Genomic DNA, 70,848 nt, shown 5'->3' with positions numbered 1-70,848 from the left:
TTGTCCCGTTTCTGGTACCGAGGTACGTGAAAAGCTTGTTGTGTTGCGTGCAACCAACCCAAAGCGGAAACACACACTCGAGGCGTCCGCAGCGGGTAGACTCGCTGCCTCACGGCGACAGACACCCGGGTTCCGGGTGCTGTCTGTACGGAGTTTGCACGTTTTTCCTCGCCCGCGAGTTTTTCTCCGGGCGCTCCGGATTGTTAAGGTGTTTGGACACGCTAGAGGCAGGAAACATGTTCCCGATGTTGGGGCTCACCAGAACCAGGGGCCACACACACACACAGTTTAAGAATAAGGGGTAATGCTATTTAAGACTGAGGAGAGAAAAAACGTTTTCACCCAGAGAGTTGTGAGTCTGTGGAATTCCCTGCCACAGAGGGCGGTGGAGGCCGGTTCTCTGGATGCTTTCAAGAGAGAGCTAGATAGGGCTCTTAAACACACAGAGAGTGGTGAATCTCGGAACTCTCTGCCACAGAGGGTAGTTGAGGCCAGTTCATTGGCTATATTTAAGAGGGAGTTAGATGGGGCCCTTGTGGCTAAGGGGATCAGGGGGTATGGAGAGAAGGCAGGTACGGGATACTGAGTTGGATGATCAGCCATGATCATAATGAATGGCGGTGCTGGCTCGAAGGGCCGAAGGGCCTCCTCCTGCACCTTTTTTGTATGTTTCAGAACCACTCTCTGGTTGTGGTGGGATGGTTCAGTTGCCTGATAACATCTTGAGCTGCTCTTAACATAGACAATAGGTGCAGGAGTAGAGGCCATTCGGCCCTTCGAGCCTACACCGCCATTCAATATGATCATGGCTGATCATCCAACTCGGTATCCTGTACCTGCCTCCTCTCCATACCCCCTGATCCCCCTAGCCACATCTAACTCCCTCTTAAATATAGCCAATGAACTGTGTGGCCTCAACTACCTTCTGTGGCAGAGAATTCCACAGATTCACCGCTCTCTGTGTGAAAAATGTTTTTCTCATCTCGGTCCTAAAGGATTTCCCCCTTATCCTTAAACTGTGACCCCTTGTTCTGGACTTCCCCAACATCGGGAACAATCTTCCTGCATCTAGCCCTGTCCAACCCCTTAAGAATTTTGTAAGTTTCTATAAGATCCCCCCTCAATCTTCTGAATTCTAGTGAGTACCATCCGAGTCTATCCAATCTTTCTTCATATGAAACATAGAAATTAGGTGCAGGAGTAGGCCATTCGGCCCTTCGAGCCTGCACCGCCATTCAATATGACCATGGCTGATCATCCAACTCAGTATCCCGTACCTGCCTTCTCTCCATACCCCCTGATCCCCTTAGCCAGAAGGGCCACATCTAACTCCCTCTTAAATATAGCCAATGAACTGGCCTCAACTACTCACCTGAAAGTCCTGACATCCCAGGAATCAGTCTGGTGAACCTTCTCTGCGCTCCCTCTATGGCAAGAATGTCTCTCCTCAGATTAGGAGACCAAAACTGTACGCAATACTCCAGGTGTGGTCTCACCAAGACCCTGTACAACTGCAGTAGAACCTCCCTGCTCCTATACTCAAATCCTTTTGCGATGAATGCTAACATACCATTCGCTCTTATCTCTGGACTTACGCCCGGCATTTTGTTTCAGACCGTGGTGAATCTAATCGAACGTCGGGAACACGAGACACGGGAGAACAAGTGAGTGTGTGAAAGAGGGGAGCGTCGTTTTTTGGGGAGCTTGGAGCACACCGGCCTCCGTCAGTCCGAGTACTGAGCGGGTCGGTCACAAGACGTTGGCGAGGCCACGTGTGGAATATCGCGTCCACTTTCGCCCGCCCCGTCACGGGAAAGATGCCGCCGTGCTGGAAGGGGGCGCAGAGAAGATTTACGAGGATGTTGCCGGGATTCGAGGGGCCCTGAGCTACAGGGAGAGGTTGGGGCAAAGGGCTGGGTCTCTATTCCCTGGAGCGCAGGAGGATGAGGGGCGATCTTATAGAGGTGTACAAAATCATGAGAGGAATAGATCGGGCAGAGTCTCTTGCCCAGAGTAGGGGAATCGAGGACCAGAGGGACACGGGTTCAAGGTGAAGGGGGAAAGATTTAATAAGAATCTGAGGGGTAACCTTTTCACACAGAGGGTGGTGAATCTCTGGAACTCTCTGCCACAGAGGGTAGTTGAGGCCACAGTTCATTGGCTATATTTAAGAGGGAGTTAGATGTGGCCCTTGTGGCTAAGGGGATCAGGGGGTATGGAGAGAAGGCAGGTACGGGATACTGAGTTGGATGATCAGCCATGATCATATTGAATGGCGGTGGCAGGCTCGAAGGGCCGAATGGCCTACTCCTGCACCTAATGTCTATGTTTCTTATAGAGGTGTACAAAATCATGAGAGGAATAGATCGGGTAGACAGACGCACAGAGTCTCTTGCCCAGAGTCGGGGAATCGAGGACCAGAGGACACGGGTTCAAGGTGAAGGGGAAAAAATTTAAGAAGAATCTGAGGGGTAACTTTTTCACACAGAGGGTGGTGAATCTCTGGAATTCTCTGCCACAGAGGGTAGTTCCAGAGGCCACAGTTCATTGGCAATATTTAAGAGGGAGTTAGATGTGGCCCTTGTGGCTAAGGGGATCGGGGGGTATGGAGAGAAGGCAGGTACGGGATAGTGAGTTGGATGATCAGCCATGATCATATTGAATGGCAGTGCAGGCTCGAAGGGCCGAATGGCCTCTACTCCTGCACCTATTTTCTGTTTCTATGTCTATAGAGGTGTACAAAATCACCAGGGGAATAGATCGGGTAGACAGACGCACAGAGTCTCTTGCCCAGAGTAGGGGAATCGAGGACATGGGTTTAAGGTGAGGGGGGGGCGGGGAACGATTTAAAAGGAACCAGAGGGGTAACTTTTTCACACAAAGGGCGGTGGGTGTACAGATCGAGCTGCCGGAAGTGGTCGTTGAGCCCTCGCAATAGACAGCAGGTGCAGGAGTAGGCCATTCGGCCCTTCGAGCCAGCACCGCCATTCAATGTGATCATGGCTGATCGTCCCCAATCATTACCCCCGTTCCTGCCCTCTCCCCTGATTCCGTTATCTTTAAGAGCCCTATCTAGCTCTCTCTTGATTCTGAGGGGTAACTTTTTCCACACAGGTGGAATGGAAAGATCTGCCGGAGGAGGTAGTTGAGGCAACGTTTAAGAAACAGGCAGATACATGGATAGGACAGGTTTGGAGGGATATGGGCCAAAACGTGGGCAGGTTTGACTAGTGTAACTGGGGCATGTTGGCCGGTGTGGGCAAGTTGGGCCGAAGGGCCTGTTTCTACATACGAGGAAAGATTGAAAAGACTAGGCTTGTATTCACTGGAGTTTAGAAGGATGAGGGGGGGGGGGGGGGATTTTTATAGAAACATATCAAATTATAAAAAGGACTGTGGACAAGCTAGATGCAGGAAAAATGTTCCCAATGTTGGGCGAGTCCAGAACCCAGGGGCCACACACACACAGTCTTATAATAAAGGGGAGGCCATTTAAGACTGAGGTGAGAAAAAAACTTTTTCACCCAGAGAGTTGCGAATTTGTGGAATTCCCTGCCACAGAGGGTAGTGGAGGCCAAGTCACTGGGTGGATTTAAGAGAGAGTTAGATAGGAGGTGGTGGAGTCAAGGGATATGGGGAGAAGGCAGGCACGGGTTATTGATAGGGGATGATCAGCCATGATCACGATTGGCGGTGCTGGCTCGAAGGGCCGAATGGCCTCCTCCTGCACCTATTTTCTATGTTCCTATGTTCCATAAACCCATCACCCCCCAGATTCCTATTAAATCTTTTCCCCTTCACCTTGAACCTGTGTCCTCTGGTCCTCGATTCCTCTACTCAACCACGATCACAATGAATGGCGGTGCTGGGCTCGAAGGGCCGAATGGCCTCCTCCTGCACCTATTTTCTATGTTCCTATGTTCCATACAACCACCACCCTTTGTGTGAAAAAAGTTACCCCTCGGATTCCTATTAAAATCTTTTCCCCTTCACCTTGAACCCGTGTCCTCTGGTCCTCGATTCCCCTACTCAGCCACGATCACAATGAATGGCGGAGCTGGGCTCGAAGGGCCGACTGCAGACGCCCATGTTTCTACGTATCGCTCACTGTGACTCTCTTTCTCAGACGTCTACTGGAGAAGTCCCAGCGAATCGAGGCCATCATGGCCTCCATGCAGGCGACGGGCGCAGAGGAGCTACAGCTGCAGGAGATCGAGGAGATGATCACTGCCCCCGAGCAGCAGCAGCTGGAGAGCCTCAAACACAATGTCAACATGTGAGTGTTGGCCCGGGAACAGCAGGCGTTGGTTTAAACCAAGCGCTGGAGTAACTCAGCGGGTCAGGCAGCATCTCCCGACAATGGGTATCGGTGACCCTCCTTCAGACTGAAGATAGACAGACACGAAGTGCTGGAACTCAGCGGGTCTGGCAGTATTTCTGGACCATAGACAATAGGTCGGGAATATCTGTCATATGCTGAGAGAATGGAGCGGCTGGGCTTGTACACTCTGTGGAGTTTAGAAGGATGAGAGGGCATCTCATAGAAACATAGAAATTAGGTGCCGAATGGCCTACTCCTGCACCTGGTGTCTATAGCGAGGGTCCCAGCCTCAACGACCACTTCCGGCAGCTCGATCTGCACACCCACCGCCCTTTGTGTGAAAAAGTTACCCCTCTGGTTCCTTTTAAATCGTTCCCCGTCCCCCTCACCTTAAACCCATGTCCTCGATTCCCCTACTCTGGGCAAGAGACTCTGTGCGTCTGTCTACCCGGTCTATTCCCCTGGTGATTTTGTACACCTCTATAGACATAGAAACAGAAAATAGGTGCAGGAGTAGAGGCCATTCGGCCCTTCGAGCCTGCACCAGCACCGCCATTCAATATGATCATGGCAGATCATCCAACTCAGTATCCCGTACCTGCCTTCTCTCCATACCCCCTGATCCCCTTAGCCACATCTAACTCCCTCTTAAATATAGCCAATGAACTGTGTGGCCTCAACTACCCTCTGTGGCAGAGAGTTCCAGAGATTCACCACTCACTGTGTGAAAAAAGTTCTCCTCATCTCGGTTTTAAAGGATTTCCCCCTTATCCTTAACATAGAAATTAGGTGCAGGAGTAGGCCATTCGGCCCTTCGAGCCTGCACCGCCATTCAATATGATCATGGCTGATCATCCAACTCAGTATCCCGTACCTGCCTTCTCTCCATACCCCCTGATCCCCTTAGCCACAAGGGCTGTGATCTCATTGAAACATAGAAGATAATTAAGGGTTTGGACACGCTAGAGGCAGGAAACATGTTCCCGATGTTGGGGGAGTCCAGAACCAGGGGCCACACACACACACAGTTTAAGAATAAGGGGTGGCTCATAGGGCCGAATGGCCTACTCCTGCACCTATTGTCTATGGTCCAGAGATACTGCCTGATCCGCTGAGTTCCATATGACAGATATTCCCGTCATCCCAGGGAACTAACCTGGTGAACCTACGCTGCACTCCCTCAATAGCAAGAATGTCCCTCCTCACATTTCCTCAGTATATAGTCTGGGGAACATAGATGGGTGACGTTTCGGGTGGAGACCCTTCAGACTCGGGACCCCACCTGGAGTATTGTGTGCAGGTATGGTCCTCTAATTTGAGGGAGGGCGTGTGTGAGAAAGAGAGAGCGTGCATGCAGGGAGGGAGGAGAGAGAGGGAGAGACCCAGCCTGCTCAACCTCTCCCTGTAGCTCACACCCTCTAGTCAATAGACACTAGGTGCAGGAGTAGGCCATTCGAGCCAGCACCGCCATTCAATGTGATCATGGCTGATCATCCCCAATCAGTACCCCGTTCCTGCCTTTTCTCCCCATATCCCCTGACTCCGCTATCTTTAAGAGCACTATCTAGCTCTCTCTTGAAAGCATCCAGAGAACCGGCCTCCACCGCCCTCTGAAGCAGAGAATTCCACACTCACCACCTCTCTGCGAAATTCTGTTTTGGTCCTCTAATTTAAGGGTTTGGACACGCTAGAGCAGTGGTTCCCAACCTTTTTTTGGCCATGCCCCACCTAATCACCTCTAAAATCCTGATGCCCCCCCCCCCATGTGGTGATATATAATTCTTATCATTTAAAAAGTGAACTCCATTTCAGCTGAAGAAGCTTAAAACGCCAATACCTTGGTTTAAACAAGCTTCAAAAGAACATGGCATCCATGAAAAAGAAAAATGAAATAAACAAAAGGCAGTTAAAGTTCTGAGCAAGAAATTACTAAAAAATTGTAAAACAAAAAAAAGAAAAAAACATTAGGTGGAAATTGCCCCCCTTAAAAATCAAATTGCACCCCTGTGGGGCACCACTGCGCTAGAGGTAGGAAACATGTTCCCCATGTTGCGGGAGTCCAGAACCAGGGGCCACACACACACACACACACACAGTTTAAGAATAAGGGGTAAGCCATTTAGAACGGAGACGAGGGCTAGTCCTGGCAACATCGGCGTAAATATTCTCTGCGTCCTTTCAAGCTTGATAATATTTTTCCTCTGACACAGAACAGCATGCTTTAACCGACGTCTTGTACAACCTCCCAACTTCTATGCTCGCCTTCCCCCCCCCCCCCCCCGCAGGTTGGATTCGAGTGAGAATCAGGTGGACGAGACGATATTTATACTGGAGTCCTACATCGCTACAACTCGGATTGAAAAGGAACAGCCGCAGAAGCGATGAGAAGCAGTCCACTCCGTATCCCCATCGTCGGTGGGCCACAGACCAGCCTAGAGATTGGACGGAGGGCCCCAAATGTACGAGCTAAATTAAAAAAATGTTTCTTTATAAACAAACGTACGTCTGGTAACTTGTGCGGGGGATAGAAACATAGAAAGTAGGTGCAGGAGTAGGCCATTCGGCCCTTCAAGATAGTTTGTTCGATGGATGTCGTGTGTAGTAGGAACCGCAGATGCTGGTTTAAATCTGAGAGAATGGAGCGGCTGGGCTTGTACACTCTGGAGTTTAGAAGGATCTTATTGAAACAAATAAGATTGTTAAGGGCTTGGACACGCTAGAGGCAGGAAACATGTTCCCGATGTTGGGGGAGTCCAGAACCAGGGACCACACACACACACAGTTTAAGAATAAGGGGTAAGCCATTTAGAATGGAGACGAGGAAACACTTTTTCTCACAGAGAGTGGGATTCTCTGCCTCAGAGGGCGGTGGAGGCCGGTTCTCTGGATGCTTTCAAGAGAAAGCTAGATGGGGCTCTTAAAGATAGTGGAGTCAGGGGATATGGGGAGAAGGTAGGAACGGGGTAATGGATGATCATCCAACTCAGTATCCCATCCCTGCCTTCTCTCCATACCCCCTGATCCCTTTAGCCACAAGGGCCACATCTAACTCCCTCTTAAATATAGCCAATGAACTGTGGCCTCAACTACCTTCTGCGGCAGAGAATTCCACAGATTCACCACTCTCTGTGTGAAAAAAGTTGTCCTCATCTCGGTCCGAAAAGATTTCCCCCTTATCCTTAAACTGTGACCCCTTGTTCTGGACTTCCCCAACATCGGGAACAATCTTCCTGCATCTAGCCTGTCCAACCCCTTAAGAATTTTGTACGTTTCTATAAGATCCCCTCTCAATCTCCTAAATTCTAGAGTATAAACCAAGTCTATCCAGTCTTTCTTCATAAGACAGTCCTGACATCCCAGGAATCAGTCTGGTGAACCTTCTCTGTGCTCCCTCTGTGGCAAGAATGTCCTTCCTCAGATTTGGAGACCAAAACTGTACGCAATACTCCAGGTGTGGTCTTGCCAAGACCCTGTACAACTGCAATAGAACCTTGCAGCCTCCTCACAGCTAACACTGCCCCCCAGCTTAGTGCCATTCACAAACTTGGAGATGTTGCATTCAATTCCCTCGTCCAAATCATTAATATATATTGTAAATAGCTGGGGTCCCAGCACCGGTACCCCACAAGTCACTGCCTGCCATTGTGAAAAGGACCCGTTTACTCCTACTCTTTGCTTCGTTTGCCAGCCAGTTCTCTATCCACATCGATACTGAACCCCCAATACCGTGTGCTTTAAGTTTGTATACTAATCTCTTATGTGGGACCTTGTCAAAAGCCTTCTGAAAGTCTACTTTCCTGTTTTTGCCACCAAAGTGGATAACCTCACATTTATCCACATTATACTGCATCTGCCATGCACTTACAAAATTCTTAAGGGGTTGGACAGGCTAGATGCAGGAAGATTGTTCCCGATGTTGGGGAAGTCCAGGACAAGGGGTCACAGCTTAACGATAAAGGGGAAATCTTTTAAAACCGAGATGAGAACTTTTTTCACACAGAGAGTGGTGAATCTCTGGAACTCTCTGCCACAGAGGGTAGTTGAGGCCACAGTTCATTGGCTATATTTAAGAGTTATATTTAAGAGGTATATTTAAGAGTTAGATGTGGCCCTTGTGGCTAAGGGGATCAGGGGGTATGGAGAGAAGGCAGGTGCGGGATACTGAGTTGGATGATCAGCCATGATCATATTGAATGGTGGTGCAGGCTCGAAGGGCCGAATGGCCTCTACTCCTGCACCTAATGTCTATGTTTCTATGTTTTCTATGTTTCGCATCGATACTCAACCCCCAATACCGTGTGCTTTAAGTTTGTATACTAATCTCTTATGTGGGACCTTGTCAAAAGCCTTCTGAAAGTCTACTTTCCTGTTTTTGCCACCAAAGTGGATAACCTCACATTTATCCACATTATACTGCATCTGCCATGCATTTGCCCACTCACCCAGCCTATCCAAGTCACCTTGCAGCCTCCTAGCATCCTCCTCACAGCTAACACTGCCCCTCCGCAAACTTGGGAGACAAACCTGGAATAAGACCGCTATCCCGTCATCATTTCCGAGACCTTTTAATTGCGATAACTGGGTCGATACATGAAGGTCCAGTTATGTTTTCACTGATGGGTGGCTAATGAGATTAAATGCTTGGATAGAGTTACCAGCACGATAGGCACAATGCAACAGTGAGGTGAACAACAAGTCTTTGGAAATTTTGATTTTTTTCTTTAAATACTTTGATATTTACAAAATACCCTTCACTGAAAATAGATCATTTTTGCTTTCTCTGTACAGAAAGTTAGTTCCCTTACATAATTTGCGTAAAAAAAGGGGATGGAGGGGAGGTTTAAATCTCAGCGCTACATTTAAAATGGCCACCGTTATAAAATGGCCACCGTTATTCAGGACTCTCTCCCCTCGCAGCGGGTTTAGGTTCCTCCTGGTGCCCGCAGGGGGGGTTATTTGTGCCTTCTCCCCAACGGTACCAGTTCTTCTGAAGGGGGGTGGATTACAACACCCTGCGGTTGTCGGTTTATACGCCGAAGATACGCAAAAAAAGCCGGAGTAACTCAGACCGGGGGCGGGCGGCGTCTCTGGAGAGAAGGAATGGGCGACTGTTTCCCGTGGAATAGTCTCTCTCCGATCAGCTCGGCTGCTTTCAGATGAAGGCAAGTGCGTCTGTCCTCAGTAGCAGAGACCCAAGGAACCGCAGGTGCCGGCTAATATGCAGAAGCACGCATACGTGCTGGAGTAACTCAGCGGGACGGGCAGCACCACTGGAGAACATGGGTCGGAGACGTTTCGGGTTGGAATCCTTCTTTTCAACTTGATATGTTAAGTTTTGGGTCAGGACTTCTTCAGACCGAATAGGTGATGTTTTGTGTCGGGACCCTTCCTCAGACCACCGATAGGTGATGTTTCGGGTCGGGACCCTTCCTCAGACCACCGATAGGTGATGTTTTGTGTCGGGACCCTTCCTCAGACCACCGATAGGTGATGTTTTGTGTCGGGACCCTTCCTCAGACCACCGATAGGTGATGTTTTGTGTCGGGACCCTTCCTCAGACCACCGATAGGTGATGTTTTGTGTTCGCACCCTTCGGGAGACCAGACAGGTGACATTTCGTGTCCGGCCCAGGTTGTTCACCACCAGCTACAGCGGCCTGTGTTGCCCTTACCGCACAAGATGCCCGTCTCCAGCGGGCATGGGTTGGAGTTCAGGGGCAGGTAGACGTCTGTGTGTGTGTGTGTGTGTGTGTTGTGTGTGTGTTGTGTGTGTGTGTGTGAGGATGTGTATGGGTGAGTCTGTGTGTATGTGTGAGCGTGTGTGTGTGTGTCTGTGTGTATGTGTGCGTGTCTGAGTGTATGTGTGTGTGCGTGTGCGTGTGTGAGTGTATGTGTGTGCGTACGTGTATGCGTGCGTGTGTGTGAGTGCGCGAGTGAGTGTGTGCGCATACGTGTGTATGTGTGTTTGCGTGGGAGTGGGAGTTTGTGTGCGTGAGTTTGCGTGCATGTGCGTGCGTGTGTGTGTGTGTGTATGAGTGTGAGCGTGTGTGTGTGTGTTTGTGTGTATGAGTGTGCGTGAGCGTGTATGTGTGTGCGTGCGTGTGCGCGTGCGTGTGTATGTGTGTGTGTGCGTGTGTGTGTGTATGAGTGTGTGTGTGAGCGTGTATGTGTGTGTGCGTGTGCGTGTGTGTATGTGTGTGTGCGTGTGTGTGAGCGTATATGTGTGTGCTTATGTGTGTGTGTGCGTGTGTGCGCGTGTGTGTGTGAGCGTGCGTGTCTGCTCTCTGTTGGACAGTCCCATTAGTCTAAGGAGATGACATCGAGTATGTTGGCCGCTGTAGCTCCGGTCTCGGTGTGAGTGGCGGGGCCGTTGTCGCGGGCGATGCTGCCGGAGATGATGCCGCCTCCACCGCCACCACCGCCAGCGCCACTGCTGCTGCTGCTCCCGTCCTGCGCTCCCGTGCATGGTGCGGGCTGGGCTCAGCAAGGGCTCCAGGTACTGGGGCGATGAGGTGAAGGGGAAGAAGTGGCTGAGCGAAGCGTGCATGGGGTCCAGCTCATCCGAGCTGCTGCTGATCACCGAGCGCTGGTTCTGCGGGTCACAGAGTCACACAGTCACACAGGTCCAGCCTCCTTCAGGTTAAATCCTGACAGGGTTAGATGTGCAGGAAAAGGGTCGGAGGCTAACATGCAAATGGCCGATATACTGGAAATAAATTAAATGACACACATACCTGGTTGTCCACTTGAAGGAAGGAAAATAAGTCCAAACCTGAGTGAGAGAGAGAGGGGGGGATTGAGAGAGGGGAGGGGGGAGAGAGAGGGAGGGTCAGTCAGATTCTAGAGTATCTCTACACGCACACACATGCACGCACGCTCACACAGACAGCATAGATGAGGCAAGGATACCCAATGAGCAGGAAGGTGGGCAGGGTACGAAGGCCAGGATAACATTAACCACGGGGGGGCTCAGATCCCCTCTCAGTCGTCCCAATAGACAATAGACAATAGGTGCAGGAGTAGGCCATTCGGTCCTTCGAGCCAGCACCGCCATTCAATGGCTGATCATCCCCAATCAGTACCCCGTTCCTGCCTTCTCTCCCCTGACTCCGCTATCTTTAAGAGCCCTATCTAGCTCTCTCTTGAAAGCATCCAGAGAACCGGCCTCCACCGCCCTCTGAGGCAGAGGATTCTCGGAGATGATGAAAAAGTGTTTCATCATCTCCGTTCTAAATGGCTTACCCATTTAATCTGTGGCCCCTGGTTCTGGACTCCCCCAACATCGGGAACATGTTTCCTGCCACTAGTGTGTCCAATCCCTTATTAAACTTATATGTTTCAATTAGATCCCCTCTCATCCGTCTAAATTCCAGTTTATACAAGGCCAGATGCTCCATTCTTTCAGCATATGACAGTCCCGCCATCCCGGGAATTAACCTGGTGAACCTACGCTGCACTCCCTCAATAGCAAGACTGTCCTTCCTCAAATTAGGGGGACCAAAACTGCACACAATACTCTAGGTGTGGACAAAAGTGCTGGAGAAACTCAGCGGGTGCAGCAGCATCTATGGAGCGAAGGAAAGGAAAGATTTTGGCCCGAAACGTCGCCTATTTCCTTCGCTCCATAGATGCTGCTGCACCCGCTGAGTTTCTCCAGCATTTTTGTCTACCTTCGATTTTCCAGCATCTGCAGTTCCTTCTTAAACTCCAGGTGTGGTCTCACTAGGGCTCTGTGCAACTGCAGAAGGATCTCTTTGCTCCAATTGCCATCCCGAGAATTAACCTGGTGAACCTACGCTGGGCTCCCTCAATAGCAAGAATGTCCTTCCTCAAATTAGGAGGAGACTTGGACCCGGTATTGTAGTCTCATTGTAGACTTCAGGAAGTCCAGAGGCGGCACGCACACCCCCATCCACATTAACGGGACGGAGGTGGAACGTGTTTCTAGCTTCAGGTTCCTGGGAGTCAACATCTCTGATGACCTCTCTTGGACCCACAATACCTCTACTCTGATCAAGAAAGGCTCATCAGCGTCTCTCTTCTTCCTGAGGAGACTGAAGAAGGTCCATCGGTCTCCTCAGATCCTGGTGAACTTCTACCGCTGCACCATCGAGAGCATCCTTACCAACTGCATCACAGTATGGTATGGCAACTGCTCTGTCTCCGACCGGAAGGCATTGCAGAGGGTGGTGAAAATTGCCCAACGCATCACCGGTTCCACGCTCCCCTCCATTGAGTCTGTCCAAAGCAAGCGCTGTCTGCGGAGGGCGCTCAGCATCGCCAAGGACTGCTCTCACCCCAACCATGGACTGTTTACCCTCCTACCATCCAGGAGGCGCTACAGGTCTCTCCGTTGCCGAACCAGCAGGTCGAGGAACAGCTTCTTTCCGGCGGCTGTCACTCTACTCAACAACGTACCTCGGTGACTGCCAACCACCACCACCCCCCCCCGGACACTTATTATTATTTATTCAAATCGTTTGCTATGTCGCGCTTCCAGGGAGATGCTAAATGCATTTCGTTGTCTCTTTACTGTACACTGACAATGACAATTAAATTGAATCCGAGTCGAATCTGAGCGCCCTAAGCGTCGAGGCCAGGGGGGGCGAGGAGCGTTGGAGGCGGGAGTGAAAGAGTTAGTTATTAATTGATTGTTGTCACATTTAAGCTTTCCTGTTGTAAAAGGCCAATTGTAATGCACGATGGGATATGGACAACTTCCATTGTGACAAGGGTTTTTTTTAATTTAAGGTGAAAAGTTCGCAGCTCTCTTGCAAGGTTTTTTATGTAAGTTGAAGAGGTTAATCAGATAAGAAGGGGCCCAGAGGATTCCATTGGGGAGACTGACTTTTGGCAAAGAGTGAAAAACAACTCCATATTTGGCGGTGGATGATGTTTTTTGTACTTGTAATTGGTTTTATTTCCGTAGGTATATAAACTCGTGTGTTCTGGTATTTCTTTGTGTGTGCTGCTGGAGATACAGACGTGAAACTGTTGCCTCTGTGTCTCCCAGTCCACACCCGTCAGGCGTTAAATTATAGCTTTGTATGGTCTTAAGAATTTGTACTTTGTCTATCTTTTAAATGAACATTTTCAGGAGCGTAAGGATTACCTTGGAAGTCTGAGGGCAGCGGAGGCATGTGATAGGAGAGCTGATACTCCGGGATGGAGAGCGAGGGCAGGTAGTCGGTGGAGACGGCGGTGGATGCCGGGCTCTGGTGGGCCGGAGGCAGCTGGTGGAGGCTGAGGAACCTGCGGGAAATGGCGGGGTTAACATCATTTATTTTAGTGTTGCCGTCACGGAGACCCCCCGCGTTCCATCCCGACTACGGTGCGGAGTTTGCACGTTCTCCCCGTGACCTGCGTGGGTTTTCTCCGAGATCTTCGTTTTCCTCCCACACTCCAAAGACGTGCGGGTTTGTAGGTTAATTGGCTTGGGGGGGGGGGGGGGGAGTAGTGGAGGGCGGGGTGGTGGGGGAGTAGTGGAGGGTGTGTGTGTGGGAAGTAGTGGAGGGCGTGTGGGGGGTACTGAGGGTGTGTGGGGGAGTAGTGGGAGGGTGTGTGGGGGGGTAGTAGTGGAGGGTGTGTGTGTTGGGGAGTAGTGGGGTGTGTGTGTGGGGGAGTAGTGGAGGGTGTGTGGGGGAGTAGTGGAGGGCGGCGTGTGGGGAGTAGTGGAGGGTGTGTGTGGGGGAGTAGTGGAGGGTGTGGTGGGGGAGTAGTGGAGGGTGTGTGTGGGGGAGTACTGGAGGTGTGTGGGGGATAGTGAGGGTGGTGTGTGGGGTAGTAGGGGAGGGTGTGTGTGGGGGAGTAGTGGAGGTGTGTGTGGGGGAGTACTGGAGGTGTGTGGGGAGTAGTGTAGGGTTGTGTGTGGGGGAGTAGTGGAGGGTGTGTGAGAGTAGTGGAGGTTGGCCTGTGGGGGAGTAGTGGAGGTGTGTGGGGAGTAGTGGAGGTGGTGGTGGGAGTAGTGGCGGGCGTGTGGGGAGTAGTGGAGGGTGTGTGTGGGGAGTAGTGGAGGACGTGTGGGGAGTAGTGGAGGGTGTGTGTGGGGGAGTAGTGGAGGGTGTGTGTGGGGAGTATGTGGAGGGCGTGTGGGGGAGTAGTGGAGGGTGTGTGGGGGAGTAGTGGAGGACGTGTGGGGGAGTAGTGGAGGGTGTGTGTGGGGGAGTAGTGGAGGGTGTGTGGGGGAGTAGTGTAGGGGAGTAGTGGAGGGGAGTAGTGGAGGGTGTGTGTGGGGGAGTAGTTGTAGGGTGTGTGTGGGAGTAGTGTTGTGGGGAGTAGTGGAGGGTGTGTGGGGGAGTAGTGGAGGGGCGTGTGGGGGGAGTAGTGGAGGGTGTGCGGGGGAGTAGGAGGAGTGGGGGAGTAGTGGAGGACGTGTGGGTAGTGGAGTAGTGTGGAGAGTACGGAGGGTGTGTGTGGGGAGTAGTGGAGGGTGTGTGTGGGGGAGTAGTGGAGGGTGTGTGTGGGGGAGTAGTGGAGGGTGTGTGGGGGGGTAGTGGGCGGTGGTGGGGTGGGGGGGGGGGTGGGGGGGGGGGGGGGGGTGGGGGGGGGGGTGGGGCGGAGGGGGGCGAGGAGTGGTGGGGGTGTCACAGTGGGGGAGGGTCCACTCCACAACGTGTAGGCAAAGAGAGCAGGTCTGAAGAAGGTAGATAAAAAATGCTAGAGAAACTCCGTGGGTGAGGCAGCATCTATGGAGCGACGTTTCGGGTCGAGACCCTTCTTCAGACTGATGTGGGGGACGGGAAGAAGAAAGGAAGAGGCGGAGACAGTGAGGGAGCTGGGAAGGGGAGGGGAAGGAGGGAGGAAGCAGGGACTACCTGAAATTGGAGAAGTCAATGTTCATACTGCTGGGGTGTAGACTGCCCAAGCAAAATACGAGGGGGAGTAGTGGAGGGCGTGTGGGGGAGTACTGGAGGGCGCGGGAGCGGAGCGACGGCGAAGGCGAAGGCGGACTCACTGCTTGTTGACGGAGGCCAGGTGCGTGGACGTCACCACGTGGCAGTGCCTCTTGACGGGGGGCTCCTCCTCGTCCGAGGAGCTGTCCAGCGTGAGGTCAATCACCTCGGCCGTGGAACTACCGCGCTGGGCGCAGCACCTCCTGCGGGAGAACGGGTCCTGGACCGCAGCGCCGCCTGCTGCAGGGACAGGGCAACACAAACCCACGTCATCCCACTCACGTACTGGACTGTGATATAACCTTCTGCCCCTCACTCACCTCTACCCCCCTCTCCTCTCTCTCCCTCTTCCCCCTCCCCTACACCCTCTCTCCCCACCGCCCCCCTCCCTGCTGTCTCTTCCCACCCCTCTCCCTCTCTTCCCCTCCCTCCCTCCACCTTCTCTCTCCACCCGCTCTCTCCCGTCTCTCCCCCCCCCCCTCCCTCTCCTCTCTCCCTCTTCCCCCTCTCCCTCCCTACACCCCTCTCTCCCCACCGCCCCCTCCCTTCTGTCTCTCCCCCCCCACCACGTCCCTCCCTCTTCCCTCCCTCTCTTCCCGTCCCTTCCCTCTCTCTACTCCCTCTCTCTCTCCCCCTCTCTTCTCTCTCCCTCCTTCTTCCCTCTCCGTCCATCTTCTGCTCCTCCTCACCCGCCCCCTCCCCTCCTCCCCATCCGCCCCCTCTTCGTCCCCCTCTCTCCCCCTCTCTTCCCCGTCTCTCTCTCTCTCTCTTCCCTCTCATCTCTCTCTCTCCCGCTGCCCCACTCTCTCCCCTCCTCTCTCTCTCCCCCTCCCCCTCTCTTCTGCCCCTCTCTCACCTCTCCCCCTCCCCTCTCTCCCTCTCTCTCCCTCACCCCCCCTCGCCCTCCCTCCAACCTCCTCTCTCCCCACCTCTCCCCCCTCCCTTCTGTCTCTTCCCCACCCCTCTCCCTCTCCTTCCCCTCCCTCCCTCCCTCACCCCTCTCTCCCCCTCCCCCCCTCTCTCCCCTCTTCCCTCCCCCCCTCTCCTCTCTCACCCTCTACCCCCTTTTCTCCCCTCTCTCCTCCCCCTTCCCCCTCCTCCTCTCCCCACTTCCTCCCTGCCCTGTCTCCCCTCCCTCTCTCTCCCTCCTTCCTCCCCCTCTCTCTCCCCCTCTCTCCCCTCCTCTTCTCCCCCCCTCTCTGTCCTCTCTCCCCCTCCTTCTCCCTCCCCCTCCCTCCTGGACCCTCTCTCCCTTTCCTCCCCTCCTTCCCTCCCCCCCTCCGCCCAGTCTCTCCCCCTGTCCCCTTCCTCCCTGCCCTCCCCTCTCTCCCCTCCCCCCTCCTTACCCTCTCCCCCTCCCCCTCTCCTCCCCTCCCTCCCCCTCTCTCTCCCCCCCTCTCTCTCCTCTACCCCTCCCCTCCTCCCTCTGCCAACTTCTCTCCCCCCTCCCTCCTCCCCTTCTCTTCCCCCTCCCCTCCCCTCTCTCCCCTCTCCTCTCTCCTCCCCTCTCCTCCCCTCTCCCCTCCCCTCCCCTCCTCCCCCCCCCCCCCCCCCTCCTCCCCCCCCCTCCCCTCTCCTCTCCCCTCCCCTCTCCTCCCCTCTCTCCCCCTCCCCCTCTCTCTCTCCTCCTCTCCCTCCCTCCTCCCTCTCCTCCTTCCTCTTCCCTCCCTCCCCCCTCTCTCTCCTCCTCTCCTCCCTCCCCCCCCTCTCTCTCCCTCTCCTCCCCCCCCTCTGTCTCCTCTCCCTCCTCCTCCCCCCTCTCTCCAGCCCCTCCTCACCTCTCTCTCTCCCTCCTCCTCCTCCCCTCTCTCTCTGCCTCCTCCCCCTCTCTCCCCCCCTCTCCCTCTCCTCTCTCCCTCTCTCCCTCCCCCCCCCCTCCCCTCTCCTCTCTCCCTTTCCCTCTCCCTCTCCTCTCTCTCCCCTTCCCTCTCCCTCTCCCCCACTCTCTCCCCTCTCCCCCTTCTTCCCCCTCTCTTCCCCTCTTCCTCCCTTTCTCGCCCCCTCTCCCTCCTCTCCCCCTCTCTCCCTCTCTCTCCCCCCTCTCCCTCCTCTCCTCTCCCCCTGTCTCTCTCTCCCTCCTCTTCCCTCCCTCTCCCTCTACTCTCCCTCTCTCCTCCCCCTCCTCTCCCCTCCCTCTCCGCCCCCGCCCTCTCTTCCCTCTTTCCCCCTCCCCCTCTCCTCCCCCCTCCCCCTCCCTCCCCACCCTCTCTCTCCTCAGTCCCTCTCTCCCCCCCCTCCCTCTCCCTCCCTCTCCCTCTCTCCCCCTCTCCCTCTCTCCCCCTCTCTCCCCTCCCTACACCCTCTCTCCCCTCCCCCTCCTCCCTCCCTTCTGTCTCTTCCCACCCCTCTCCCCTCTCCTCCCCTCCCTCCACCTTCTCTCCCCCCCACCCCCTCTCCCTCCCTCCCCCTCTGTCCTCTCCCCCCCCCCTCTTCCTCTCCCCCCCTCTCTGTCCTCTCTCTCCCTCCTTCTTCTCCTCCCGTCCATCTACCCTCCTCCTCACCGCCCCTCTCCCCCCTCTCCCCATCCCGCCCTCTCCTCTCCTCTCTCCTCCCTCTCTTCCGTCCCTCTCCCCCCTCTCCCCTCCTCTCTCCACCCTCTCTCTCTCTCATCTCTCCCCCTCCCCCTCTCTTCCCCCTCTCCTCACCTCTCACCCCCCCCTCTCTCCTCTCTCCCCCCTCTGTCTCTCCCCCTCTTCCCCTCTCCCCCCGTCTCTCCCCCCGCTCTTCCCCCTCTCCCCCCCCCTCTCTGTTCCTCTCTCCCTCCTTCTCCCCTCCCGTCCCTCATCTACGCCTCCTCCTCACTGCCCCCCCTCCCCTCCTCTCCCCATCCGCCCTCTGTCCCGTCTCTCCCCCTCTCTCTCTCCCCCCTCCCCCCTGTCCCCTCTCTCTCCCCACCCTCTCTCCTCAGTCTCTCCCCCTCTGCCCCCCACCCTCTCTCTCCACCCACAGCCTCTCCTCCCCGCCCGCAGACATTCCCCCCTTGGGCACGGGCGAGCGTGGGGGACCCCCTCACCGTCAGCGCCGCTGTACGAGGACCACAGCGGCTCCTGCTTCACCCTCTTGGGCTGCATCGGGCTCCAGGAGCCGTCCTCCTTGAACAGGATCTCGTCGCAGTGCGTGCACAGGTTGAGGATCTCCATGAAGAGCCTGGGGATGGGGAGAGGAAGGGAGGGAGGGAGAGGGAGGAGGGAAAGGCATGGAGGGGGGGGGGTGGGAAGGAGCGATGGAGGACAGTGGAAGAGCAGGACATAAGTGATCGGAGCAGATCTATCTCTCCCTGCTACCCCATTCTCCTGCCTTCTCCCCCCCCATAACCCCTGACACCCGTCGATGGGATCGGCTGGTGGAGGGAGCCCAGGAACTCAGCAAGCGAGGGGGGCGGGGAGGGGGCAATGGTGAATTGTTTTCTACCAGGTACAGTGTAATAAGTTTTTATATGTAATAACAGTGTAACGCAAGTTTCTTCCCCGCTGTTATCGGGCGACTGGGGCATGGAGAGAAGGCAGGTACAGGGTAGTACAGGAAAGGGTCTCGCCTGCCACAGAGGGTAGTTGACTGCCACAGAGGGTAGTTGAGGCCACAGTTCATTGGCTATATTTAAGAGGGAGTTAGATGTGGCCCTTGTGGCTAAAGGGATGGAGTGAAGGCAGGGATGGGATACTGAGTTGGATGATCAGCCATGATCATATTGAATGGCGGTGCAGGCTCGAAGGGCCGAATGGCCTCTACTCCTGCACCTATTTTCTATGTTTCTATACTGAGTTGGATGATCATCCATGATCATATTGAATGGCGGTGCAGGCTCGAAGGGCCGAATGGCCTACTCCTGCACCTAATTTCTATGTTTCTATACTGAGGTGGATGATCAGCCATGATCATATTGAATGGTGGCGCAGGCTCAAAGGGCCGAATGGCCTCTACTCCTGCACCTATTGTCTATGATTCCATGACTGAACCATCGTCCCGCCACCAGAGGGAGATCCTGAGCTATTATCTACTTCATTGGTGACCCTCAGACTGTCCTTGTCGCAGAGAGAGGCGGAGGTGGAGGTCCCAACGTGGGAGGGGGGGCGGAGAGGGGAGGGGGTGTCACAGTGCGGGGAGGGTCCACTCCACAACGTGTAGGCAGGTCTGAAGAAGGTAGATAAAAATGCTAGAGAAACTCCGCGGGTGAGGCAGCATCTATGGAACGAAGGAATAGGCGACGTTTCGGGTCAAGACCCTTCTTCAGACTGATGTGGGGGGCGGGAAGAAGAAAGGAAGAGGCGGAGACAGTGGGAGAGCTGGGAAGGGGAGGGGAAAGAAGGAGAAAGCAGGGACTACCTGAAATTGGAGGTCAATGTTCATACCGCTGGGGTGTAAACTACCCAAGCAAAATATGACGTGCTGCTCCTCCAATTTGTGGTGGGACTCACTCTTGCCACGGAGGCGGTCCAGGAGAGAAAGGTGGGATTGGGAATGGGAGGGGGAGGGGGAGTTGAAGTGCTGAGCCACCGGGAGATCGGGTTGGTTATTGCGGACCGAGCGGAGGTGTTGGGCGAAACGATTGCCGAGCCTGCGCTTGGTCTAACCGATGTAGAGCAGCTGACACCTAGAGCAGCGGATGCAATAGATGAGGTTGGAGGAGATGCAGGTGAATCTCTGCCGCACCTGGAACGACGGCTTGGGCCCTTGGATGGAGTCAAGGGGGGGGGAAGTAAAGCGACAAGTCAAGTCTGAAGAAGGGTCTCGACCTGAAACTTCGCCCATTCCTTCTCTCCAGGGATGCCGCCTGTCCCGCTGAGTTACTCCAGCATTCTGTGTCTACTGGCGGGCAAGAGAAGGGGGTTGTCCTGGACAAGTAAATTGAGGAAGGACATTCTTGCTATTGAGGGAGCCCAGCGTAGGTTCACCAGGTTAATTCCCGGGACGACGGGACTGTCATATGCTGAGAGGTTGGAGCAGCTGAGCTTGTACACTCTGTGGAGTTTAGAAGGATGAGAGGGCATCTCATTGAAACATATAAGATTGTTAAGGGCTTGGACACACTAGAGGCAGGAAACATGTTCCCGATGTTGGGGGAGTCCAGAACCAGGGGCCACACACACACACACACAGTTTAAGAATAAGGGGTGAGCCATTTAGAACGGAGACGAGGAAACACTTTTTCTCACAGAGAGTGGTGAGTCTGTGGAATTATCTGCCTCAGAGGCCGGTTCTCTGGATGCTTTCAAAGAGAGAGCTAGATGGGGCTCTTAAAAATAGCGGAGTCAGGGGGAGAAGGCGGGAACGGGGTACTGATTGAGGATGCTCAGCCATGATCACATTGAGTGGCGGTGCTGGCTCGAAGGGCCGAATGGCCTACTCCTGCACCTATTGTCTATGTTTCTAGTACACTGCAAACAATATAATGAACGAGAGAAAAAAGTTCAGTGTGTGTATATATATATATATATATGTGAGTTGGGGGCTATGTGAGAGTGGACAGGGCGGGGGTGGGGTAAAAGGAATAATATTAAAATAATATCAAGGGGGGGTTGTTGTCTATTGAGTGCAGGGGGTGACACAGGGGTGGGAACATAGAAATTAGGTGCAGGAGTAGGCCATTCGGCCCTTCGAGCCTGCACCGCCATTCAATATGATCATGGCTGATCATCCAACTCAGTATCCCGTACCTGCCTTCTCTCCATACCCCCCTGATCCCCTTAGCCACAAGGGCCACATCTAACTCCCTCTTAAATATAGCCAATGAACTGTGTGGCCTCAACTACCCTCTGTGGCAGAGAGTTCCAGAGATTCACCACTCTCTGTGTGAAAAAGGTTCTCCTCATCTCGGTTTTAAAGGATTTCCCCCTTATCCTTAAGCTGTGACCCCTTGTCCTGGACTTCCCCAACATCGGGAGCAATCTTCCTGCATCTAGCCTGTCCAACCCCTTAAGAATTTTGTAGGTTTCTATAAGATCCCCTCTCAATCTTCTAAATTCTAGAGAGTATAAACCAAGTCTATCCAGTCTTTCTTCTTCATAAGACAGTCCTGACATCCCAGGAATCAGTCTGGTGAACCGTCTCTGCACTCCCTCTATGGCAATAATGTCCTTCCTCAGATTTGGAGCCCAAAACTGTACGCAATACTCCAGGTGTGGTCTCACCAAGACCCTGTACAACTGCAGTAGAACCTCTCTGCTCCTATACTCAAATCCTTTTGCAATGAAAGCTAACATACCATTCGCTTTCTTTACTGCCTGCTGCACCTGCATGCCTACCTTCAATGACTGGTGTACCATGACACCCAGGTCTCGCTGCATCTCCCCCCTTTCCCAATCGGCCACCATTTAGATTTGGGGGCTATGTGAGAGTGGACAGGGCGGGGATTGGGTAAAAGGAATAATATTAAAATAATATCAAGGGGGGGGTTGTTGTCTATTGGGGGCAGGGGGTGACACTGGGGTGGGAAGATTGCAACCTTCACATGGCCACCCTGTATCGAGGAATGCAATCGACCCGGCGTGCACAATCTAGTAGAACAGGTTATCCTGCACGCCATACGCAAGAAGAAGGGGGTGCCCCACACACACACACACACACACACACTCTCCCCACCCGTCGATGATCAGGCTGTCGTAGGGTGCCTTCTTGTCACACACGGGGCAGACCCAGGTGGGCTTCTTCTCGTTCATCTGCAGGTAGAGCGCGGCGTCGAAGCACTGCAGGTGCGTGCAGGTCAGCGCTCGGCACGGCACGTGGAGGCGCGTCTTCCCCAGCTGTGGACACAGAACCCACCGTCCGTCAGAGCACAGGTAATCCTCCCGACATTATCCCCCCCCCACCTCCGACGGGATCCCACCATCTTCCCATCTCCTCCCCCTTCCGCAGAGACCGCTCCCTCCACAACTCCCTGGTCATAGAAACGTAGACAATAGGTGCAGGAGTAGAGGCCATTCGGCCCTTTGAGCCAGCACCGCCATTCACTATGATCATGGCTGTTCATCCCCAATCAATAACCCGTGCCTGCCTTCTCCCCATATCATAGAAACCATATCATATCAATATCATTGATTGGGGACGATCAGCCATGATCATATTGAATGGCGGTGCAGGCTCGAAGGGCCGAATGGCCTACTCCTGCACCTAATTTCTATGTTTCTATGTTTCTAAACATAGAAAATAGGTGCAGGAGTAGGCCATTCGGCCCTTCGAGCCAACACCGCCATTCAATATGATCATGGCTGATCATCCAACTCCGTATCCCATCCCTGCCTTCTCTCCATACCCCCTGATCCCTTTAGCCACATCTAACTCCCTCTTAAATATAGCCAATGAACTGTGGCCTCAACTACCTTCTGTGGCAGAGAGGGTAGCTGTGGCCAGTTAATTGGTTATATGTATAAGTAAATATAAATATATATAAATATATATATATATGTGTGCGTGTGTGTGTGTGTATATATGTGTGTGTGTGTGTGTGTATATATATGTGTGTGTGTGTATGTATGTATATATATATTATGTATATATATATATAATATTATATATATATACACACACATATATATCCATCCCTTGACTCCACTAGCCCCTAGAGCTCTATCTCTTAAATCTATCCAGTGATTTGGCCTCCACTGCCCTGTGGCAGGGAATTCCACAAATTCACAACTCTCTGGGTGAAAAAGGTTTTTTCTCACCTCAGTCTTAAATGGCCTCCCATTTATTCTAAGGCTGTGTGTGGCCTCTGGTTCTGGACTCGCCCAACATCGGGAACATGTTTCCTGCCTCTAGCGTGTCCAAACCCTTAACAATCTTATGTGTTTCAATGAGATCCCCTCTCGTCCTTCTAAACTCCACAGAGTGTACAAGCCCACAGCCGCTCCATTCTCTCAGCATATGACAGTCCCGCCATCCCGGGAATTAACCTGGTGAACCTACGCTGGGCTCCCTCAATAGCAAGAATGTCCTTCCTCAAATTAGGAGACCAAAACTGCACACAATACTCCAGGTGTGGTCTCACCAGAGCCCTGTACAACTGCAGAAGAACCTCTTTACTCCTATAGTGAAATCCTCACCAATTTGTACTTTCGCCTTCCCACCCAAAGAAAGCAACTTTAGTTCACATGTCAATTCGTCCCTTCCCACCCAAACCACCCCGCTCCTCCGGTACTTTCCCTTGTAACCGCACTTGTCGCTTTACCTCCCCCCTTGTCTCCATGCAAGCAGTGACTAGTGGGGTGCACTAAATCTATATACGATTTAGACGATGGAATTAAATGCAACATCTCCAAGTTTGTGGATGACACAAAGCCGGGGGAGGGGGGGGGGGGGGGGGGTAAGCGGACGATTGCAAAAATCACCCACGGGGCAGATAAGCGACACTCGTAAACTTGTTGTGGCGATCTCACTGTCGGGGTCGGCGGTCAGCTTCTCCTTGACTAGAAGAGAGGCAGAGAGACAAAAAAAACCATCAGCCCCAGTGGAGTTTACATCATCATTCTCCCGTCCAGCCCGCCTCAACCTGCCTGATCTCCCGGTTGCTGGACATTTTAACTCCCCCTCCCATTCCCGCATGGACCTTTCTGTCCTAGGCCGGGATAGGAGGAACAGCACCTGATTTTCCGCTTGGGGCAGCTTAGATTCAGATTCAGATTAGATTCTTGAAAGCATAGAAACATAGAAATCAGGTGCAGGAGTAGGCCATTCGGCCCTTCGAGCCTGCACCGCCATTCAATATGATCATGGCTGATCATCCAACTCAGTATCCCGTACCTGCCGTCTCTCCATACCCCCTGATCCCCTTAGCCACAAGGGCCACATCTAACTCCCTCTTAAATATAGCCAATGAACTGTGGCCTCGACTACTCTCTGTGGCAGAGAGTTCCACAGATTCACCACTCTCTGTGTAAAAAACGATTTTCTCATCTCGGTCCTAAAAGACTTCCCTCTTATCCTTAAACTATGTGTGTGGCCCCTTTTTTCTGGACTTCCCCAACATCGGGAATAATCTTCCTGCATCTAGCCTGTCCAACCCTGTAGATCAGTGCAGGCTAGATGCAGGAAGATCGCCCAGCTCTCCCACCTCTGTCCCTGCTGCTCCTGCGGTTGAGGGGGAATGCAGGTCGCGCACCCGCTCTGGGCGGTTGGTCAAGCCTGTCCGTTACGGTAGCTCGCTTAGCTGTATTATGACACGATTAACTATTCCCGGTGCGGTTGTGTAATCCTAGCGTATGAGCCGTGGTCGCTCTGTGTATTGCCATGCTTTTGTTTCCAAGAGGAGGGATGTAGATCAGTGCATGTTCCTTTAACATAGTGACCTCACCACTACTAACCACTCCCCATTGTCTCTCGTATAATTGTGGTGTCCCCACCTCCAGCTCGCTCTCTAGCTCCAGTGATGACCACGGACAGCTAGTGCATAGTATGTATGTAGTGCTTATAATAAACTATTAGTAAAAGACTTTGTGTAGCAATCAAGGCTTTTTACAAACCCCTTAAGAATTTTGTAAGTTTCTATAAGATCCCCCCCTAATCTTCTAAATTCTAGCGAGTACTAGAAGCCGAAGATCTCGGAGAAAACCCACAGGGGTCACGGGGAGAACGTGCAAACTCCACACAGACAGCGCCCGTAGTCGGGATTGAACCCGGGACTCCAGCAGAAACTCTACCGCTGCACCACTCACGCTGCAGGGGGAAGAGGCAACGATATTCTCTCTTTTTTTTTTTTTTTTTTTTGTTTATTTTATTAGAAGTTAATACAGCACAAAACAGTACAGTGGCACCTAATTTTAGGTGCCAACTATGTAATGCCGTAATCCATTCTATGTACAACCTCTAGTTTTATGTTATAAGAAGGAAGTAAGCAGGACAAGAAAAAGAAAACAATAGAAAGGGGGAAAAAGTGGAAAAATAGATGGTAGAGAGTAGAAAAACGTGAAGTGTGTATATAAAAAATAAAAAAAAGGAAGAGAGAAAGTGGAAAGTAGAAATAGAAGAGAAGGCCCCTTAAAAGAGAATTTTTCAAATCTGTATTCGGAGATGTAGATCTATCCGTATATGATGTTTTCGGGGGCACTTACCGGCAAAGGGCAGAGCTTCCTGTTGACTTTCACGAACAAATTGGGAGGGAAATAATCTTCCTGCGGGCAGCTGGTCTCACACAAGCAGAACCTTCGGAGCAAGCGGATCAAAGTGTAAGTAAAGCAGCAACGACAGTGTACTGGAATCCTCAGCGGCCCAGTCTAGTGACGGAACCTAGTCCGTTGCTGACACCGCAGTCCAGGAGAGGAAAAGGCTGCAAAAAGATGTCCTGGACTTCCCCAACATCGGGAACAATCTTCCTGCATCTAGCCTGTCCAACCCCTTAAGAATTTTGTAAGTTTCTATAAGATCCCCCCTCAATCTCCTAAATTCTAGCGAGTACAAGCCGAGTCTATCTGACCTCCCCACCATCGAGGGGATCTAGTTCACGTTCAAGTGTTTATTGTCATGTGTCCCTGTATAGGACAATGAAATTCTTGCTTTGCTTCAGCACACAGAACATAGTAGGCATTGACTACAAAACAGATCAGTGTGGCCATATACTATAATATACATATATAGTCAAGTCAAGTCACATTTATTTACATAGCAACTTTAAAAAACAACTCTCGTTGGCCAAAGTGCTTTACATTTGTTATAAGAATAGCACAACAAAACAAACTCCATACATATATACATGTAGCCCTCACTCAGGACGTCAGGAAAGGCTTGGGAGTATAGATAAGTCTTTAGTCTTGACTTAAAAGAGTGGGGATGTTCTGATGGGAAGGGGGATGCTGCTGTTCCACAGTCTAGGGGCTGCAACTGCAAAGATGCGGTCGGTCGCCCCTGAGCTTATGCCTAGACCGTGGGGTATTCAGCAGCCCCAAGTCGGCCGATCTGAGGGGCCTGGAGGTGGAGTGGTGGGTGAGAAGACTTTTTATGTAGGTGGGGGCAGAGCCAGCCCATTGAGGGCTTTGTAGACATGGAGGAGGATCTTGAAGTTTATACGGAACCGCACAGGGAGCCAGTGGAGAGAGTTTTGCCAGGATCGGGGTGATGATGGTCCCTTTTTCGGGTGCCCGTCAGGAGTCCCGCTGTATTCATATACACACATGAATAAATAAACTGATCAAGTGCAAATAACAGATAATGGGTTATTAATAATCAGAGTTTTGTCCGAGCCAGGTTTAATAGCCTGATGGCTGTGGGGAAGTAGCTATTAGGGGATCTATCGCAGTCGCTGCCTCAAAAAGGCTGCCAGCATTATCAAGGACCCACACCATCCTGGCCACACACTCGTCTCCCCGCTGCCATCAGGTAGAAGGTACAGGAGCCTGAAATCTGCAACATCCAGGTTCAGGAACAGCTTCTTTCCCACAGCCATCAGTCTATTAAACTCGACAACAAACAAACTCTGAACTATAACAGCCTATTGTACTTTATCTGTTTATTGATGTGTGTGTATATATATATATATATTCTATGGTATATGGACACACTGATCTGTTCTGTATTTATGCCTACAATACTGTTGTGCTGAAGCAAAGCAAGAATTTCATTGTCTTATCTGAGACGCATGACAATACTCTCTTCCCTTGACTAGTCCTCAACCCATGAGCCAACATTGAACAAATCAGCTGGAGAAACTCAGCGGGTGCAGCAGCATCTATGGAGCGAAGGAAATAGGCAACGTTTCGGGCCGAAACGTTGCCTATTTCCTTCGCTCCATAGATGCTGCTGCACCCGCTGAGTTTCTCCAGCTTTTTTGTGTACCTTCGATTTTCCAGCATCTGCAGTTCCTTCTTAAACATTGAACAAATCACACTTGAGGCTGGGACTATCTCAATGTTTACGAAATGGTTGGACAGGTACATGGATAGGACAGGTTTGGAGGGACATGGGCCAAACGCGGGCAGGTGGGACTAGCGTAGCTGAGACATGTTGGCTGGCGTGGGCCCGATGTTGGTGGAGTCCAGAAGCAGGGGCCACACACAGTTTAAGAATAAGGGGTAAGCCATTTAGAACGGAGACGAGGAAACACTTTTTTTCTCACACAGAGAGTTGTGAGTCATAGAAACATAGAGAAACATAGAAATTAGGTGCAGGAGTAGGCCATTCGGCCCTTCAAGCCTGAGCAGATGCCATTCAAATGATCATGGAGTCATCATCCAACTCAGTATCCCGTACCTGCCTGGGGATCTCCATGACCCTCTGATCCCCTTGGCCAAAGGGCCACATCTAACTCCCTCTTAAATATAGCCAATGAACTGGCCTCAACTACCCTCTGTGGCAGAGAGTTCCAGAGACTCACCACTCTCTGTGTGAAAAAAGTTCTCCTCATCTCGGTTTTAAAGGATTTCCACCTTATCCTTAAGCTGTGACCCTTGTCCTGGACTTCCCCAACATCGGGAACAATCTTCCTGCATCTAGCCTGTCCAACCCCTTAAGAGTCTGTGGAATTCTCTGCCTCAGAGGGCGGTGGAGGCCGGTTCTCTGGATACTTTCAAGAGAGAGCTAGATGGGGCTCTCAAAGATAGCGGAGTCAGGGGATATGGGGAGAAGGCTGGAACAGGGTACTGATTGGGGATGATCAGCCATGATCACATTGAATGGTGCTGCTAGCTCCAAGGGCCGAATGGCCTACTCCTGCACCTATTGTCTATTGATAGTGTTAATGTGCGGGGATTGCTGGGGGGTGTGGACTCTGTGGGCCAAAGGGCCTGTTTCCGTGCTGTATCTCTGAGGCTTCAGAGATACAGCACGAGGCTTTTCCGTGCTGTATCTCTGACGCTTTGAAGTTGTCCAAAGGCAACCTTTGCAAACATAAGCTCGTAAGATCTTGACAAGTACAGAACTACACTTGCTATTAATCTCGATGGCCTACTCCTGCACCTATTATTGTCTATTGTCAAGCTGGGCCTGTTTCCACACTGTATCGGGTCTATGTCTCTAGAAACGAGGGGAAAGCACGGCACAACAATGGGGCCGAATGGCCTGTGGTTACTAACTGAGCCAGAACTCTGCTGGGAACGGAGTGCGGCAGCAACCCCCGGTAACAGTCAGCTTCTTGCCGCAGCTGAACCTGCCATTCGGCCCTTCTTACCGTAGCTGTACCTGGATGGTGTGATCACCTTTCGCTCCCAGTAACAGGTCTCTGAAAAGAAAGCAAAGGGTTTTAACAGTCACTCACTCACGTTCTTGGTAGTTTAGTTTATTGTCACGTACAGCGTAAAGCTTCTGTTGCGTGCTAAGCAGTCAGCGGAAAGATTACACACAATTACAATCGAGCCATTTAGTGCGTAGATACATGGTAAGGGAATAACATTATCCAATCATTCAGCAAGCACAGTAATGGCCCTGTACCAGTGTACGAGCTCATTCCAAGAGCTCTCCCAAGTTTAAAAAAAAAATCAAACTCGTGGTAAGCACGGAGAATGGACGTAGCGGGTACGTCGGAGCTCGGGGACGTCTCTTAGCGGCTCGCAACGCTAACGGCAGGTACTCGGGAAGACTCGCTAACGGCAGGAAAGCTCGGGAAGACTTTTCAACATGTTGAAAAAATGTCCACGAGAGCCCCGCGTACCGACGAGCGGCCATTACCGTAAATCTCCGCGTTCGAATCAGGGCAAACTCGGGGAGAATGAACTCTTGGAATGAACTCGTACCCCTTTATTGTTATCGTTTCCCCAAATGTAGGCCCATTCCAGGTCACGTGTGTGACCACACAAAATATTTGTGGAATACATCTAATTCTGAAAGCATCACAGGTATATTGTTTTGTACTGTGTGTGTGCGTGTGTGTGTGTATATATACACACACACGCATACATACATATATATATATACATACACATATATATACACAAACATATATATATACACACACATATATATATATATACATATACACACACACACACATATATATATATATATATATACACACACACACACATATATACATACACACATATACCCCTGGAGAACGTGCAGACTCCACAGGGAGAGGACCGGAGGTCAGGATGGAACCTGGGTCTCTGGCGCCGTGAGACCATGTTATAATTTACTCCCATTTGTTATCATTCACCCAATGAATGTTTCCGCTACTCACCTCCACACTAGAGGCTATTTATAGCGGCCAATTAAACCATAAAAACATAGAAAATAGGTGCAGGAGTCCTTCGAGCCTGCACCGCCATTCAATGTGATCATGGCTGATCATCCAACTCAGTATCCTGTACCTGCCTTCTGTCCATACCGGTCAGACTCTTGAATGCCGTGTAATGGGACGCCACCATCATCTATTTTATTTTTTTATCCATTTTATCCTTCTGTTATTTTTGTGTTGCACGGGGAGCCAGACGCAACAACATTTCACGTTTAGAATTGCATTTACTGATGTGTTTCTGAATGACAATTCGGAAAGTTTGATCGATTGATTGGGTAAGATCTGGCCAACGTTACACTTGACGTTCAAACCCAGAACAGTCCAGGTCTTACCTGGACGAGCAGATCTGCTGCACCTGCTGCGGCGTTAACGCAAACATGACGACAGCCTCCTCGAAACGCTGCCCGGTGTTCGAGGCTGCGAAGGAAGCAGAGATTCACAGCAGAGGGAATGTGGAGGAAGGAACGGCAAACGCTGGTTTAAGGCTAACGGAATCAAGGGATATGGGGAGAAAGCAGAGACGCGGTACTGATTCTGGACAGTAGACAAAAGTGCTGGAGAAACTCAGCGGGTACAGCAGCATCTATGGAGCGAAGGAAATAGGCAACGTTTCGGGCCGAAACGTCGCCCATTTCCTTCACTCCATAGATGCTGCCTCACCCGCTGAGTTTCTCCAGCATTGTTGTCTACCTTCAATTTTCCAGCATCTGCAGTTCCTTCTTAAATACTAATTCTGCCACCGATGGTGATCTCGTCGCCTGACTTTGGGGCAGAGGAGGGAGGGGAAGATGGCGGAGGAGATAGGGAAGATGGCGGAGGAGGGAGGGGAAGATGGCGGATGAGGGAGGAGAAGTATCGGAGGAGGGAGGGGAAGATGGCGGAGGAGGGAGGGGAAGATGGCGGAGGAGGGAGAGGAGAGGAGATGGCGGAGGAGATGGGGAAGATGGCGGAGGAGGGAGGGGAAGATGGCGGAGGAGGGAGGGGAAGATGGCGGAGGAGGGAGGGGAAGATGGCGGAGGAGGGAGAGGAAGATGGCGGAGGAGATGGGGAAGATGGCGGAGGAGGGAGGGGAAGATGGTGGAGGAGGGAGGGGAAGATGGCGGAGGAGGGAGGGGAAGATGGCGGAGGAGGGAGGGGAAGATGGCGGAGGAGGAGGAGAACGCGCGCTGTCTTACCCAGCGTTGTCGGCTTGGTCAGCTCGTCGTAGATGTCGTAGAAGGGCAGCCTGCGCATCTTGACGTCCGGGTGCACGGGCGGGGAGAGGTGCTGCAGGTCGATCTCACGCTTGGGGGCGAGCAGGCCGAGGGGGGCGAGCAGCGGCGAGAGCAGAGCGGAGGCGGCGCTGTAGTGCAGCTGGGGGGACGGGCCGGCCAGGGACAGGCCCGCCCCGCTGGAGGGGGGCAGCCCCGCCGCGGCCTGCAGCGGCATCTCCATGGCAGCGGTGTGGCTCTTGCGGGGGAAGCGTCGCCTGTACAGCTCCTTGATTTTCATCTGCACGCCGGGACTGCAGCCCGTCCTCAGCATGTACAGCACTTTGGTCAACAGCTCGTGCTTGCGGCCGCTCTTGTTGCGTCCCGAGAAACCCAGCAGCACTTGCAGCTCCGACACTCTAAAGCACAACACCATGTGCTGCAACAGAGAATGCACAACAATGCAGCGTGATTGTGCGGAAAGGAATTGGTTAAATCCTAGACACAAAATGGTAAGACCACGCCTGGAGTATTGTGTACAGTTTTGCTCTCCTAATTTGAGGAAGGACATCCTTGTGATTGAGGCTACAACTTAGAGGATGTTAGGAGGTCGCAGGGTGACCTGGACAGGTTGAGTGAGTGGGCAGATGTGTGGCAGATGCAGTATAATATAGATAAATGTGAGGTTATCCACTTTGGCGGCAAAAACAAGGGGGCAGATTATTATCTCAATGGGGTTAGGTTAGGTAAGGGGGAGGTGCAGCGAGACCTGGGTGTCCTTGTACACCGGTCACTGAAAGTTGGCTTGCAGGTACAGCAGGCAGTGAAGAAAGCTAATGGAATGTTGGCCTTCATAACAAGAGGATTTCAGTATAGGAGTAGAGAGGTTCTTCTGCAGTTGTATAGGGCTCTGGTAAGACCACATCTGGAGTATTGCGTACAGTTTTGGTCTCCTAATTTGAGGAAGGACATCCTTGTGATTCAGGCAGTGCAGCATAGGTTCACGAGATTGATGGCGGGACTGTCATATAAGGAAAGATTGAAAAGACTAGGCTTGTATTCACTGGAGTTTAGAAGGATGAGGGGGGGGCGGATCTTATAGAAACATAAAAAATTATAAAAGGACTGGACAAGCTAGATGCAGGAAAAATGTTCCCAATGTTGGCTGAGTCCAGAACCAGGGGCCACACAGACTTAGAATAAAGGGGAGGTCATTTAAGACTGAGGTGAGAAAAAACGTTTTCACCCAGAGAGTTGTGAATTTGTGGAATTCCCTGCCACAGAGGGCAGTGGAGGCCAAGTCACTGGATGGATTTAAGGGAGAGTTAGATAGAGCTCTAGGGGCTAGTGGAATCAAGTGATATGGGGAGAACGCAGGCACGGGTTATTGATTGAGGACGATCAGCCATGATCACAATGAATGGCGGTGCTGGCTCGAAGGGCCGAATGGCCTCCTCCTGCACCTATTTTCTATGTTTCTATAATGCTGCAGTAACTCAGCGGGACAGGCAGCATCTCTGGAGAGAAGGAACGGGTGACGTTTCAGGTCTTCTTCTTCTTCTTGCGTGTGGCGTGCACAGCCTAAAGTTGTAGGACAACTTGTTCTATTTGATCTTATTTGATTGTGCATGGCGGGTTGATTGCGTTCGTCGAAACAGGACGGACCACGTGAAGGTTGCAATCTCCCACCCCACGTTTCAGGTCAAGTTTGAAGAAGGGTCTCGTCCCGAAATGTCACTCATCACTTCTCTCCAGAGATGCTGCCCGTCCCGCTGATTTACTCCAGCTTTTACAATACATTACTTTATTAGCCAAGTATGTTTTGCAACATGCAAGGAATTTCATTTGCCATGTCAGTCTTACAAATAAAAACACACAAAACACATTTTAACATGAACATCCACCACAGTGACTCCTCCACATTCCTCACTGTGATGGAAGGCGGAAAAAAAGTGTCAAAAAGTCTGTTTTGTGAACATCTTTCCTCTAACAGGGTGACCAAAACTGAACACAATAATTGTAAGGACACGTTGGAGGTTTTTACCAACATCTACAGATACACGGTCAAAAGCATTCTACTGGGATGTTTCGCTGCTTGGTATGGCACCAGCTCTGCCCAAGATGACAAGAAGTGGCTGAGAGTTGCGTTTGCAGCCCAGTCTGCCACAGAGACCAGTTTCTCCTCCCCACTCAATAGTCAATAGACAATAGGTGCAGGATTAGGCCTGATTATCCCTAATTAGTACCCCGTTCCTGCCTTCTCCCCATATCCCCTGACTCCGCTATCTTTGAGAGCCCTATCCAGCTCTCTCTTGAAAGTATCCAGAGAACCGGCCTCCTCTGAGGCAGAGAATTCCACAGACTCACAACTCTCTGTGTGAGAAAGAAAGCGTTTCCTCATCTCCGTTCTAAATGGCTTACCCTCTTATTCTTAAACTGTGTGGCCCCTAGTTCTGGACTCCCCCAACAACGGGCCCACACCGGACAACATGTCCCAGCTACGCTAGTCCCACCTGCCCATATCCCTCCAAACCTGTCCTATCCATGGACCTGTCTAACAATTTCGTAAACATTGAGATAGTCCCAGCCTCAAGTGTGATTTGTTCAATGTTGGCTCTTAGTCTCCCTCTGTCCTGACTCCCAGTCTAGAGAAGGGTCCAGACCTGAAGCATCACTCATTCCTTTTCTCCATTTATGTCTATCTTCAGATTAAACCAGCATCTGCATTTCATTCCTATGCGTATCCATGTTGAATGTGTAGGGAGGAACTGCAGTTGCTGGTTTAAACCGAAGATAGGCACAAAAAAGCTGGAGTAACTCAGCGGGACAGGCAGCATCTCTGGAGAGAAGGAATGTGTGACGAATAGAGTCGAAGAAGGGTCTCGACCCGGAACGTCGCCCATTCCTTTTCTCCAGTGATGCTGCCTCACCCGCTGAGTTACTCCAGCATTTCGTGTTTACCTTTGATTTAAACCTCCTTACCTCCCTCTTCATTTCACCATCCCTCTCTCCACCCTTCCACCATCTTTTCTCCTGCCCATCCCTCCCTCCCTTCCTTCTTCCCATCCTCCCCCTCCACTCCTCCTCCTCCTTCTTACCTTTCCTTCCGCCACCCCTCCCTCCTTATCCACCCTCCTTCCACTATCCCTCTTTCCTTCCTTCCTTGCCTCCTCCTGCCATTTCCACTCCCCCTCCCACCCCCCACGCTCCTCCTCACTCTCCCCCTCCAGTTTAACTTCCATTTGGAATATTTTGGAAGAACAAGAACCCACTCCTCTCCCCTCCTCCTCTATCTCCCTCCTCCTCTCCTTCTCCCTCTTCCTCCCTCCCCCCTCCTCCTCTCTCCCTCTCTCCCCTCCCTCCACTTCTCTCATCCTCCCTCTCTCTCCACCTCCTCCACTCTCTCCCTCCCTCTTCCACCTCTTCTCCCTCCCTCCTTCTCTTCTCCTCCTCCTCCCTTCCCTCCACTTTTCCTCCTCTCTCTCCTCCCCCCCTCTTCCCTCTCTCCTCCCTCTCCTCTCCCCTCTTCTCGCCACCTCCCCCTTTCTCCCTCCTCCCACCTCCCCTGCCCTTCTTTCTCCCTCATCCCTTCTATTCTCTTCTCCCTCCACCTCTCACCCCTTCCTTCTCTCCCCTTTCTCCTCTCCCTCCCCTCCCTTCTCTCCCCTCTTCTCACCTTCTCCCCCCCCCACATCTCTCTCTCTCTCTCCTCCTCTTCTCTCGACTCTCCTCCTCCTCCCACTCTTCTCTCTCTTCCTTCTTCTCTTCTCCTCCCTTCCCTCACTTTCCCTCCTCCTCTCCTCCCCCCCCCTCTCTCTCTCTCCCTCTCCCTCTCTCTAGCCCCCCTTCTCTCTGCCTTGCTCTCTCTCCGTGTCCCTCTCTCCCTCTCTCACTATCTTTCTCTACATCGCTTTCCCTGTCTGTCTCTCCCCCCCTCTCTCTCTCTCCCTCTCCCTCTCCCTTCTCTCTCCCCTCCTCCTTCTCTCTCTCCCTCCCTCGCCCCTTCTCTCTCCCCCCCCTCTTCTCTCGACTCTCCTCCCACCTCTTCTCTCTTCCTTCTCTCCTCCTCCTCTCACTTTCCCTTCTCCTCTCTCCCTCCTTCTCTCTCCCTCTCCCCGCCCACCTCCTCTCTCTCCTCCCTTTCTCCTCCTCCCTCTTCCTCCCCCTCCTCTTCTCGCCACCTCTTCCTCTCTCCCTCCCACCCTCCCCCTCTCTATCCCTCATCCCCCCCCTCCCCCTCCCACCCACCGGGCCTGTGGCTTGACTCGGCTGAGGGAGGGAGTGAGGGAGGGAGTGAAGGGAAGGGGGAGGGCCTGAGCTCGGACTTCTCTCTGCCAAGCTTTCCAATCGCGCCGAATCAAAACAACCCCCGTCCCTCCCCTTCCCTCCGCCACAGACACAGACACAGACACGGACACGGTCACGGACACGGACACAGCGACGGTGCGAGCGAACCTTCAGCTGCGCGCCATCCGCCATCTCCGGACATCTCCGCGACCTCCCGTCCGGCCCGGCCCGCCCGCGCACGTCATCACGCAACGCCCTCATCACGTGTGGGGGGGGGGGGGAGCGTCCGCTGGGCCATTGGGTCACGTGTGTGTGGTGTGGGGGGGGGGGTTGTTGTTGTTGGGTGGGGTGTGGGGGCACGGATCACGTGTGTGGGGGGTAGAGCCCCGCTGCCATTGGGTCACGTGTGTGGGGGGGGCGTCGTTGTCGCCCTGCCACGGATCACGTGTGTGGGGGGTACGTGTGTGCCATTGGGTCACGTGTGTGGGGTGGGCGTTGTTGTTGTTTGGTGTGTGGGGCACGGATCACGTGTGGGGGGGTAGAGCCCCGCTGCCATTGGGTCACGTGTGTGGGGGGGGCGTTGTTGTTGTTGGTGTGTGGGGGCACGGATCACGTGTGTGGGGGGTAGAGCCCCGCTGCCATTGGGTCACGTGTGTGGGGTGGGCGTCGTTGTTGTTGGGTGTGTGGGGGCACGGATCACGTGTGTGGGGGTAGAGCCCCGCTGCCATTGGGTCACGTGTGTGGGGGGTAGGGGAGCCCCGCGCCCTGCCATTGGGTCACGTGTGTGGGGTGGGCGTCGTTGTTGTTGGGTGTGTGGGGGCACGGATCACGTGTGTGGGGGGGACGGGGAGCGGTCGCCCTGCCATTGGGTCACGTGTGTGGGGGGGGGGGGGGCGTTGTTGTTGGGTCTGAAGAAGGGTTTCGGCCCGAAACGTCGCCTATTTCCTTCGCTCCATAGATGCTGCTGCACCCGCTGAGTTTCTCCAGTTTTTTTGTGTACCTTCGATTTTCCAGCATCTGCAGTTCCTTCTTAAACACGTTGTTGTTGGAGATGGGTGGGGCAGTGATCACGTGTGTGGGGGGGGAAGTTGTCGTTGGGTGTGTGGGGCACGGATCACGTGTGTGGGGAGGAGCTGTCGCTCAGTCGTTGGGTCACGTGTGTGTGTGGGGGGGATGGGCGTTGTCGTTGTGTGTGTGTGTGTGTGGGCACGGATCACGTGTGGGGGGGGGGCCCCGCTACCGATAGGTGACGTATGTGTGTGTGTGTGGGGGAGGGGGGACGCGGTCGTCGAGTGGGGGCAGCGTCGCGTGGGGAGGGGGGCGGGGCGCTGGTGGCACGTGACCAAGGTGGGGCCGGGGCCGCGTGCGGTGGCGGTTGGTTCTGGGCGGGAAATAGGGAGGCGAGATGGAGTGAAGGAGAGAGAGATGAGAGAGAGGGAGGGGGAGATGCAGAGATGAGATGGAGAGAGGGAGAGATGAGACAGAAGATGGAGAGAAGGAGATGGGGGGAGAGATGGAGAGTGATATGAAGGGGGGAGAGGGGGAGATGGGGAGAGGGGAGGAGATGGAGATGGATGGGGAGAATGCAGGGGGAGGGGAGAGATGGAGGGGGAGGAGAGAGAGAGAGAAGGAGATGGGGAGAGAGGGGGAGAGATGGTAGAGAGAGGATGGACAGGAGGGGGGGATGAAGAGAAGAGATGGAGGTGAGGGTAGAGAGAGGGGGAGAGGGAGAGATGGAGAGAGGGATTGAGAGAGATATAGGGGAGAGGGAGAGATGGGAAGGGAGAAAGATAGAGAGGAGAGATGAGAGAGAGATGGAAGGGGAGAGGGGGAGAGGTGGAGAGAGAGATGGAGAAGGGGAGGGGGAGGTAGTTTATGGAGAGAGGAGGGAGAGATGGGGGAGAGATAGAGAGAGAGGAGAAAGAGAGAAAGAGATATGAAGGGGAGAGAAAGAAGGAGATGGAGAGAGAGAGAGAGAAGGAGATGAAGGAGGGGGAGGGGGAGTAGTTATGGAAATAGAGATGGACAGGTGGGGAGAGATGGAGGGGGGGTGGCAGTGGGGAAAGGGAGATATGGATAGTGAGGGAGGGGAGAGATATGAAGGGGAGAATAGAGAGAAAGAAGGAGATGGGGGGAAGAGAGAGATGGAGAGATAGAGAGAGATGGAGAAAGAGATATGAAGGGGAGAGAAAGAAGGAGAGGGGGAGATTGAGAGGGATGGAGAGAGAGAGATGGGGAGGGGGGGGTAGTTATGGAAAGAGGTGGACAGGAGGGGGAAGATGGGGAGAGAAATGGAGGTGGGAAAGGGAGATATGGATGTGTGAGATGAAGAGGAGATGGAGATGGGGAGAGAGAGATATTGGGGGAGAGATGGAGAGGGAGAGAGATGGGAAGGGAGAAAGATAGAGAAGGAGATGGGAAGGGAGAGAGAGATGGTGAGGGAGAGGGGAGAGATGGAGGGGGAGAGGGGGCTAGATGGGAAGGGAGAAAGATAGAGAGGAGAGATGAGATGGAGGGGAGAGAAAGAGATGAAGAGATGGAGATGGTGAGGGAGAGATAGAGAGGGAGATAGACACAAAGTGCAGGAGTAACTCAGCGGGACAGGCAACATCTCTGGAGAGAAGGGATGGGTGACTTTCGGGTCAAGACCCTTCTTCGGACTGCTGTCAGGGGAGGCGGAGATACATAGATAAGAGGTGCGAAGGTGTGAAAATAGGACACACGGAATGGAGACCAAGGAAAATGTAGAATAGATCATTGTTAGCTGGGAGAAGGTGACAACGAAACAAACAGATAAAATGTAGTGGGGGACAGTCAGACTGGTCGGAGAACTGGGAAGTGGAAGGGATGGAGAGTGAGGAGGGAGGAAGATGGAGAGGGAAAGAGAGAGAAGATAATGACGATAGGGAGAGAAAGTGAGAAGACGGAGAGAGATAGTGAAGAGTAGATATGAGAAGGAGAGATAATGAGGTGAGGGTGAGATAGAGGGGAGAGATGGGGGAGAGAGAGAGAGATGGAGGAGGGAGATAGAGATGGAGAGAGATGAAAGAGATGGAGGGGGAGATAGTGAGGTGAGGGTGAGATAGAGGAGGGAGAGAGTCATTGGAATAACTCCATTGGAGATAGAGTCAGTTGTCATCAGCAGAAAGATTTCGATATGGTTCGTTATTGTGACATGTACTGAGGTACGGTGAAAAGCTTTTATTTTGCTATCTGTCCCATCAAGTCAGATAATATTATACACACACACACACACACAATCAAGTCGAACCATAGTACAATAGGTAGAGCAAAGGGGGGAGATACGGAGTGCAGAGAATAGTTCTCACCATTTTCTTCCAGTGACCCCTTTTTCTCCCAGCACCTTCTCCCTGTGACCGCATGGGTTTCCTCCGGATGCTCCAACGTCTCATATGTTTGCAGGCTAATCTTTAAATTGCCCCTAGTATGTAGGGAATGAATGCGTAAGTGTGAGAACATAGAACTAATCTGAAAAGATTCTCGATGGTTGTTGGCGTGGGCTTGGCGGGCCGAAGATTGTATATTTCAATCAAGCAGTAAATTATAGCAGGTGGACAAAATTGCTGGAGAAACTCAGCGGGTGAGGCAGCATCTATGGAGCGAAGGAAAGAGGCGACGTTTTGGGTCTCGAGAACGGAATTCGCCAAAGTCAGCACTGGAGACAACCTACATCAGGAGAAGTCAAGCTACGCTCATTGGCGTCAACCCACTGTCGCCGAAAATTTTTTGAACATGTTGAAAACCCAGTGGCGACCAGAAAGTACGCTACGACTCTTTGGGCGCCTGAGGAGACGACTCACGACCATACGGGCGACACCCCGGCGACCATGTGGCGACAGCTTAGTCGCCTGTAGTCACCTAAAAAAAATAGCCTTAGTGGGAGAGGCCCATAACCCATTATATCAAGTCAAGTCACGTCACATTTATTTATATAGCACATTTAAAAAACAACTCTTGTTGGCCAAAGTGCTTTACATTTGTTATAAGAATAGCACAACAAAACAAACTACATACATATATACAGGTAGCCCTCACTCAGTGGACGTCAGGAAAGGCATGGGAGAATAGAGAAGTCTTTAGTCTTGACTTAAAAGCGTTGATGGAGGGGGCAGTTCTGACGGGAAAGGGGATGCTGTTCCCACATCTCCACCAACTCCCCCATATTTTTACTCCTCAACCACATACATTTGGAACATGATTGGGGCAGAGAGGGCTGGTGGGGGAGAGGTTATTAAAGAGAGGACTGACAAAAATGCTGGAGAAACTCAGTGGGTGCGGCAGCATCTATGGAGCAAAGGAAATAGGCAACGTTTCGGCCCAAAATGATGCCCATTTTTCTCGCTCCATAGATGCTGTCACACCCGCTGAGTTTCTCCAGCATTTTTGAAAGGTCTGAAGAAGGGTTTTGGCCTGAAACGTTGCCTATTTCCTTCGCTGCATAGATGCTGCTGCACCCGCTGAGTTTCTCCAGCACTTTTGTCTATCTTCGATTTTCCAGCATCTGCAGTTCCTTCTTGAACATTAAAGAGAGGACTGTTGGGGAAAGGGAAAAAGTTACTTGTTTAAGAAGGAACTGCAGATGCTGGAAAATCGAAGGTACACACAAATGCTGGAGAAACTCAGCAGGTGCAGCAGCATCCATGGAGCAAAGGAAATAGGCAACGTTTCGGGCCAAAACCCTTCTTCAGACTTGCAGTAACTTATTAGGTATTGGGTAATAAATCAGATTTATTGGGAAATAATAGTAACTTAGAAATCACCACCGATTCTTTGTTAACAAGCTGACATATATTTTTTATTCCAGTAGATGGCAGCTGGCACTATAGAAAAATAAATCTCAGCCTGTTCAAATCTATTAGAGATCTCTGTTCGTAAAATAGGAAACGAAACTAGCTGCTATAAAGGAGAAACAATGTGAGTAAAAACTGGAAGAATCCAGACATTGTATTATGACATCAAATGCAGATTATTTGGAACAAAGCAATTGATATTTGCAGGTGATTAAAATGTATTTTGCTGTGGTAGAAAAAGGAGTAACTCAGCAGCTCAATAGACAATAGGTGCAGGAGTAGGCCATTCAGCCCTTCGAGCCAGCACCGCCATTCACCATGATCATGGCTGATCATCCCCAATCAGTACCCCGTTCCTGCCTTCTCCCCATATCCCCTGACTCCGCTATCTTTAAGAGCCCTATCTAGCTCTCTCTTGAAAGTATCCAGAGAACCGGCCTCCAAGGCAGAGAATTCCACAGACTCACAACTCTCTGTGAGATAAAGTGTTTCCCTATCTCCATTTCTAAATGGCTTACCCCTTATTCTTAAGGGGTAAGCCAGCATAAGGTCAGACAGCATCTCTGGAGAACATGGACAGGTGATGTTTCGGGTCTGGACTCTTCTTCAGACTGGGTGGTTTTACTGTCGTTATCACCGACTAATTAAATAAAGTGAGGTTCTCCCAAATTCCTTTAAAATTTTATTTCATATTTAAAAAAAAGGCAAATGGATGGGAAGGAGAGCCAGTCTCCTGAGGAGGGGGAGGAGGGGGGGGGGGGGGGGGGTTAAGGTGGAGACAGCTCCATCTGATTGTGGGAACACAAAGGCTAAGGTTGGTGGAATTGTTATCAAAGTAAGGAAGGTGATGATGAGACCATTAGCAGAGAGGTGAGTGAAGGGTGGAACCAGTGGGGGAGGGACTCCAGTCTCTCGTTTCCCTTATCCCTAACCAGTCTGAACAAGAGTCAAGACTTTTTTATTGTCATGCTCAAGTTCAAATGAATTTATTGTCATGTGTCCCTGTATAGGACAATGACATTCTTGGTTTGCTTCAGCACACAGAACATAGTAGGCATTGACTACAAAACAGATAAGTGTGTCCATATACACACATGAATAAATAAACTGATAAAGTGCAAATAACAGAAGATGGGTTATTAATAATCAGAGTTTTGTCCAAGCCAGGTTTAATAGCCTGATGGCTGTGGGGAAGTAGCTATTCCTGAACCTGGTTGTTGCAGGTAGCAGTGAGATGAGTATGTGGCCAGGATGGTGTGGGTCTTTGATGATACTACCAGCCTTTTTGGGGCAGCGACTGCGATAAATCCCCTCGATGGAAGGAAGGTCAGAGCCGATGATGGATTGGGCAGTGTTTACTACATTTTGTGGTCTTTTCCTCTCCAGGGCGCTCAAATTGCCGAACCAAGTTTAGTCATGCTAGACTAAGTGCGATCTGCTGGATCCCAGCTTCACATGGGAGGGCTGGTCCCCCAACGCAATATTCCAAGGGGCCCAAAATCGCTCATAATAGTTCAGTTTCGAGCTGCAGCATTGAAACCGGCCCTTCACCCACCTAGTCCATGCCAACCGTCAATCGGTTGCCAGTATTAGCTCGATGATATCCCACTATCTACATACCAGGGGCCATTTATCCAACAAACCTGCGCCTCTTTGGGATGTGGGAGAAAACCAGATCAAACCTACGCCGCCACAGGGAGAACATGCAAACTCTGCACACTTGAAGTTTCGATCGAACCCTGGTCTCTGGCAATGTGAGGCAGCAGCTCTTCCAGCCTCCCCCACTGTGTCACCCTGTGACTCTTTGATTACTATTGAAAACAAAGATCCTATAGCAAGTAAGATCGACCACTCCTTCTAAATGCAATGGGCTGACGTGTAGTACGCAACGGAGCGGAACGTGGGCCTTTTTTTCATCCATTTCAGTAACCCGACCCGACTCGCAGTGTAATCAACGTTGCAAAATTCTTAAGGGGTTGGACATGCTAGATGCAGGAAGATTGGTCCCTATGTTGGGGAAGTCCAGAACAAGTGGTCACAGTTTAAGGATAAGGGGGAATTCCTTTAGGACCGAGATGAGGAAAACATTTTTAACACAGAGAGTGGTGAATCTCTGGAATTCTCTGCCATAGAAGGTGATTGAGGCTATATTTCATTGGCTATATTTAAGAGGGAGTTAGATGTGGCCCTTGTGGCTAAAGGGATCAGGGGGTAAGGAGAGAAGGCAGGTACAGGATACTGAGTTGGATGATCAGCCATGATCATATTGAATGGTGGTGCAGGCTCAAAGGGCCGAATGGCATACTCCTGCACCTATTTTCTATGTTGCGGGGGAACAGTTTGTGTTAATAAATTATAATTCCGAAAATGAGGAGAAGATTTTTCCCAAATAACTATTATTTTTACGAGGATGTTTCCAAAACCGGCTTCCGTCTCCGCACTAGTTATCTTTGCTCCGCTATGGGATCTTTGGTGTGGAGACGGAAGCCGGTTACGGAAATGGGGCGGAAAATTACCCATGACCGTACTACGTCTTTTTCGTCGAGTGATCTATCTTGCTCGCTGCAGGATCTGTGGTTGAAAATGCCTTGCATAGACGCACAATATGTCTTAAACAAAAAACATTGCATGTTTGTTGGCTGAACAAGTGACATCATTCATTAGCCATAATCGTGCCTTGAATATAGAAAAAACACCCTCAGGTGATTCAAGCTGGGAGTGATGTGGTTAGCAAACATCAGTTTCATGGCCTTAATGGGAGCCACCAGAGTTCACCGTTAATGGCTGGAATGAGGTAGGATAAGTACTGTTAATTCTCGATTACCTAAAGCAAACAGGTGATCACATTGTACGTCAGTGAAGAGAAATAAAAATGAGAAGTCATTGGAGGAAATTAAATACTGATGCAATCAAAGAACAATTGTCTTATCACTTTCCCAACAAGCATGCGCATTAAGAACAATTTGTGAAGAGTCAAAGAGTGTTTTATCTTAAAGATAGTGGAGTCAGGGGATATGGGGAGAAGATGCTGGTTTAATCCGAAGATAGACATAAATGGAGAAAAGGAATGGGTGATGCTTCAGGTCGCGATACTTCTTCAGACTTGGAGTCAGGGCAGTGGGAGTCTAGAGATATAAAGGTAAGGTGTGAAAAGCAGATGATATAGATAGGCTCTTAAACAACATATAGATAGGGTCAATGGGAGGGCTCTTAAAGATAGCGAAGTCAGGGGGATATGGGGAGAAGGCAGGAACGGGGCATTGATTGGGGATGATCAGCCATGATCACAGTGAATGGCGGTGCTGGATCGAAGGGCCAAACTGCCTACTCCTGCACCTATTGTCTATTCTCTGTTGTCTAATGTCCCAGAGAGTTATGAATTTGTGGAATTCCCTGCCACAGAGGGCAGTGGAGGCCAAGTCACTGGATGGATTTAAGAGAGAGTTAGATAGAGCTCTAGGGGCTAGTGGAATCAAGGGATATGGGGAGAAGGCAGGCACGGGTTATTGATTGGGTCAATCAGCCATGATCACAATGAATGGCGGTGCTGGCTCGAAGGGCCGAATGGCCTCCTCCTGCACCTATTTTCTATGTTTCTGGAAAATCTAAATATTGTGCATTCTACAGTACTTTTTTATCTAACTAAAATGGTATCGTTTTTCAAAATATAACGAAAAACTTAATTAAACAAAATTTCCCTTTCATAAAGGCATGTTGGAAATACCTGATTATCTTGATTTTTTTTTAGTGGTCTGCAGTGTTGCATTTATTAATAGCTTTGAATATTTTCCCTGTGACAAATTCCGGGAGTTTCCAGCTCATAATTTCCCTCCCTTCTTGAATCAAGGTGTTGCATGAAAGATAGTTAAGACCAAAGATCCTGCAGCGAGCAAGATAGTCCACTTGACGAAAAAGACGTAGTACGGTCATGGGCAGATTCGTGGGTAATTTTCGGCCCCATTTCCGTAACCGGCTTCCGTCTCCGCACCAAAGATCCCGTAGCGGAGCAAAGATACTAGTGCGGAGACGGAAGCCGGTGGCGGAAACATCCTGGTAAAAATAAAAGTTCTTTGGTAAAAATCTTCTCCTCATTTTCAGAATTATAATTTATTAACACAAACTGTTCCCCCGCAACGTTGATTACACTGTGAGTCGGGTCGGGTCGGGTCGGGTTACTGAAATGGATGAAAAAAAGGCCCACGTTCCGCTCCGTTGCGTACTACACGTCAGCCCATTGCATTTAGCAGGAGTGGTCTATCTTGCTCCGCTATAGGATCTTTGGTTAAGATAGGTGCAAAATGCTGGAGTAACTCAGCGGAACAGGCAGCATACCTGGAGAGAAGGAATGGGTGACGTTTCGGGTCGAGACCCTTCGTCACCCATTCCTTCTCTCCAGACATGCTACCTGTTCCGCTGATGCTACCTGTTCCGCTGAGTTACTCCAGCATTTTGAGTCTATTTTTAACGTTGAAATGTTTCTTTTTTATGTATTTTGAAAGATCACCCTAAACATCTGCCGGGGGGGAGGGGGGTGCCTTGACTGACTGATCCTTTAACCTAATTTGCCCGTTTACTTGAGCAGGTTCTGCTTTTATGGCTTTATTTATGTTGAAGCTACATACCTTATCATTAAAAAAAACAAAGTGCTGGAGTAACTCAGCAGGTCAGGCAGCAGAGGGCAGGTTTGGAGGGATATGAACCAAACACTGGCAATTGGGACCAGTGGAGCTGGGACAATAGACAATAGGCGCAGGAGTAGGCCATTCGGCCCATCGAGCCATTCAATGTGATCATGGCTGATCATCCCTAATCAATACCCCGTTCCTGCCTTCTCCCCAATATCCCCTGACTCCGCTATTTTTAAGAGCCCTATCTAGCTCTCTCTTGAAAGTATCCAGAGAACCGGCCTCCACCTCCAATTCTCTGAGGCAGAGAATTCTACAGACATATTGGCTGGTGTTGTCAAGTTGGGCTGAAGGGCTGTATCACTCAATGAGCCTATCTATCTATACCTTTCAGAATCTTATACACCCTCTATAAGATCACCCCTCATCCTCCTTCTTCTTCTTTCGTGTGGCGTGCACAGCCTAAAGTTGTTGGACAACTTGTCCTATTTGATCTTCCGTTTGTGCATGTTGAGTTGATTGCATTTGTCGAAACAGGGGGGACCACGTGAAGGTCGCAATCTTCCACCCCCCTCATCCTCCTGTGAACCAAGGAATAAAGTCGTAGCCCGCCCAACTTCTCCCTCTGACCCTTTCTCTTCGGCTCTGAGCTTTCCTCTTCCCCCTACACGAGCAAACACACACGCCTACTTATTATACAGCCTGGTATCAAGCCAGGTAGACCAAAAGGATATTGCATTGTTTCTACGCAGTTGTACGTGGCAAAGGGCCATGATTTATTAGCGTATGTGTGCGTGTTTTATTTTGTGCAGTGCTAAAAATAGCAGCACAATGCTTAATGTCACCCAGTATTTGTTTAAAATATAAATATTATGCGAAGTTCACATAGGAAGTGGTCTACCAGGCTGATCCCTATAGTTACGTGAAAACAGAAACAATCATGGCATGGAAATATCCAACGTTTCGGGCCGTAACGTTGCCTATTTCCTTCGCTCCATAGATGCTGCTGCACCCGCTGAGTTTCTCCAGCACTTTTGTCTACCTTCGATTTTCCAGCATCTGCAGTTCCTTCTTAAACACATGCATGCTCCTGCAGTTCCTTCTTAAACACATTCCTTCTTAATCAGCATGCTCCCTAATGCCCCTGTCCCACTTAAGAAACCTGAACGGAAACCCCCGGAGACTTTGCGCCCCACCCAAGGTTTCTGTGCGGTTCCCGGAACCGCACAGAAACCTTGGGTGGGGCGCAAAGACTCCAGAGGTTTCCGTTCAGGTTTCCTAAGTGGGACAGGGGCATAAGTTTCTGGAAATTCTGAGTCTCACCTATTTAATTTGTGTGATTTCATCTGCAGCTCTTTAGCAATTGGAACAATCCTCTGAACTCTGGTGGAGATGAAACACATCATTAATTTAACATATGTTTCAGAAGGAACTGCAGATGCTGGAAAATGGAAGGTAGACAAAAATGCTGGAGAAACACAGCGGGTGAGGCAGCATCTATGGAGCGAAGGAAATAGGCAACGTTTCGGGTCGAGACCCTTCTTCAGTCTGAAGAAGGGTTTCAACCCGAAACTTGGCATGGTGTATGTGTAAATTGTCCCTTGTGTGTGTGGGATAGTGTTAAAGCCCTGTCCCACGGTACGAGTTAATTCCAAGAGCTCTCCCGAGTTTGCCCTGATTCGAAAGCGGAGATATATGGTAATGACCGCTCGTCGGCATTTCGGGGCTCTCGTGGACATTTTTCATTATGTTGAAAAATCTTCACGAGTCTTCCCGTGCTTACCTGCCGTTAGCGAGTCTTCCCGAGTACCTGCCGTTAGCGTTATGAGCCGCTAAGAGACGTCCCCGAGCTCCGACGTACCCGCTACGTTCATTCTCCATGCTTACCACGAGTTTGATTTTTTTTTTAAACTCTTGGAATGAACTCGTACCGTGGGACAGGGCTATTAATGTGCGGGGATCGCTGACTGGTGCGGACTCGGTGGGCCGAAGGGCCTGTTTCCGCGCTGTATCTCTAAACACAAAATTGACCTCCAATCTTCACAATGTTTGCCATCACTCACGTTTATACTGTTTGTAGCCTGCTGTCATTGGAGACTGAACCTTGCTCATTAATCAGCATCAGCAAACTTTTCTCTCGTTGCCAGGCATCTAAAGGACTTGCTTTGTCAGGTGTACATAAGTGTTTTGTCCTTTCCCCCACCTCTTCCACCTGAATGGGTGCACACCTTCTGTCAGCTTGGGAAGACTGCCACAGTATATAAGCCATCATTGCTCTTCCCAGCCTGAGTACCTCTGGCCCGCTGAGTGAAAAATCAGCAACAATCCCAATTTATCCCCTGATATCAGTGGTTGATATCTCAAGAAAATCCAGAGTCGGAGCCCCCTCAGGCAGTTAGTTTGTCGTTGTCTACAACCGCGCTCTGGCAGCTCCTGCGACGGTGCTGGTGCCAAACTGTAACGGCCTGCTGTTCCTTTGGATCGATCAGCGATGTGGAGAGAGGGGGGATGTGCTGCATGGGCAACAGCCTATCCTCCATATGACATCGATCGCCCAGGCTTGCATCCGACCAGGACGCATCACCCATGGTCAGTCATGACCGAGAGGGGCCTCCAACTATTAGTGGTGGACAAAATTGCTGGAGAAACTCAGTGGGTGCAGCAGCATCTATGGAGCGAAGGATGCCGCACCTGCTGAGTTTCTCCAGCAATTTTGTCTACCTTCGATTCTCCAGCATCTGTAGTTCCTTCTTGAACATTTCACTACTATCAGTGGTTGAGAAGACATGCTTGGATGGGCCTGGTCCAAAGACAGGATCAGAGATGATCTGAAGAAGGGTCTCGACCTGAAAAACATCACCCATCCATTCCTTCTCTCCAGAGCTGCCGCCTGTCCCGCTGAGTTACTCCAACATGTTGTGCCTACCTTCGGCCTAAACCAGCCTCGGCCGTTCCTTCCTGCACCGTAAAACGTGCCATTGTTTGGTGGTTTATCGACTCACTACCTGGACTTGACTGGAATAGACACACGGATGTAATGTCAAAGTGACGAGTGAAAATGTCCGTGTATCAGCCATCTGACAGATCGGGAGATAAAAACTTCAATAATTGGTAGGTTTTGCATGCTTTCTGAGGCAGCTCCGATACAACACAATTAGCGGATCTCTCTGGGAATAGATTTTGCATGGAAACATAGAAAATGGGTGCAGGAGGAGGCCATTCGGCCCTTCGAGCCTGCACCGCCATTCAATATGATCATGGCTGATTATCCAACTCAGTATCCCATCCCTGCCTTCTCTCCATACCCTCTGATCCCTTTAGCCACAAGGGCCACATCTAACTCCCTCTTAAATATAGCCAATGAACTGGCCTCAACTACCTTCTGTGGCAGAGAATTCCACAGATTCACCACTCTCTGTGTAAAAAAATGTTTTCCTCATCTCTGTCCTAAAAAACTTTCCACTTATCCTTAAACTGTGACCCCTTGTTCTGGACTTCCCCAACATCGGGAACAATCTTCCTGCATCTAGCCTGTCCAACCCCTTAAGAATTTTGTAAGTTTCTATAAGATCCCCCCTCAATCTTCTAAAATCTAGCGAGTACAAGCCGAGTCTATCCAGTCTTTCTTCATATGAAAGTCCTGCCATTCCCAGGAATCAGTCTGGTGAACCTTCTCTGTACTCCCTCTATGGCAAGAATGTCTTTCCTCAGATTAGGAGACCAAAACTGTACGCAATACTCCAGGTGTGGTCTCACTAAGACCCTGTACAACTGCAGTAGAACCTCCCTGCTCTTATACTCAAATCCTTTTGCTATGAATGCTAACGTAGCATTCGCTTTCTTCACTGCCTGCTGCACGTGCATGCCTACTTTCAGTCTGAAGGGTTTCGGCCCAAAACGTTGCCTATTTCCTTCCCTCTATAGATGCTGCTGCACCCGCTGAGTTTCTCCAGCTTTTTTGTGTACCTGCCTACTTTCAATGACTGGTGCCGAGTCTATCCAGTCTTTCTTCATATGAAAGTCCTGCCTTCCCAGGAATCAGTCGGGTGAACCTTCTCTGTACTCCCTCTATGTTACATAGAAACATAGAAAATAGATGCAGGAGGAGGCCATTCGGCCCTTCGAGCCAGCACCGCCATTCATTGTGATCATGGCTGATCGTCCCCTATCAATAACCCGTGCCTGCCTTCTCCCCATATCCCCTGTAGAATGTACAAACTCCATACAGACAGCACCCGTAGTCGGGAACGGATATGGGTCTCTGGCGCTGTGAGCGCTGTCAGGCAGCAACTCTAGCGTGCTGCCCTACATGTGTGCATAATAATAATAATAATAATAATAATAATAATAATAATATATATTATTGTCATTGCACATAAGTCCAACGAGATTTGGGTATGCAGCTTCCATCCGATGTCATAACTTAAATAACTAATAAAATTTAGATTTAGATACCCCGAGAACATGGATTATAAAAAGAACATTACAACAGTAAAATAGTCAAAACAGTTCAAACAGACTAAAGTGCAGACGTGTCTGTGCAACGTGGCCATCCGAGGGAGACAGTCCAGGGGGGATGGGGGGCACTCAGCAGGGTCGGTTCAGAGCTGCTATAGCTCTGGGAATTAAGCTGTTCCTGAGTCTGGAGGTTCGGGCGTAGAAGGCCTTGTAACGTCTGCCGGAGGGAAGTAGTTCGAACAGTCAATTACAAGGGTGTGAGGAGTCTTTATGGATGCTGACGGCCTTCCTGAAGCACCGTGTGTGGTAGATGCCCTCCAAGGCTGGTAGCTGTGTCCCAATAATCCTCTGCGCTCTGGACGATCGCTGTGCATAGCTTTAAACAAGAAGGTTAAAGTTTAAAGGGGATGTGCGAGACAGGTTTTTTACTCAATCCTCTGTGGATGACTCGAGGATGTTGCTAGGGGCGATGGTGCAGACAGATACAATACTGACGCTGAAATAGTTTTTAGATAGACACATGGGCATGCAAAGAATGGAGGAATATGGATCATGTACAGTACAGACAAATGGGATTGGTTTACCAAGAGTTTAAGAAGGAACCGCAGATGCTGGAAAATCGAAGGTAGATAAAAATGCTGGAGAAACTCAGTGCGTGAGGCAGCATCTATGGAGCGAAGGAAAAAGGCGACGTTTACGGGTCGAGACCCTTCTTCTGAATATTCCCGATGTTGGGGGAGTCCAGAACCAGGGGCCACAGTTTAAGAATAATGAGTAAGCCATTTAGAACAGAGACAAGGAAACACTTTTTCTTACAGAGAGTTGTGAGTCTGTGTAATAGCCCATTATCTGTTATTTGCACTTTATCAGTTTATTTATTCATGTGTGTATATACGTATATAATGGTATATGGACACACTGATCTGTTTTGTAGTCAAAGCCTACTATGTTCTGTTGTGCTGAAGCAAAGGAAGAATTTCATTGTCCTATCAGGGACACATGACAATAAACTCTTTTGAATGTTGAATCTTGAATCCTGAGTCTGTGGAATTCTCTGCCTCAGAGCGCGGTGGAGGCCGGTTCTCTGGATACTTTCAAGTGAGAGCTAGATAGGGCTCTTAAAGATAGCGGAGTCAGGGGATATGGGGAGAAGGCAGGAACGGGGTACTGATTGGGGATGATTAGCCATGATCACATTGAATGGTGGTGCTGACTCGATGGGCCGAATGGCCTACTTCTGCACCTATTATCTATTGTCTAACTCAGAGGGTGAGGCAGCATCTATGGAGCAAAGGAAATAGGCAATGTTCAGAAGAAGGGTTTCGACCCGAAACGTTGCCTATTTCCTTCGCAGTCTGAAGAAAAGTCTCAACCGAAACGTTGCCTATTTCCTTCACTCCATAGATGCTGCCTCACCCGCTGAGTTTCTCCAGCATTTTTGTCTTCCTTCGATTTTCCAGCATCTACATTTCCTTCTTATACAAGTGCTAGAGTAACTGAGCGGGTCAGGCAGAATCTCCGGTGTACATGAACAGCTAACATTTCCGGTCGGGACGCTGTGCTGTACTTTTCTACGTTCTACCTTGAACTGATTCATTTTCTATGAGTCTTGACAATTGTGTTGGACTGTCCAGCTATCGAAGCATTATACTTAAGCTGAAAGATGCCCTTGGCTGGAGGTGAAGTTTACTGAGTGCTAGTAAATGATAAACTCGTGCACAATTTATTACAGGTGGTGCACACCCACTGTGGCACGTATGAAGGTCTTTGGCAAGAGCTTTTGAGCTGCGATCATTCTCCCCACTCCCTTTCGTAGCTGTATCCTTGTACATTGCAAAATGGAGCACATACCCACCAACTGCAAGTCTTTGGCAAGAGCTTTTGAAAAGTGATTAATCTTCCACTCCCTTTTTAGCTGTTGTGATATTCATCGCAAATGCCTAAGATTAGCTAATTGATCACAGTCCTGGAATGTTATTCTTTATCGCTGACGTCGGGGCACTTCCAATGGTCTTTAGTCTGCTTTTTATTTCCGCCTTTATTTTGTACTAGTGATAGTAGGTTACAAAGGACTTTTCTTAACTACTTGAATCAACTGTTAAAACTTCCGAGGTAACACCAACCCCCCTCCCTTCCCTAGGCCCCACCTAGGTGAGCACCCCTTTCTCCCACTATCCCGCCTCGTTTTCCACTTCTCTCCATCCCCTTCCAGCTATTTCCCTTCCTCTGGCTTCACATTTCACTCCCATCGAGCAATACAGCGTGGAAACAGGCCCAACTTGCCCACACCCAGTGGTGGACTGGGCCTAAAAATATTGGTTGCCAGGTGACAAATGTGGCCCACTTCATCAGGGGCCCACTCGCCATCGGGCAAGCTGACTCCCTGGCCAGTCCGCCACTTCCCACACCGACCAACATATCCCATATAACCGTATAACAATGACAGCACGGAAACAGGCCATCTCGGCCCTTCTAGTCCGTGCCGAACACTTACTCTCACCTAGTCCCATCTACCTGCACTCAGACCATAACCCTCCACTCGTTTCCCATCCATATACCTATCCAATTTATTTTTAATTGATAAAATTGAACCTGCCTCCATCCACCACCTTCCACTGGAAGCTCATTCCACACACAGCTACCACTCTCTGAGTAAAGAAGTTCCCCCTCATGTTGCCCCTAAACATTTGTCCCTTAATTCTCAAATCAAATCCCAGCTACACTAGTCCCACCTGCCTGCGTTTGGCCCATATCCCTCCAAACTTCTCCTATCCATGTGCCTGCCAGTCTAACTGTTTCTTAAACGTTGGGATAGCCCCAGCCTCAACTACCTCCTCCGGCAACTTGTTTCATACACCCACCGCCCTTTGTGTGAAAAAGTTACCACTCAGATTCCTATTAAATCTTTTCCCCTTCACCTTGAACCTATGTCCTGTGGTCCTCGATTCCCTTTATCTTACACAATTGTGCCTCCTTTTCATCTCTAGCCTTTGTCCACCCATCTGCCAAACAAATCCTCCTCATCTATATCTACATATCACTTCAGGACACAAAGTACTGGATTAATTCAGTAGGCCAGGCAGTATCTCTGGAGAACGTGGATAGGTGATGTTTCTGGTCAGGACCCTTCTTCAGACGTCACCTATCCATTTTCTCCAGAAATTCTACCTGACCCACTGAGTTACTCCAGCACTTTATATCCTTTTACATAAACCAGCATCTGCAATTCCTTGCTTTTCCATAGAGCTCTAGGGGCTAGTGGAATCAAGGGATATGGGGAGAAGGCAGGCATGGATTTGGGACGATCAGCCATGACCACAATGAATGGCGGTGCTGGCTCGAATGGCCGAATGGCCTCCTCCTGCACCTATTTTCCATGTCTATGTCTACTTGCCTCTTTTCCAGCTTTCTCTCCCCTCTCCCCCCATTATAATCGCTCTGAAAAAGAGTGTAGGAAGGAACTGCAAATGCTGGTTTACACCGAAACTAGGCCGAAGAAGGGTCTCGACCTTAAAACGTCACCCATTCCTTCTATGCAGAGATGCTGCCTGCCCCGCTGAGTTATTCCAGCTTTTTGTGGAATTCTCTGTCTCAGAGGGCGGTGGAGGCCGGTTCTTTGGATGCTTTCAAGAGAAAGCTAGATAGGGCTCTTAAGGATAACGGAGTCAGGGGATATGGGGAGAAGGCAGAAACGGGGTACTGATTGGGGATGATCAGCCATGATCACATTGAATGGCGGTGCTGGCTCGAAGGGCAGAATGGCCTCTACTCTGCCTCAGAGGGCGGTGGAGGCCGGTTCTCTGGATGCTTTCAAGAGAGAGCTAGATAGGGCTCTTAAAGATAGCGGAGTCAGGGGATATGGGGAGAAGGCATGAACCGAGTACTGATTGGGGATGATCAGCCATGATCACATTGAATGGAGGTGCTGGCTCGAAGGGCCGAATGGCCTCTACTCCTGCACCTGAAAATGTTCATAAATGTGACAACAATCAATTAATAACTAACTCTTTCACACCTATTGTCTATTGTCTATTTGTGTTTTTTTATTTTGTAAACCAGCAGTTCCAACATTTTTGTGATAGAATTCAAACTCATATCAATGGACCAGAACTTTGCCTGCCAGGCCAGCTACCTAACCATTGTGCTAACATGTTAGATGGTGCCTTTAAATAGTCGGCCAAAGGGGCAGCCAAAAATGGGAGCAGAATTAGTATTGCATGGTTGGCAAAAGAGCCGCGCGCGGCATTGCCCTTTCTTCGCATCTAACATTACACAGCAGAGGCTGTTTGTCATTCTCTGGCAAGCTTGAAACAGTCCTTTCAGATTATTGTTATACAAGCCATGAATCATTTCTCCGCAGAGATGTAAGGTTCTTGCTTAAGCAAATCACTTGAGGAATGCAGGGCTGGAAAATATTACCTTCAACTATGTAATAGTCATTGCAGTTCAAATACAAAGTGCCTGGAACTCCCTGCCGAGGTTAGCATTTGAGTTTCGACCCGTAAGATTGTTAAGGGTCTGGACACGCTAGAGGCAGGAAACATGTTCCCGATGTTGGGGGAGTCCAGAAACGTCACCTATTCGGCCACACACAGTTTAAAAATAAGGAGTAAACCATTTAGAACGGAGACGAGGAAACACTTTTTCTCACAGAGAGTTGTGAGTCTGTGGAATTCTCTGCCTCAGAGGGCGGTGGAGGCAGGTTCTCTGGATGCTTTCAAGAGAGAGCTAGATTGGGCTCTTAAAAATAGCGGAGTCAGGGGAGAAGGCAGGAACGGGGTACTGATTGTGGATGATCAGCCATGATCACATTGAATGGCGGTGCTGACTCGAAGGGCCAAATGGCCTACTGACCTATTGTCTATTGTCTATTGAAACGTCTCCCATTCCTTCTCTCCAGAGATGCTCCCTGTCCCGCTGAGTTACTCCAGCTTTTTGTGTCTATCTGCATTTGGTGATGGTTGGTGATAATGGCATTCAAGATACTTTTGAATGGAGGGAGACAAAAATGCTGGAGAAACTCAGCGGGTGAGGCAGCATCTATGGAGCGAAGGAAATAGGCAACGTTTCGGGACGAGACCTTTCTTCAGAAGAGGGATATGGATCATGCAGGTAGATAAGAAATAGTGTGTAAGAAAAAAAAAAAATGAAATGAAATGATTCAATTTATTGTCATTGTCAGTGTACAGTACAGAGACAACGAAATGCATTTTTAGCATCTCCCTTGAAAGGGAGACACAGGGCGTCGCGGTGTGCCCGCGCCTGCCGCCGTAACATTCCATTACAGGCAAAGGTGGGTGAAGTGTCTTGCCCAAGGACACAACGACAGTATGCACTCCAAGCGGGATTTGAACCGGCTACCTTCCGGTCGCCAGCCGAACTCTTAGCCCATTGTGCTATCTGTCGTCCTGAAGGAACTGCAGATGCTGGTTTACACCGAAGATAGGTACAAAATGCTGGAGTAACTCAGCGGGTCAGGCAGCATCTCTGGAGAACATGGATAGGTGACGTTTCACAGAGTGCTGGAGTAACTCAGCGGGTCAGGCAGCATCTGCGGAGAACATGGATAGGTGACGTTTCACAGAGTGCTGGAGTAACTCAGCGGGTCAGGCAGCATCTGCGGAGAACATGGATAGGTGACGTTTCACAGAGTGCTGAAGTAACTCAGCGGGTCAGGCAGCATCTGTGGAGAACGTGGATAGGTGACGTTTCACAGAGTGCTGGAGTAACTCAGCAGGCCAGGCAGCATCTGTGGGGAACATGGATAGGTGATGTTTCACAGAGTGCTGGAGTAACTCAGCGGGTCAGGCAGCATCTTTGGAGAACATGGATAGGTGACGTTTCGGGTTGAGGCACTCCAGCATCTTGTGGCCTTAACCAGAATTTAAACCAGGAATGTTAGCTATTCTGCTTTGGAAATCTTAAAAAAAAAACAAGAGTTAAACCAAAGAGAGGATTTGTTCTGAGGTGGACAAAAGATAACATTGAATGTAGAATTCTACCTCAGGCTCCAACACAATGGCACTATTGAGCTGTTAAAAGCCTTATCACTTTATTTTGTAACAATCTCCTTGATCAGAACAGACATCCATTCATCACTCAGTCTATTCACAATCCCTATGCAGTGAAGGAATATGTTGCATTGTCCCCGGTAATCCAGTAATTGTAGGTTAAATGAGTAGGGGAGGATTTCTAAAAGAGACATCATTTCACAAATTTAAATTTAAGGGAATATACCTTTCATCATAGCTAATTTTCACGCCTCATTTGCACTTCATTATATCTTACTTCTCTAAACCTTTCAGTATGTTACTGCAGAGATCTTAACGTTGGCCTGCGCTTACTTTCCTATCTTTAATTTATATCGAATTTTCACCCCTCATTTACACTTCATTACAACCTTGTTTCTCTAAATCCTTCAGTATGTTACTGCAGATAGAGATTTTAAGGCAATCGCCTGTTTAAGAAAGAACTGCAGATGCTGGGAAAAATCGAAGGTGGACAAAACTGCTGGAGGAACTCAGCGGGTGAGGCAGCATCTATGGAGTGAAAGAATAGGTGAAGGATCCCGACCCAAAAAGTCACCTATTGCTTCGCTCCATAGATGGGTCTCGACCCGAAACATCACCTATTCCTTCGCTCCATAGATGCTGCCTCACCCGCTGAGTTTCTGCAGCAATTTTGTCTACCTTAAGGTTCACCTGTGCTTTCATTCTTGGTATGATAACACAATATTCGACAAGACATCAATCTATTAATGACCTCAGCTACGATGACCTGTGGGGAAAACAAAGTACACAAAATGCTGGAGTAACTCAGCAGGACAGGCAACATCTCTGGATGATGTTTCAGGTCAAGACCCTTCTTCGGACTGAACGTCAGGGGAGAGGGAAACACAGAGATAAGGAAGAGTAAGATATCAAAAGAGATGAAGCTTATATGAATGGTGGCCGATTAGGAAAAGGGGAGATGCAACGAGACCTGGGTGTCATGGTACACCAGTCATTGAAAGTAGGCATGCAGGTGCAGCAGGCAGTGAAGAAAGCAAATGGTATGTTAGCATTCATAGCAAAAGGATTTGAGTATAAGAGCAGGGAGGTTCTACTGCAGTTGTACAGGGTCTTGGTGAGACCACACCTGGAGTATTGCGTACAGTTTTGGTCTCCTAATCTGAAGAAAGACATTCTTGCCATAGAGGGAGTACAGAGAAGGTTCACCAGACTGATTCCTGGGATGGCAGGACTTTCATATGAAGAAAGACTGGATAGACTCGGTTTGTACTCGCTAGAATTTAGAAGATTGAGGGGGGAGCTTATAGAAACTTACAAAATTGTTAAGAGGTTGGACATGCTAGATGCAGGAAGATTATTCCCGGTGTTGGGGAAGTCCAGAACTAGGGGTCACAGTTTAAGAATAAGAGGGAAGTATTTTAGGACTGAGTTGAGAAAATCATTGAGTGGTGAATCTGTGGAATTCTCTGCCACAGAAGGTAGTTGAGGCCACAGTTCATTGGTTGGATTTAAGAGGGTTAGATGTGGCCCTTGGGGCTAAAGGCATCAGGGGGTATGGAGAGAAGGCAGGTACGGGATACTGAGTTGGATAATCAACCATGATAATATTGAATGGTGGTGCAGGCTCGAAGGGCCGAATGGCCTACCCCTGCACCTATTTTCTATGTTTCTATGGTTGTTCTAAAGACCGATTGAGGATCTCTGTGAAAACATGAACGACTGTATCGTTTACTGCAATAAGGGTGATCTTTAAACTTAATTAAAGAGAGATTAGAACTGTTTTTGAGTGTGGTATGATTAATAGTTACACCTGTAGTGGCCACAGCATTGCCATTGGGTCTGGCATCAAGAAGACGATTTTGGATTTGCAATCTCCTAATATAACATAAAAACACAGAAAATATGTGCAGGAGGAGGCCATTCGGCCCTTCTAGCCGGCACCGCCATTCATTGTGATCATGGCTGATCGTCCCCAATCAATAACCCGTGCCTGCCTTCTCCCCATATCCCTTGACTCCACTAGCCCCTAGACCTCTATCTAACTCTCTCTTCCTTCGCTCCATAGATGCTGCCTCACCCGCTGAGTTTCTCCGGTGACTTGGCCTCCACTGCCCTCTGTGGCAGGGAATTCAATAAATTCACAACTCTCTGGGTGAATTTTTTTTTTCTCACCTTAGTCTTAAATGACCTCCCCTTTATTCTAAGACTGTGTGGCCCCTGGTTCTGGACTCGCCCAACATTGAGAACATTTTTCCTGCATCTAGCTTGTCCAGTCCTTTTATAATTTTATATGTTTCTATAAGATCCCTCCTCATCCTTCTAAACTCCAGTCAATACAAGCTTAGTCTTTCAATCTTTCCTCATACGACAGTCCCGCCATTTCGGGGATCAATCTCGTGAACCTACGCTGCACTGCCTCAAGCACAAGGATGTCCTTCCTCAAATTATACTTGTGGATAACGGCAAGTGATTAAATAAATATGTGCCTTTACTCATGCATCATGCATTATGGCACCCCTTGTTAGAACAACTATTGACTTGGGCATGCTATAGTTGACCACTAGAGATTCGGAACTGGATGTTATCTAGAAAGCAAATGAGGTTATCAGATAGAACACACTCTGTTGTGATTCTATCCGGGGTTGTTAAGCCTAACAACATACACAACCTGCTCTCCTAAGGAAGGAAAAATAGCCTGAAGAAGGGTCACAACCTGAAATCTCACCTATCCAATAGACAATAGACAATAGGTGCAGGAGTAGGCCATTCGGCCCTTCGAGCCAGCACCGCCATTCAATGTGATCATGGCTGATCATCCACAATCAGTACCCCGTTCCTGCCTTCTCCCCATATCCCCTGACTCCGCTATTTTTAAGAGCTCTCTCTTGAAAGCATCCAGAGAACCTGCCTCCACCGCCCTCTGAGGCAGAGAATTCCACAGACTCACCACTCTCTGAGAAAAAGTGTTTCCTCATCTCCGTTCCAAATGGCTTACTCCTTATTCTTAAACTGTGTGTGGCCCCTGGTTCTGGACTCCCCCAACATCAGGAACATGTTTCCTGCCTCTAGAGTGTCCAAACCCTTAATAATCTTATATGTTTCAATGAGATACCCTCTCATCCTTCTAAACTCCAGAGTGTAAAAGCCCAGCTGCTCCATTCTCTCAGCATATGACAGTCCCGCCATCCCGGGAATTAACCTTGTAAACCCTCAATAGCAAGAATGTCCTTCCTCAAATTAAGGGACCAAAACTGCACAAAACTGCATCCATGTTCTCCATGACCCTTAGGGCTTAGGGCTAAGGGATATGGGGAGCAAGCAGGAACGGGGTACTGATTTTCGATGATCAGCAATGATCATATTGAATGGCGGTGCTAGCTCGAATGGTCTACACATGCACCTATTTTCTATGTTTCTATGACCCAGTAAGTTACTCCAGCACTTTATGTCCTTTGTGTATTAACCAGCATCCTTGTTTCTAGAAATACCTGATTAGTTGAAGTTCGTAAGTTCTAGGTGCAGAATATGGCTGCTCAGCTACTCTGCCTTTCGGCTTTCGGCTTGGCTTCAAAGTGTTTGGTAGAATTCGCAAGTAATTTTGGTGATATTACTTGACAGGGATCGTGACGTGAACGCTTCTACCTTGGCCCCCTAGTGATGAACGCCACCTCCTCTACGGACATGTACCCCCGGCCCAACGGCTGAAGTCCAGGAGAAGCTTTCTCAGCCATGTCCAGCCCCTAATAGCATCACGGGAAGTAACCAGACTCCAACTATGGACAAAAAGGCTTGAGGACGACCCCCCCTCCTACTGACATGGGTATCCCTCCTTCTGAAGCCCTCCCTCCGGGCTCAGAAGCACCATGGGTCCAGTGGAAGACGCTCAACCGCCTGAGAACAGGAACAGGGCGATCAAAAGCTGCCATGGCCAGATGGGGCTATGAAACTGGCCAAACCACCTGTGATTGTGGAGAAGAGGACCATACCAATGCAGCACTGCCTTGTCTGCCCCGTACTACCCAACCAGTGCAGCCCAAAGGATCTTGCAGTGTTCAATAAAAACGCAAAGGACTGTGTAAAGGAATGGGAAACTGTCATATAACCAACCAGCTTCAAAGACACGAAAAGAAGAAGAGCTACTCTGCCATCCCATCATGGCTTATCTATCTCTCCGTCATAGCCCCTAACACCCGTACTAATCAAGAATCTGTCAATCTCTGCCTTAAAAATATCCATTGACTTGGCCTCATATTGAAACATATAAGATTGCTAAGGGCTTGGACACGCTAGAGGCAGGAAACATGTTCCCGATGTTGGGGGGAGTCCAGAACCAGAGGCCACTCCCGGGTTTAAGAATAAGGGGTAATGCCCCCTGTCCGACTTAGGAAACCTGAACGAAAACCTCTGGAGACTTTGCGCCCCACCCAAGGTTTCCGTGCGGTTCCCGGAGGCTGCAGGTGGTTGCTGGATGTTGCAGGTAGTGGAAGCAGTTAGGGAGACTGACAAAAACCTCCGGGAACCGCATGGGTGGGGCACAAAGTCTCCAGAGGTTTCCATTCAGGTTTCCTAAGTGGGACAGGGGCATAAGCCATTTAGAACGGAGACGAGGAATCACTTCTTCTCGCAGAGAGTGGTGAGTCTGTGGAATTCTCTGCCTCAGAGCACGCTGGAGGCCGGTTCTCTGGATGCTTTCAAGAGTGAGCTAGATGGGGCTCTTAAAGATAGCGGGGTCAGGGGATATGGGGAGAAGGCAGGAACGGGGAACTGATTGGGGATGATCAGCCATGATCACATTGAATGGCGGTGCTGGTGCTGGCTCGAAGGGCCGAATGGCCTACTCCTGCACCTATTGTCCATTGTTTATTGTCTATGGCCTCCACAGCCGTCTGTCGCAATGAATTCCACAGAATCACCGCCCTCTGAAAAAATGTATTCCTTCTCATCTCGTTACTAAAGGTTCTTCCTTTTATCATTATCATAATCATAATCATATTTTATTAGCCAAGTATGTGTTGCAACATACGAAGAATTTGATTTTCCGTACAGTCATATCAATAGTAAGAAACAAAAACACACAATACATGTCAACAAAGAACATCCACCACAGTGACTCCTCCACATTCCTCACTGGGATGGAACGGAAGTCAAGTGGTCAAGTCACTTTTATTTACATGGCACATTTAAAAAAACAACTCTCGTTGGCCAAAGTGCTTTACATTGGTATAAGAATAGTATAACAAACAACAGAGGTTCATAGATTAAATACAAGCATCACTACATACGTATAGTTTGTTTAAGAAGGAACTGCAGATGCAGGAAAATCCAAGGTACACAAAAATGCTGGAGAAACTCAGCGGGTGCAGCAACATCTATGGAGCGAAGGAAATAGGCAACGTTTCAGGCCAAAACCCTTCTTCAGACCTTTCAAAAATTGCTGGAGAAACTCAGCGGGTGCAGCAGCATCTATGGAGCGAAGGAAATAGGAAACGTTGCCTATTTCCTTCACGATTTCGGGCCTGAAATTGCCTATTTCCTTCAGGGTTTCAGCCCGAAACGTTGCCTATTGCTTCGCTCCATAGATGCTGCTGCACCCACTGAGTTTCTCCAGCATTTTTGTCTACCAACTACATACATATAGTCCTCACTCAGAGGACGTCAAGAAAGGCTTGGGAGTAGAGATGAGTTTTAAGTTTTGACTTAAAGGAGTCGATGGAGAGGGCAGTCCAGATAGGAAGATGGATGCTGTTCCACGGTCTAGGAGCTGCAACCGCAAAGGCGCGGTCGGTCGCCCCTGAGCTTATGCCTAGACCGCGGGATGTTCAGCAACCCCAAGTCGGCCGATCTGAGGGACCTGGAGGTGGTGTGGTGGGTGAGCAGACTTTTGATGCAGGACGGGGGCAAGCCCATTAAGGGCTTTGTAGACATAGAGGAGGATCTTGAAATTTATTCTGAACCGCGCAGGGCGCCAGTGGAGAGAGTTTTGCCAGGATCGGGGTGATGTGGTCCCTTTTTCGGGTGCCCGTCAGGAGTCTCGCACACTGTGGCGTTTTGAACCAGTTGCAAGCGGGACAGGGAAGATTGGCTGATGCCAGTGTAGAGGGTGTTGCAGTAATCTAGGCGGGAGGAGATAAATGTGTGGACGATCTTTTTGAGGTCGTCAAACTGGAGGAACTGTTTTATTTTAGATTATATTAGATTAGATTTTATTTGTTGTCATTTGAACCCGGAAATTCAAACCAAATTTGGTTTCTGCGGGCATACAAACAAGAAGAAGAACCAAGACACAACACAATCTACACAAACATCCATCACAGCGAACCTCCTCCTCACTGTGATGGAAGGCAAAGTCTTATCTTTCCCCTGCACTCCCCATTCTCCTCCCAATGTCAAAGTCAAAGCCCCCGGCGGGCGATGGTAAATAAGTCCCGCGGCCATTAAAGCCACGCCAGGCGATGCAAGGCCACGCTCCGGGTCTTGATGTTGGAGCCCCCGGCGGGCGCTAGCAAGTCCCGCGCCGGGCGAAGAAGGTTTTCGGCCCGAAACGTTGCCTATCTCCTTCGCTCCATAGATGCTGCTGCACCCGCTGAGTTTCTCCAGCATTTTTGTCTACCTTTGTATTCACTGGAGTTTAGAAGGATGAGGGGTGGGGGGGGGGGGGGGGTTATAGAAACATATAAAATTATAAAAGGACTGGACAAGTTAGATGCAGGAAAAATGTTCCCGATGTTGGGCGAGTCCAGAACCAGGGGCCACACACAGTCTTAGAATAAAGGGGAGGCCATTTAAGACTGAGGTGAGAAGAAACTTTTTCACCCAGAGAGTTGTGAATTTGTGGAATTCCCTGCCACAGAGGGCAGTGGAGGCCAAGTCACTGGATGGATTTAAGAGCGAGTTAGATAGAGCTCTAGGGGCTGGTGGAGTCAAGGGATATGGGGAGAAGGTAGACAAAAGTGCTGGAGAAACTCAGCGGGTGCAGCAGCATCTATGGAGCGAAGGAAATAGGCAACGTTTCGGGCCAAAACCCTTCTTCAGATATGGGGAGAAGGCAAGCACGGGTTATTGATAGGGGACGATCAGCCATGATCACAATGAATGGCAGTGCTGGCTCGAAGGGCTGAATGGCCTCCGCCTGCACCTATTTTCTATGTTTCTATGATAATCTGGTAAAAATGGCTACTGTGAATAGGAACCATTGTCCAATATTTGAGAGACAACACCCATTGTTGTCATCGTGATACCAGCAACATAACTAAATCATGAGCCCTCAATCTAAGGTAAATATATTTGCTGCGCCCTCTCGAACCATTGTCTTATACTTTGCTGACTCCTTTGATAAACATTGTTGCCTTGACTGTAAAATCTGGTGACTATCATGACAAACTACCATGACTGTGACATGGAGATTAATTGCAAGTGCGGTTTTGTACTGATGTTAAGATCTTGCGAGCTTATGTTTGCAAAGGTTGCCTTTGGACCACTTCAAAGCATTTAGCTCAGAGATACAGCACGTAAACAGGCCCTTTGGCCCCACGGAGACCAGACCCACCAGCAATCCCCGCACACTAACACTATCAATAGACAATAGACAATAGTGCAGGAGAAGGCTATTCGGCCCTTCGAACCAGCAGCGCCATTCAATGTGATCATGGCTGATCATCCCCAATCAGTACCCCGTTCCTGCCTTCTTCCACAGAGAGTGGTGAGTCTGTGGAATTCTCTGCCTCAGAGGGCGGTGGAGGCCGGTTCTCTGGATACTTTCAAGAGAGAGCTAGATATGGCTCTTAAAGATAGCGGAGTCAGGGGATATGGGGAGAAGGCAGGAACGGGGTACTGATTGGGGATGATCAGCCTTGATCATATTGAATGGCGGTGCAGGCTCGAAGGGCCGAATGGCCTAATCCTGCATCTAATTTCTATGTTTCTATGTTTGTAGATGAATTGGCTTGATAAAAATGTAAAATTGTCCAAGTTGGCGATATGCAGAGTACCGCCTTGCCGACTACAAAAATTCAGAAAGTTCACCTGTAAATGCTAATACCTGACGAAATAACATTTGGCATCTTTCAGCGTCCGGAATGTGCTACCTAATACCATTGTGCCATTTAAGAATACAATTTCCCTTACATTGTATGGACATGACGTTAAAGCAGAAGTTTGCTCTTAAATCCACCTTGTCTTTCAGTAAAGTTATTGTTAAGCCTGATTGCCAAAGTGTCAGCTACTTAGGAGTGGCGCACAAATATATTTCCATACTAATTGAGGTTAGAAATCTTTGGAATAGTTTAGCCCCGGGGACTGTGGATGCTCAGCCACGGAATGAATTCAGAGCTGGGAATCAAAGATCAAGTCAAGTCAACATAGAAACATAGAAATTAGGTGCAGGAGTAGGCCATTCGGCCCTTCGAGCCTGCACCGCCATTTAATATGATCATGGCTGATCATCCAACTCAGTATCCTGTACCTGCCTTCTCTCCGTACCCCCTGATCCCTTTAGCCACTAGGGCCACATCTAACTCCCTCTAAAATATAGTCAAGTGAGTTTATTGTAATGTGTCACAGATAGGACAATGAAATTCTTGCTTTGCTTCAGCACAACAGAACATAGTAGGCATTGACTACAAAACACATGAATAAATAAACTGATAAAGTGCAAATAACAGATAATAAGTTATTAATGTTCAGAGTTTTGGCCGAGCCAGGTTTAATAGTCTGATGGCTGTGGGGAAGTAGCTATTCCTGAACCTGGTTGTTGCAGTCTTCAGGCTCCTGTACCTTCTACCTGAAGGTAGCAGGGAGATGAGTGTGTGGCCAGGGTGGTGTGGGTCTTTGATGATACGGTCAGCCTTTTTGAGGCAGCGACTGCGATAAATCCCCTCGATGGAAGGAAGGTCAGAGACGATAATGCTATAGCCTATAGCGATACGATCCTATAGCGGAGCAAGATAGACCACTCCTGCTAAATGCAATGGGCTGACGTGTAGTACGCAACGGAGCGGAACGTGGGCCTTTTTTTCATCCATTTCAGTAACCCGACCCGACTCGCAGTGTAATCAACGTTGCGGGGGGGAACAGTTTGTGTTAATAAATTATAATTCTGTAAATGAGGAGAAGATTTTTACCAAATAACTTTTATTTTTACGAGGATGTTTCCGTAACCGGCTTCCGTCTCCGCACTAGCATCTTTGCATCTTTGCTCCGCTACGGGATCTTTGGTGCAGAGATGGAAGCCGGTTATGGAAATGGGGCCGAAAATTACCCATGAATCTGCCCATGAGCGTACTACGTCTTTGTCGTCGAGTGGACTATCTTGCTCGCTGTAGGATCCACACAACCTTACGACCCGACTTCTGACTCAAGATAGATGAAAGTTTGTTTTGTTCACTGCCTTAAAAGAGACAGTCCACAGATATTTAGGGATCTAATCTAATTCCCCGTTTGGCACCTCTTTCTGAGGTCCCACAAAAACAGCTAGCGTGGGAAAGCAAGTTTTTTAAATTAAGAAAAAGGTTGGTTTGAGCAATAATTCATTGTGCAAGGAGACAGAATCCAACAATGGCTGGTCTGGACATGCCCTGGACAATTTAGGCCGAATGGCCTAATTCTACTCCGACAACTTGTGAACACTTTGAACATTTGTTCTCTGGCCTTGCTCTATCCTAAAGCACACCCCCCCCCCCTTCTCTCTTACAGCTTTATAGACAATAGGTGCAGGAGTACGCCATTCAGCCCTTCGAGCCAGCACTGCCTTGTCTACCTGCGACTCGACCTTCGAGGAAGGGTGGGCATGTGTGAGAAAGAGATAGCGTGTATGCAGGGAGAGGGAGGGAGAGAAAGAGGGGAAGGATAGAGACCCAGCCTGCTCAACCTCTCCCTGTAGCTCACATCCTCTAGTCAATAGGTGCAGGAGTAGAGGCCATTCAACCCTTCGAGCCAGCACAGCCATTCAATGTGATCATGGCTGATCATCCCCAATCAGTCCCCCGTTCCTGCCTTCTCCCCATATCCCCTCACTCTGCTATCTTTAAGAGCCCTATCTAGCTCTCTTGAAGGCATCCAGAGAACCGCCCTCTGAGGCAGAGAATTCCACAGACTCCCCACTCTCTGTGAGAAAAAGTGTTTCCTCGTCTCCTCCCCCCTCTTCCCACCACCACCACAAACTGTCTGACGAGAAGCATCGATCGCCTCTCCCTGTTCCCCATGGATGCTGCCCCACCCACACTGAGTCACACCACCATTTTGTCTCCATGTTTACAGACGATCTTAAGCCTCAAATTAGGGCTGGCCCTTGCTAAAGGAAAGCGGCATAAACACCCTGGGATTGGAGGAAATAAAGAGCAAGGAGTTGCTAGTAGAACACGCCCTTGAGAACGCAAAACGGGGAGGAGAGGCAGGTGCTGGAATCCTGCCCAGAGCTGGCAAAATACACCCTCATTCCTGACAGAGACGCGGTCTTTGATTTAGATATTGGTGGTCGTGCCTGGAACACGCTGGAGGAGGCAGATGTTTAAGAGGCTTTTTAGTTTAGTTTAGAGAAACAACGCGGAAACAGGCCCACTGGGTCCGTGCCGACCAGCGATCCCCACCCACTAATGCCCCTGTCCCACTTAGGAAACCTGAACGGAAACCTCTGGAGACTTTGCGCCCCACCCAAGGTTTCCGTGCGGTTCCCGGAGGTTTTTGTCAGTCTCCCTACCTGCTTCCACCACCTGCAACCTCCGGGAACCTTGGGTGGGGCGCAAAGTCTCCAGAGGTTTCCGTTCAGGTTTCCTAAATGGGACAGGGGCATAATAACTCTTCCTTATCTCTGTGGTTCTCTCTCCCCTGACGTTCAGCCCGAAGAAATGTCTTGACCAGAAACATCATCCAGATATATTGCCTGTCCCGCTGAGTTATTCCAGCATTTTGTGTCTTATCTTTGGTAGTTGCCTAAATGGGACAGGGGCATCACACAGAGAGTGGCGAATCTCTGGAATTCTCTGCCACAGAAGGTAGTTGAGGCCACAGTTCATTGGCTATATTTAAGAGGGAGTTAGATGTGGCCCTTGTGGCTAAAGGGATCAGGGGGTATGGAGAGAAGGCAGGTACGGGATACTGAGTTGGATGATCAGCCATGATCATATTGAATGGCGGTGCAGGCTCGAAGGGCTGAATGGCCTCCTGCACCTAATTTCTATGTTTCTACACCACACACACACACAGGGGGGTGGGGGGGGGAAACGTACAAATAGCCAGCGCCCGTAGTCGGGATGGAACTCGGGTCTCCGGCGCTGCAAGGCAGCAACTCTGCCCGCTGCACCACCGTAGATCGACACGTAGTTATGCTGGATAACTTGGCATGACATCCGTGAGAAAGGACCTGTTCCACTGCTCCTTGTCAGCCTGCCAAAGATAAACAACTCTTAACCTTAAGGCGAGGGTTCAGCTGAATCGTAAACCATGACAACACACAGCCTGCGGGCTGAAGGATTCTACCCAGCTAAGTCCTGACATGCAATTGATGTCATACAGCTCAAACACACACAGTCAGAGTTTCAGGAACTAGGAGCTTGCTGTACGCATATCAAATCATATCAATAGACAATAGACAATAGGCACAGGAGTAGGCCGTTCGGCCCTTCGAGCCTGCACCGCCATTCAATATGATCATGGCTGATCATCCAACTCAGTATCCCGTACCTGCCTTCTCTCCATACCCCCTGATCCCTGATTCTATAAGATCCCCTCTCAATCTCCTAAATTCTAGAGAGTATAAACCAAGTCTATCCAGTCTTTCTTCATAAGACAGTCCGGACATCCCAGGAATCAGTCTGGTGAACCGTCTCTGCACTCCCTCTATGGCAAGAATGTCCTTCCTCAGATTTGGAGAACAAAACTGTATGCAATACTCCAGGTGTGGTCTCACCAAGACCCTGGACAACTGCAGTAGAACCTCCCTGCTCCTATAATTCAATATGATCATCCTCAATCAGTACCCCGTTCCTGCCTTCTCCCCATATCCCCTGACTCTCTCTCGCTATCTTTAAGAGCCCTATCTAGCTCTCTCTTGAAAGAATTCTCTCCAGAGAACCGGCCTCCACCGCCCTCAGAAGCAGACAATTACACACTCACCACTCTCTGTGAGACAAAGTGTTTCCTCGTCTCCGTTCTAAATGGCTTACCCCTTACTCTTAAACTGTGTGTGTGGGGCTCCTGGTTCTGGACTCCCCCCAACATCGGGAACATGTTTCCTGCCTCCAGCGAGTCCCAGCTCAAATTGGAGGAGCAGCACCTCATATTTCGCTTGGGCAGCTTGCACCCCAGCGGTATGAACATTGACTTTCTTAACTTCAAATAACCCTTGCTTTCCCTCTCTCCATCCCCTCCCCCTCCCCAGTCCTGTGCCCAGTCTGACCGAGTCAGACTACATTTTATCTGTAGGGAACAGGCAACATTTCAGCTGGGACATTGTTGGCCGGTGCGGGCAAGTTGGGGCCGAAGGGCCTGTTTCCACACTGTATCACTCTATGACAAGTGTAAACATAGAAAATAGGTGCAGGAGTAGGCCATTCGGCCCTTCGAGCCTCCACCGCCATTCAATGTGATCATGGTTGATCATCCAACTCAGTGTTCCAGGACGCTGGGACATGTTGGCCGGTATGGGCAAGTGGGGCTGAAGGGCCTGTTTCAACACTGTATCACTATGACTAGTGCAGCTGGAGCATGTTGGCCGGTATGGGCAAGTGGGGCTCAAGGGCCTGTTTCAACACTGTATCACTATGACTAGTGTTGCTGGGACATGTTGGCCGGTACTGGCAAGTTGGGCCGAAGGGCCTGTTTCAACACTATCACTATGACTAGTGTAGCTGGGGCATGTTGGCCAGTATGGGCAAGTGGGGCTGGAGGGCCTGTTTCGACACTGTATCACTCTATGATCATCAAACAAAAACAGAATGATTCACCACTATAACTTAAGCACATGAGCTCCGAGCCACTGACCATGGCACTAATTAATAATAATCACAGATACACCTAATTTGTTTTTGATTCTTTTTATTTAGATCCTTTACATACATATTATACCAACAATATAATTCACAACTTAACTTTTATAAATTTGGCAATTTTCCAAAAATCTTTGAGCACACGTAGCGATTTAAGGCCAATATTACAATGAAAAGAATTTTAATACAAAAGAGCATGCAGTTGCTTTAAATATAGTCTGCAATCCTGAAAAGAGGACTGAAGTTGCATTCAAACAGGGTATAAATATTGTAATTAGCAGTGAATCAAATTATTTTAAGTACGGGGGTGGGGGAGGGCGAGAGTAGCGGACATTACACAATAAATAGGTTTCCGATTGCAGTGTTTAAGAAGGAACTGCAGATGCTGGAAAAATCCAAGGTCGACAAAAATGCTGGAGAAACTCAGCGGGTGAGGCAGCATTTTATGAGAAGCTAGATATGGCTCTTAAAGATGGCACCAGTGCAGTTTAGAAGGACGAGAGGATATCTTATTGAAACATATATAGGGGTCTTAAAGACAGCGGAGTCAGCCCCTTCCTTGCGATTCCTGGACAGGACTGTGCAGTTTGCACAGAAGCCAGCGGTTCGGTACCACAACGCAGGGCAGGTCAATGAGCGAGCAATCTCCATACAGAGAAGGAATGGGCGACGTTTCGGGTCATCCTGAAACGTCGCCTATTTCCTTCGCTCCGTAGATGCTGCCTCACCCGTTGAGTTTCTCCAGCATTTTTGTCAACCTCGGAAACTAAAGTGGTAAGCTTAAAATATATCAGATGAGCCCCACACACGCAAAGTTAGGTATCACCGCCCATTTAGCCATCTGCCTTTTGGAGAGCTCCATCATGCAACTGGTCTCATAATCCACAGAAGACTCTGCGGAGAGAACCTCAGTTTGTCCAGAGCTCAACAATCAGAAATAGCTTCATGCTATGCACGCACTTAAAAATTGGCAACTGGCATTAACGTCTGAGAGGGGAAGATGGATAGCGTTGAGTTACACTCTACCTCGTGGACTCTGGCTTCCTTGGCCAAACCTTTGACCAACTATCGGACCAGTTCACAATTATAAAAAAAAGATAATATGTCCTCCGTTTCTTACTTCAATGAGAACGGTTACTTCGAAGGGTTTTAGTAATGCCTACCGTCCCACTTAGGAAACCTGAACAGAAACCTTTGGAGAGTTTGCACACCACCGAAGGTTTCTGGAGGTTGCAGGTGGTTGCAGGTAGTGGAAGCAGGTGGGGAGACCGACAAAAACCTCCGGGACCCGCACGGAAACCTTGGGTGGGGCGCAAAGTCTCCAGAGGTTTCCGTTCGGGTTTCCTAAGTGGGACAGGGGCATAATAGAGAGCAGGCAGGCAGTGCATGGTGGAGGAGGGAGTGGGGGAAGAAGGGTTTTCTAAGATAATTGCTTTGTCATATCACTCTATGTTTAAGAAGGAAAAAACGAGACACCACATTTGGAAAATATTAGGCTCGTCTTGGCAGAAAAACCGGATCATTTTTTCAAGATATGGACACCCTTCACCGAATTCTTACAAGGGTAGTATGGCACAAACTCAAATCTAAACTTAAATCAGATTCTGGGCTGGGGGTGAGGAGGAGGGTGTGTGGGAGTGGGGGGTGTGGGGGGGGGGGGGGGGGGGGGGAGGGGCAAGGTATATCCCCACTTTGCTTTTTTTTCCTTTTATCTCTATAGAAACTTACAAAATTCTTAGGGGGTTGGACAGGCTAGATGCAGGAAGATTGTTCCCGATGTTGGGGAAGTCCAGAACAAGGGGCCACACACACAGTTTAAGGATAAGGGGGAAAGTCTTTTAGGACCGAGATGAGAAAAACATTTTTTTTTCCACACAGAGAGTGGTGAATCTGTGGAATTCTCTGCCACAGAAAGTAGTTGAGGCCACAATTCATTGGCTATATTTAAGAGGAAGTTAATGCATTTCGTTGTCTCTGTACTGTACACTGACAATAACAATTAAAATTGAATCTGAATCTGAGATGAGATGTGGCCCTTGTGGCTAAAGGGATCAGGGGTTATGGAGAGAAGGCAGGGATGGGATACCGAGTTGGACGATCAGCCATGATCATATTGAATGGCGGTGCAGTCTCGAAGGGCTTCCCCCTGCACCTATTTTCTATGTGTCTATGCTGGCTCGAAGGACCGAATGGCCTCCTCCTGCACCTGTTTTCTATATTTCTATGTTTCCTGCTGCATTATGGAGATATATGAATGCAAATATACAACAGGAGCACAGGGGATTTGGTTAGTAATTTAAATTTGTGGCTTGCTGTGTTGTGGTTTACATACCATTCACAAATAAAATCCTCCCGATGTTACAATGTGCCTTTTACTTTCCCTTCTCATTTCCTTCCATTGACGACACAACAGAGAGCAATAACACGGCCGCAGATTTGCATACACAAATCACATTTCGAAATGGGCAACAGGAAATCCTCCCCAAATTAACATGCAAGGGAGAATCAAAAAAGTATTTCGATTCAGAGGCTGCATATTTACCAAGCCGGCAACATGTATTGAAGGATGAATGCTTGTCTTTCAGGTTTTGCTACAGTCACGCTGACGGCTTCTATGGAAAGGTTTGGCGAGATAATATTTACACTTGGGCTTAAAATCAACAATCACTATCCCGTGATGTGACTATGTTGCAGAACGGGTCAAATGACGAGATTATATTGATAAGAAGAAGAGTTTCGGCCCGAAACGTTGCCTATTTCCTTCGCTCCATAGATGCTGTTGCACCCGCTGAGTTTCTCCAGCATTTTTGTCTACCTTCGATTTTCCAGCACCTGCAGTTCCTTCTTAAACAGATTATATTGATAACCTGATCGCCCGGTGGCTCAGCACATCAACTCCCCCCCTCCCATTCCCAATCCCAATCCGACCTTTCTGTCCTGGGCCTCCTCCATGGCCAGAGTGAGTCCCACCGTAAATTGGAGGAGCAGCACCTCATATTTCACTTGGGTAGTTTACACCCCAGCGGTATGAACATTGTCCTCCAATTTCAGGTAGTCCCTGCTTTCTCCTCCTTTCCTCGCCTCTTCCACAGCCCATTGTCTCCGCCTCTTCCTTTCTT

The 70,848-nt window shown here is 49.8% G+C and overlaps 2 protein-coding genes across 2 annotated transcripts; one reads left to right on the top strand and one right to left on the bottom strand.

Annotated features, from left to right (window-relative positions):
* The first annotated feature begins 1,389 nt into the window (after window positions 1-1,389).
* On the top strand, window positions 1,390-6,815 carry LOC129693812 (DNA-directed RNA polymerase III subunit RPC3-like). The gene is made up of 3 exons (XM_055630565.1): window positions 1,390-1,664; window positions 4,127-4,276; window positions 6,607-6,815. The coding sequence occupies exons 1-3, from the start codon at window positions 1,429-1,431 to the stop codon at window positions 6,704-6,706; spliced, it is 486 nt and encodes a 161-aa protein (XP_055486540.1). The 5' UTR covers window positions 1,390-1,428; the 3' UTR covers window positions 6,707-6,815.
* A 3,311-nt stretch (window positions 6,816-10,126) lies between these two features.
* On the bottom strand, window positions 10,127-35,106 carry LOC129693811 (E3 SUMO-protein ligase PIAS3-like). Its single transcript, XM_055630564.1, has 12 exons — window positions 35,013-35,106; window positions 30,543-30,996; window positions 29,700-29,784; window positions 28,303-28,353; window positions 25,225-25,346; window positions 23,541-23,701; window positions 21,792-21,952; window positions 18,226-18,359; window positions 15,275-15,452; window positions 13,433-13,572; window positions 11,055-11,092; window positions 10,127-10,912 (listed from the first exon to the last, which is right to left on the bottom strand). Exons 1-12 carry the CDS (start codon window positions 35,103-35,105, stop codon window positions 10,550-10,552), a joined length of 1,980 nt encoding a protein of 659 aa, XP_055486539.1. The 5' UTR covers window position 35,106; the 3' UTR covers window positions 10,127-10,549.
* Window positions 35,107-70,848: the final 35,742 nt, after the last annotated feature.

Source organism: Leucoraja erinacea, unplaced genomic scaffold, assembly GCF_028641065.1.
Source record: "Leucoraja erinacea ecotype New England unplaced genomic scaffold, Leri_hhj_1 Leri_432S, whole genome shotgun sequence".
NCBI lineage: Eukaryota > Metazoa > Chordata > Chondrichthyes > Rajiformes > Rajidae > Leucoraja > Leucoraja erinaceus.
This window is presented reverse-complemented; position numbering and strand designations above follow the sequence as displayed.

Bases quoted from the DNA above. Each gene is read 5' to 3' on its own strand.
- LOC129693812 (XM_055630565.1), top strand. From the start codon at position 1,429: ATGGCAAGAATGTCTCTCCTCAGATTAGGAGACCAAAACTGTACGCAA. The intron at 1,665-4,126 runs GTGAGTGTGTGA...TCTCTTTCTCAG, and splicing joins CACGAGACACGGGAGAACAA to ACGTCTACTGGAGAAGTCCC. The intron at 4,277-6,606 runs GTGAGTGTTGGC...CCCCCCCCGCAG, and splicing joins CTCAAACACAATGTCAACAT to GTTGGATTCGAGTGAGAATC.
- LOC129693811 (XM_055630564.1), bottom strand. From the start codon at position 35,105: ATGAGGGCGTTGCGTGATGACGTGCGCGGGCGGGCCGGGCCGGACGGG. The intron at 15,453-18,225 runs GTGAGGGGGTCC...CTGTCCCTGCAG, and splicing joins CTCGTACAGCGGCGCTGACG to CAGGCGGCGCTGCGGTCCAG. The intron at 10,913-11,054 runs GTATGTGTGTCA...TGTGACCCGCAG, and splicing joins TCCTTCAAGTGGACAACCAG to AACCAGCGCTCGGTGATCAG.